This window comes from Magnolia sinica, chromosome 19 (assembly GCF_029962835.1).
Source record: "Magnolia sinica isolate HGM2019 chromosome 19, MsV1, whole genome shotgun sequence".
Classification (NCBI taxonomy): domain Eukaryota; kingdom Viridiplantae; phylum Streptophyta; class Magnoliopsida; order Magnoliales; family Magnoliaceae; genus Magnolia; species Magnolia sinica.
This window is the reverse complement of record NC_080591.1, coordinates 25,947,638-26,019,726: the sequence shown is the minus strand read 5'-3', so window position 1 is coordinate 26,019,726 and position 72,089 is coordinate 25,947,638. Positions and strand designations below refer to the sequence as shown.

Genomic DNA, 72,089 nt, shown 5'->3' with positions numbered 1-72,089 from the left:
CTTTCACAAGCAACTTCAACACCTATTTCGCAAATGCAAACATTCCCTCATTATACGACTACAACGCTAAATTGCAACAACCTAAACTAATACAATGTGATTAATATATATATTTAGCCGAGTAGTTATTAAGTCTCGTTCATCGAGAATATTGAAAAATCTAAAGTACCTCCATTTTATCACCGGTCGTAACCGAATCACTAGGCTAGAAACGATCGTAGCGGCTTCTTGCCTATGTCCCTTAATCCATTTTGGGTTCGTCACTCTCAATCGAATACATATGACAAAAAAGTTGTTAATAGAATTGCTCAACAAACACTAAGGGGAGGCTCGTCACCCCAACGTAGGCCGACAACATAAACATGGTGTCTCATACCATTATGCTCAACTCAAGAGTCTTGCGGATCACATCGCTAATGGTTATAAGTAGACTTATTTGATGGGAACTGGGGTATCCTAAATTTAATTAGTCATTATCATACATTGTGAGCATACATTATCAGTCGGCTATTAAAATAATTTGATTAACCTGGGAGATCCCCAGTGCAACCGGCATTGGGTGCAAGCATCCCGCATAATCCAGCTATTGTCAGTCGTCTATGTTCAACCCGGGTCGATCAAACAAGCCTAGGATGGCCGACCTAACTCAGGGCACCCCTTAATTTAAGCAATTTACCGATTGACTCAATATCGTGAGTAGTAATAATCATCAAATATGGACTAACTAATTGTTAACCAATCCTAATGAAATCATGTATAAACCCTAAATTTAACAACTTATTCATTCAGACATTTCATCGAACATATGAATATTAAGAAAAAAGTAATAGTAAGATTTGCAATTAAAATCGAAATATAAACATGTTATCACATATCGATCATTTCACAACAACTAATCATTAACTAAGACCCTCAAGAGTCAATAAAATGGTAACCTATAAGTAATTGTCTGTACTTTAAAGGGTTTCACGCAACTTATAATCGTGTTTAGGGTTCAAGTTTTTGTGAGAAATCACAAATTCATATATAAACACCAAAAACTATGTGAGATTCATGCAATTCATCCTTAAAAATAAAAAAATAATAATAAAACAAAAAAAAAACCTAGGTTAGGAGGTAAGTTTTGTTTCTTATCTCCTAATCATGAGTAAGGTGGATTCGATGGAGGAAAACAGTCAAGGTTAAGGCTTTAATTGAAGGGAATCGATGAAATGAAGTATCAAAACTTCCCCACTCGTACTCTCACTCTTCTTCCCTTCCGCTTTCTCTCTTTCTCTTATTCTCTCATTTGGCTACGGTAAATTCGTATGGGGAGATGAGGTGCCCTAATTAGAACCTTATATAATGTCAGTAGTGGTGCAAATGGCCCTATAGACTAGGTATTCAATATTATAACCCTATAAGAGGTTGCTTCTAGCTTTTGGGACCCATATAAAGGTTTACGGGTCAATATATGCCATAAGATAAATGGCCCTAGTGATGATCTATGCATGAATATGATCAGCCCACTAATTGGATACGTTGATCAATAAGTATGATTAGAAGTCAATTTGACGGTTGACGATCATCGATCGGGGTCGTGGCTATATGAATATGTGTAGGGTATTAGCTTAGGTTGCTGCTTTAAATTTTGTTAAGATCTAACGGTCCGAAAGATACAACTTTGGCAAAGCCCAGATACAAACAACTAACTTAAGTTTTTGATTAAGTTAAAAAATAAACAAATATTTAATGCACTAACCTTGCGAGTCCAAGTTGAACGATTCGATACGCGATCTCCACTTGATGTTCCACAATGAACTTCAAGCCTACTAAGACGGACGTCTTTCTATAGTCTTGGGTTTATTAGTTCACTAACGAGCGGTCTAGAACTTGTTTGGATAATCAGGGTATTTTTAAAATAAATTGGGTGGCGAGATTTCTGTGCATGATGATTAAGGTTTAGATTAGCTAAGTTCATAGAATTGCCTATTTGCAATTAATAAAAATGGCGATTCAATCCTAATTACCTAAAACTATCGGTTCTTAGTTTAAAAGAGTAATTGGGTCAGTTTGGTTTGTTAATTAAGATCGAACCCCTATTTGTCTCGGTTTTAGATATGTCTTTATTTAGTTACGACTATCTTGATTAGTCATTGATAGGTTGACTAGATTTGGGACCTAGATGAATAGATCACAAGGCTAGACTCGATATTTAAATGATTGGATAGATTCATTAGTTTCATACGATTAATTAATCAAATTTGTACGATTCTTTAATAGTAACACCCACGTATAGGCTAAAATCGAGTGCTAAGTGTCAGTAAGTGAAAACATAATTTAATTTCAATAAAATAATTTTGAGTATGTTTTAAATTCAAAATAACAAAAATCCAAGACGTTATAATCTACCCCCATAAAACAAATCTTGTCCCCAAAATTTCTTAACATTTATGTTATATAAACTACTAAGGACATTGCAAATCGTGACGCTTGAGTTTCCACTGAGTTCATCATGATAGGTTGGAGTGTGGGTAGGAACTCGAGTTATTATTAAGATCTACCCACCTTAAAAAACTTCACCCTAAAGATTTGCTTTAAAAACATCAAAGGATTTAGATTCATGATGATAGTTCCCTACCATCCAGAGTAAAAAAATTTATTTTTAATGTTCGGCTAACGCTGAAAAACGGTTGTAGTGTGCCCGAGCTTGATACATCGATCTTCTGCCTGATCGGGGTAGTGAGTTCATTAGTATCATTTCCTAATCCTGGTGAATTTAGATCTTCTACTTGATCAAGGCATTGAGTGCATTGGTAATGGCCCAGGATTTTGAATTGGGATCAAACCACGACTGCTTTGCCTAATCCTGGTTCCGTAAGTCCGTGGTCCCAATCATTCTATACATTTGATGAATATCATAAGTTATCGAGAAGTTTAAGTTTTAATTTTTGAAATTGCCCTTTGGGTCAAGTTTAAAGAGTGTTCTTGTTTAAATTTATGTTCGACTTGATGGGTAATGAATTTCTCACGGTGCCTATGGTCAAACGACTATCCTAAAAAGGTTTTCAAAGGCTTAAGATTTTGTCTCTATATTTCCATTTTGATCATGTGGCCTATGGGTTATAGGCCCACCACACTTCGGTTTCATTAATTTCAAAAGGGAAGGAAGAATTTGAAGTTCTGCGATATTTTGGAGGTTTAGAGGCTTGCGAGACTAGGAAGGGCATAAAAAGGGGAATGAGAAGAACATCATCTCCTCAATGTGATATGAACCTTGAATATACCAGATGTCAGGGCTATGAATTCACAAGGGGATAAGAGAATTTGGAATGTTTTATAGGATTCATTGTCCCTAATTTACTTGATTTCCTACATTACCCGATATTCCTAAATTGTGGAAATCCCCTTAGGTCCAAAGATATAATCTTAAGCGTCTCAATATCTAATTACTGTAATTTGTATAGTCCACATTCCCAAGATCTTGGTTATCTCAATACTCCGCTCTGATACCAACTTGTCATACCTCGAAATTTCGCACCCGAGTATGGATCTCCAATGTCAAGTTCTCAGGTGTGAACCTGAAAAAAAATACACATGAGTGAGTTCTCACATGACACATCATCCTGTTAACATACACCCAAGATCAATAATCAAAGTGACTTTAAATCAACGACATTAAAAGTTAAGTAAAGATAACTATACTTAGAAATATATGACAATGTTTAAAATGTATAACTCCAAAAGTAGTGTTCTCTTAGATAGGGACAACATATCCATAATATAAATATCCAAAATGAATAAAGTGTAACATATTTTATTTTCACCCAACTCTTTAAAAGATCATGGCGGTAGTGCAAGCCAATCTAAGCCTGTCCATTTGGGATATCGGTGGTACCTACATCAATAATATCGTACGTTTAGGATTTTAAAACATTGTCTCAAGTGCAAGTGAGTAGATAACTCAGTGGTTCTATTAGTTCTAAGTTACACATGTTATCAACTCAATCAACGCAGGTAATAATAGAGTGGGTAAACAAACATTCTAAAATACCTTTGTTAAATGCACAGATGATATTACAAAATTATACATATCCTTACAATCCAACACTCCCTTACAAGCGACTTCAATGCATATTTCACAAATGCCAACACTCCCTCATCACGCAACTACAATACCAAATCGCAACAACCTAAATTAATGCGATGCGATTGATATGTATGTTTAACTGAGTAGTTATAAAGTCTCATTCATCCAACATATTGGGAAAGTTAGAGTACCTCCATTTTATCATCAGTCTCAACCGGATCACTACGCTTGTAACGGTCGTAGCGGATCCATGCATGTGTTCCTTAATTCATTTTAGGTTCGTCACTCCCAATCAAACAGATACAATAGACAAGTTGTTAACAGCATTGCTCAACAAACACTACGGGGACGCTTGTCACTCCAATGTATGCCGAATATAGTGTTACATACCACCATACTCAACTCATAAGTCTTATGAATTGCATCGCTAATGGTTATAAGTAGACTCATTCAATGAGAACAGGGGTATTCTATATTCAATTGGTCGTTATCATACATTAAGAACATACATGATCAGTCAGCAGTTAAACTAATTTGATTCACCTGGGAGATCTCTCGGTGCAACCAGCATTGGCTGCAAGCATCCCTCGTAGTCCAACTATTGTCGGTCGTTCGTATTCGATCTAGGTCGATTGAACAAGCCTAGGGTGGCATACCTAACTTAGGCCACCCCTTAATTTGGGCGATTTTCCAACTCACTCAACATCATGAGCAATTATAATCATCAACTAAGGACTAGCTAATTGTTAATCAACCCTAATGAGATCATGCATAAATTCTAAATTTAGCAATTTATTTATTCAGTCATTTCATCAAACATATGAACATCGATAAGTAAGTAATAGCAAGATTTACAATTAAAAATGAAATATAAACATGTTATCATACATCGATCATTTCAAAACAAGTAATCATTAACTGAGACCCTCAAGGGTCGATAAAACGGTGACATATAAGTAATAGTCCGCACCTTAGAGGGTTTCACGCGACCTAATCACGCTTAGGGTTAGAGTTTTTGGGAGAAATCACAAACTCCTGTACAAATACTAAGAACTGTGTAAGATTCACGCAATTCATCCTAGAAAAATATAAGTTGAAAAGTATGGTTCATTTCTTATCTCTTAATCGTAAGTGGGGTGGATTTGGCAAAAGAAAGCGGTCGAGACTGGGGCATTGATTATAAGGAATCGATTAAAGGAAGCACCAAAACTTCCCCACTCCTACTCTCACTCTTCTTCTCTTCCTCTTTCTCTTCATCTTTCTCTCTTTCTCTCCTTTAGCTAAGGTAAATTTGTATGGGAAGAGGAGGTGCCCTAATGAGGGCCTTATATAGTATCAAAAATGGTGCAAATGACACTGTGGACTAACTATTCAATATCATAACCCTATGGGTGGTTGTTTGTAGATTTTAAGACCCATATAGAGGTGTATGGGTCAATCCATGTCATGGGGTAAATGACCCTAATGATGATATACGCATGGATATGACTGGCCCCCCATTTAGATGCGTTGATCAATGAGGTGATTAGAAGTTAATTTAACGGTACCAATTATTGATCAGGGCCGCGGCTATAGGAATAGGTGTAAGGTATTAACTTAGGTTGTTGCCCTAAATTTGGTCACGATCTAATGGTTTAAAAGGTGACTTTAGTAAAGTCCAAGTGTAAATAATTAACTTAAGTTCTTGATTAATTTTAGAAATATTCACACATCTCATGCATTGGCCTTATATACAAGTCCAAGTTAAACGATTTGAGGTGCAATCTCCATTTGTTGTCTCGTGATGGACGTTAAGCCCGCTAAGATGAACGTCTTTTTATAATCTTGTGTTTAGTGGCCCACTAACAAGCGATTTAGAGCTTGTTCAAATAATCAATGCATTTTCAGAATGAATTGGGTAGCAAGATTCCTTGTGCGGAATGATTAAGGTTTGAATTAGCTAAGTTCATAGTGTGTTTTATTCTCAATTAACAAAAACGGTGATTCAATCTTAATCACCCAAAACCATTGGTTCTTGGGATAAAAGAGTAACTGAGTCAGTTTGGTTTGTTAATTAAAATCTGACCCCTAGTTGTCTCAGTTTTAGGTAGGTCTTTATTTAGTTATAACTGTCTTGATTAGTCTATGATAGGTCAGCTAGATTTGGGTTCTAGATGAATAAATCACGAGACTAAGCTCGATGTTTAAGTGATCGGCTGAATTTATTAGCTTCCTAAGATTAATTTATTAAATTTGTGTGGTTTTTTACTATTAACACTCGCGTATAAGCTAAAATTGAGTGTTAAAAATCAATAAGTAGAAATATAAGTTATTTTGAAAAAAAAAAAAAAAAAAAAAAACAACGAGAATTTCTGAAATCCAACGTAGCAAAAATCCATCACGTTATCTAAAGTTGCCACTGGAAGGGGACAGAAATTGAATGATACCCTAGAATCAAATTCGGCCAAACTGACTTAGCAATCAGGACCTTCCATCATGGGCCCACTATGGATGCAATTGATGAAAGATGGATGTAGACCAGATGATAATCCTATCCAATAAATCAATTGCTTTCATAGCAATGGAAAAATAGCCAACGATCAACATTAAACGGATAGTGACTAAAACGAATGGCTAGGATTATCTTATAGATTTGATTTTAGAAACATGCATGCTCAATCCACGAGTGGGTCCACTAGTTGGACCGTCCAGGTGAACAAATTATCCTGCCATGTTTGCTGTAGAGAGATGGAAGAATGGATCTACCATACGGTTCCACCGTAACATCTTCTTCATGCAATGACATGCCACCATCATTGTTTTTAATGGGGGCTAGACTCCTATTTCATTTGGCAGCATTTTGAAATTGGTGACGACTTGTCCTCCTCACACCTCATATGGGACACTGATGTATAGCTGTGCAGACCATCTAATTGTGGGCCCCATACTGAATGTAACATTTTTCAAGAATTATACTGATCAAGAAATACTAGCCACCTGATTAATGTCTATTAAAAGGACAGTTAAAAGTAAAATAGTTAGTGGTCCATGTTCGAGCAGAAAAATCATATTGTTAATAATATCTTAACTATGAAAATTTTCAATCTCTCCTTCATTATTTGGATGGTCTGATTTAGTCTGACTTGGGAGCTTGGATTTGGAACCCCAGGATTCACAATCCCCAAATTTGGAATCCCCAAATCATGTTTGGCACCCAGGATTCAGAATCCCCTATAATCCAAAAGTAGTTATGCATAGTATATTTATATGGGTTTGAATTAATTGCTAAACAACTTTAATATCTCTAATTATTGTATGTATGTAATGTTTGATATAATGGTTGTAAAAAACCCGTTGAAATAAATACTTTGCTCAAAAATGATGAAATTCTAAGTTTATGATGGGCCACAAGCAATCACAACTAAGTTACTAACTAATAATTTTTAATCATCGATTTACATATGTTTGGACAATGTAGATCATCCTATTAAAGTAATTATATTATGCAGTTGATAACTTGATTGTTTTAGGATAACATCAGTAGGGCCATATGCCGAGTAGATTAGTAGTCTAGTGACACGCGTTACACACGCAACTCTTTTGATTCTCCAGTTCATTGGTAAATGCAATGTAAATTGGTAATAATTATTTCCTTAACGCATTTCCAGCACTATTCTCGGTGCTCGATTTCACGTCCTACTTTTTAGGTGTAAAAATCAAGAAGCCACAAAATATTTGTGGGTCCCACCGCAATGCATGTCTCTTATCCACACCATTCATCCATTATGCCAGCTGAATTTATGGCTTGAGCCAAAAAATGAGGCATATCCAACACTCAAGTGGACCACACCATAGGAAAAAGGGAATCGAACACTTACTGTTAAAAACTTCTTGGGCCACTATTTCTTTTGGTGTGGGCCACTTGAGTGTTGGATCTACTTCAATTTTCAGCTCATATTTCAAAATGATGTGATAAAACGGATGAATGGAACGGATATATCATATACATCACCATAGGATCAAAAATTAAAATTAGCTCTATTGAACCGGTTTCCAAAGCAAAAATTTCAATGAATTTTCAAACCGGGTGAAACGGTAATAATTATCTATTTACAGGGTATTTACATCGGCTTTGAAAAAGCTAACAAGCCCTAAAGATTTTAAATGTAATCCAAACATCCACCTTGGATTGAAAACCCAAGGTTATTTTATGGTGCCAAACATATAAAGGGATTTGGAATCCCCTCAAATCTCCAAAATCCATGGTGTCAAATGACCCCTCTTAAATCCATGCTAGAAACAATGACACTACACCAGTAGATAAGCAGGTCGTTCCATGTGCACCTACTCTGTATTCCACAACCTAGCCTATTTTTTATTTTTATTTTTTTACACACACGCTCAACCGCCACACACTCACACCATAGTGGGATTTCACCACCTATGGATACTCGAACCCTTGACCATGGATACTTGAACCCTTGATCGGATGTTGAAACTCCTCAGAGTCCACCACCGGAGCGAGCAAGTGTAAGGATCCAACCTAGCCTACTAGTTTTCAATAACATTAATGGTTGTTGTAACAGCCACCTTGACCATGGATACTCAAACCCTTGATCGGATGTTGAAACTCCTGGGAGTCTACCACCAGAGTGAGCAAGTGTAAGGACCCAACCTAGCCTACTAGTTTTCAATAACATTAATGGTTGTTGTAACAGCCACCGTCATTATGGTTACAATATATAGTACTGCAGCCAAAAATATTTTTAAATATATATAGCCATTTTTTTTCATAACAGCCGTTGAATAATCATATTATGATACCACGTTGGCTCTGCAGACCTGATGGATACATTCTTCTAGGCTTTGTAATAAAGAGAAATAATGCAATATATCATCCCATGTAATAATTGGATAGGGCACCAATCACTAGCTCTGGCGTATAAAAGCACTTCTAAGTAAAAATATTTAAGGTGGGTTCCACAGTAAAGTCCGCACCATCTTGGGTGAGTCTAGGGTCTCACCCAATCGGCTCCTTCAGTCACGACCAAGATTACAACATTAGGTTGACTAAGGGCAGTCATGACCCAACCACTGGGTGGGCCTAGAAGAAATTACCAAGTCATTTATTCATATAGCTACACATACGCTTTGATGGAGAGGATTAGATGCGGCCTGGCCTCAACCAAAACAGCCCATCCCTTACATGGGGTCCACCTTGATGCATGTATTCTATATCCACACCAGTCAACTGGTTGGACGGTCCCGATTAACACATAATCCTGCCATGTCTGCTGCAGAGAGATGGAATAATGGATGTACTATTACATCTTCATGCAATGACTTGCCACCATCATCTTTAATGTGGGGCTAGACTCCTATGTTCATTTGTCACCATTTTGAAATTGGTGATGTCTTGTCCTCCTCACACCTCATATGAGACATTGATGTATAGCTGTGCCAACCATCTAATTGTGGGCCCCATAGTAGATGGAGCATTTTTCTAAATTACACTTATCAAGAAATCCTAACCACTTTATTAATGGCTATTAAATGGATGGTTTAAAGTAAAATAGTAAGTGGTCTATGTTGAAATGGAAAAATCATATTGTTAATAATACAATGAAAAATTTCTCCCATCATGATTTGGATGGTCCAGTTGAGTAATGAGTCACTAGTCAGGCAAGTCAAGCCAACTCACCCCTAACTCCGTTGAGTTATGACTCGACTCAAGTCTTAAATCCATGCTAGAAATAATGCTAGAAATTGTGATGCAAGGGATAGTAGTGTTATTGGCATTCAGTTATTTGGTACATGCCACTACATTAATCGGTAGTAGGTCATGCCATGTGCACATACTCCACAACCTGGCCTACATTAATGGTGGTCATAATTGTTGGGGGCCTTGCACAAAACCTTAGGATCTAGCCTTCCAAAATAAACCAGAATTATGGGATAATAAAGCAATGAAATAAATCATAGCATAAACCACACCACACAAGAGATTTTTACGTGGAAAACTCTCAAAGAGGTAAAAACCACGGGACCTAGTCCAGATCAACAATCCACTATGAAGTAAAACGTTACAACCTTCTTCACTCACGTAGGAATAGATAAACAATAAGAGAATAAAAGAAAAATGGAGAGATCTAACCGAATACGAGGACGTAGAAGCACTGCGATATTAAGTGCACAGTAGATCACTTCTACGAGCAGAACCTCTCTTCCAAGAGTTTCCTCTCTCTCTTTCTCTCTCTCTCTCTCTCACATTTGATAACCCTAAACCCTTTAGCAAACCCTTACGAAGCTTTAGAAAACCCTTTTGTATTACCTCTTACATTACCTAGAAAGCCCTAGGTACCTCCTATTTATAGTTTAGGAAACTTCTTTCCGCATCCTGTTGCGAAAGGCCTCAGAAATCCGAATCTTGCACAAAATCATACTCAAATCTACGTAGCCTCGACTAGTCGAGCGGCCCACTTGACCAGTCGAGCACATCCCTCGACTGGTCGAGCACCTTGGAGAAAATAATCAGATGGTCACTGGACTTTGAGTCGAGCCGCACTTGACCGGTCGAGCGCCACCCACAACCGATCGAGCGAGGTTCACGACTGGTCGAGTCCTGGGAGGAAATCCCATCAGAAATTTTCTTTTCTGACCCAGGAGGGATTTACCTTCTTCAAGCTAGCCTAGTTTCTACAAACCTTAAACTTGCCCTTGAGCAAAGCTTTAGTCATCATGTCTGACCCATTATCGTCTGTGTGGACCTTCTCAAGCTATAACACCTTCTGTTCCAAAGTATCCCTGATCCAGTGATACTGAATCTCTATGTGCTTCGACTTGGAATGCTGACTTGGATTCTTGCTCAAGTGTATAGCACTTTGACTATCACAATAAACCACGTACTCCTCCTACTTCAGGCTAAGTTCCTGTAGGAACCTCTTCATCCAAAGCATCTCTTTGCATGCCTCTGTGACTGCAATGTACTTGGCCTCTGTCGTCGACAATGCTACGACCTTCTGTAGCTTACTCTGCCAAGAAATCGCTCCCACTGTAAATGTGAACATGAACCCCGATGTAGACTTCCTGGAGTCTATGTCACCTGCCTTATCCGCATCTGTGTAGCCCTCTAACATAGATTTTTCGTTACCATAGCATAAGCTCAACCTGGATGAGTCTCTTAGATACCGCAATATCCACTTCACCGCTGCTCAATGTTACCGGCTGACAACATCAACCGCATATGCTATGTCTGGGCGTGTACACACCATAGCATACATCAAACTTCTCACTGCTGACGCGTAGGGTATCTTCTGCTTCTCTTCCACCTCCGCCTTCATCTTGGGACACTGCCTGTCGCTCAATCTGAAGTGACCATCTAGTGGAGTACTGACCATCTTCGCTGCATTCATATTGAACCGATTTAGGACTTTCTCAATATACTACTTCTATTACAGCTAAAGCTTTCTGCTGCTTCTGTCATGAGTTATCTTCATTCCTAGGATCTGTTTAGTTGGGCCCAAGTCTTTCATCCCAAACGACTTACCCGACTCCTGTTTTAGCCTGTCGATCTTCTTGATGTCTTTTCCCATGATGAGCATGTCATCAACGTATAACAGCAGAACTAAGAAATCATCATCTGAGAACTTGCGCATGAACACACAATGATCTAACTCCGTTTGGTCATACCCATGCTTCAACATAAACGAGTCAAACTTCTTGTACCATTGTCGTGGAACTTGTTTCAGCCCATACAAGCTCTTCCTCAGCCTACACACCATATGCTTTTTGCCCTTGACTTCGAACTCATCTGGTTGGTGCATGTAAATCTCTTCTTCCAGGTCACCATGGAGAAAGGCAGTTTTAACATATAACTACTCTATCTCCAGATCCATGCTAACCGCCAACCCAAGCAACACCCATATGGATGTCATCTTCACCACTGGTGAGAATCTCTCCTTGAAATCTATGCCTTTCCTCTGACCAAACCCTTTCACCACAAGTCTGGCCTTGAACCTCGTCTGTGAATTCTTCTACTCAACTTTCTTTCTGAACTCCCACTTGTTACTCAAAGCTTTTTTCCCTTAGGCAATTTCACCATATCAAAGGTGTGATTCTTATGAAAGGATTTCATCTCCTCTTGCATAGCTTTCAATCACTCCCCCTTATGTTCATCGACTAGGGCCTCAGAATAATCTTTTGGTTCTCCCCCATCAATCAGTATAATGTACTCATGCGACGAGTACCTCTTGGACGGCTGTCTTTCCCTAGATGACCTCCTCACCTGTGGCTCAACAGGTGGATCAAGTGGGGGTTGCTCCCCTGGTCCATCTTCTGAAGGAACTCCCTCATCCTCTGCACATTGTTGTACTTCCCCCGTTATTAGGCAGCACGGGAGGAATAATCAGATTCATGTCCTCTAGCTCATCTGAACTAGGCTGGTTCTTCTCTGGGTCACCAATGTCTTCTATACACTGATCTTCAAAGAAAACCACATCTTTGCTCTTGACGAGTTTCTTCTCGGTCGGATCCCACAATCTGTAACCGAACTATTCATCACCTTACCCCAAGAACACACACTGCCTGATCTTCATATCGAGCTTGGACCTCTCGTCCTTTGGTACGTGAACGGATGTCCTGCATCCAAACACCTTGAGATGACTGTACGATAGATCCTGTCCAGTCCACACCTTCTCAGGCACTTCTCCATTCAACGGGGCTGATGGAGACCTGTTTATCAGATACACTGCTGTGTGCATTGCTTCTCCCCAGAACGTCTTGGGCAATTTCGCATGGGATAACATGCATCTGATTCTCTCTACAATGGTGCGATTCATTCACTCAGCCAGACTATTATATTAGGGGATCTTGGAAACCGTTTGTTCATGTCGTATACCTAAGGACTTACAATACTCATGAAAGTCGCTAATGTATTCACCACCATTGTCAATGCGGATGCACTTCAATGATCTACATGTCTATCTCTCGACCATAGCATGAAACAATTTAAACACACCAAAGACCTCGTCCTTAAATTTCAAAGCATAAACCCAAACCCTCCTAGATGCATCATCTATAAAAGTAACAAAATACAATGCCCACCCCAAGGTTTTTGTTCTTATAGGACCACAAATATTAGAATAAATCAAATCTAATGCATGCACTTTATTAACATGAAAAACATACTTAATAAATGAAACCATATGTTGTTTCCCTAATAAACAACAATGCAGGTTTTGAGAGGTATACATGTCACGTCTGGACGTCTGGAAGGAGCCGCTTCCTCGCTACTAGCTGAAGCTCTTTTTCACTCATGTGGCCTAGACGCTTGTGCCACATGTCAATAGTTGAATCTTCCGCTGCTTTTAACCCACCCTTGCACACACTGACACTTGCCTTGTAAAGGGTGCAACACTTCTTTCCTCTGGCTGCGATTAACGAACCCTTGATTAGCTTCCAGCGCCCACCAGCAAACCGGCTCTCTTAGCCATCATCATCCAACCTTTCCGTCGATATCAAGTTAAAGCGAAGGTTTGAGATATGCCTCACATCCCTGAGAACCAATGTGCAGCCCATATCGGTCTTCACACAAATATCACCGACTCCTACGATCTTTGATACGCCAGAATTTTCCATCTTCACAGTCCTATAGTCACCTGACTTGTAGCTTGTGAAGAAGTTTCTGCATAGAGTTGCATGAAAAGAAGCTCATGAGTCAATCACCCAGTCGGTGTCCTGACTCGTAGCCATGAGACAAACATCATGATCTGCTAAAAGAATAACTACAACGTCGTCATCTGAAGCGACCGCAGTGGAATCTGATTCATCTTCCTTCTCCTTTCCTTTTCCATTCTTGTCATTCTTATTTTTACGACATTCATACTTATAGTGGTCCTTCTTACTATAATTCCGGCATTCAACATCTTTCCTGATACTCGACTTGCCTCTTAATTTATCTCGGGCCTTCTCGCCCTTCCTGTTCTTTCTTCTCCCCTGTTCCTGTGTCACAAGGGCCTCTTGCTGAGTAGACCCCTGAGACTTCCTCCTTGTCTCCTCATTAAAGAGACAGCTAGTTACATGTTCCATAGATACCTTTCCGTCTAGCGCGGAGTTACTTAGAGACACCACTAATCTCTCCCAACTGTCAGGTAATGAACTAAGCAATAGCAAAGCCTCCAATTCATCATCCAGGACCATCTTCATAACGGAGAGCTGGTTCACTATATTGTTGACCACATTCATGTACTCAGCCACAGAACCACCATCTTTGAACTTGAGATTCACAAGTCGCCTTATTAGAAAAATCTTATTACCAGTTGTCTTCCTCTCATATAGCCCTTGTAATTTCAACCATAGGCTAGCGGCTGAGGTCTTCGTAAACACATGGTGGAATACGGAATCGTCTAACCATTGTCTAATAAACTCCGCCACCTTTCGGTTCATCTTCTTCTAATCATCATCAGACATATCCTTGTATTTTGCTGATATGCCTAAAATTGAAGAATACATGTCCTTGCAATAAAGCAAGTCCTCCATTTTAGCCTTCCATATGGTCCAATTAGAACCATTGAGGCTGATCATCCTTGATGAACCACCTTCTATAATTCAAAAATCAATCCCACTCCATTCAATGAACTTATCTCTGATACCACTTTGTTGGGGGGGCCTTGCACAAAACCTTAGGATCTAGCCTCTCAAAACAAACCAGAATTATGGGATAATAAAGTAATGAAATAAATCATAGCATAAACCATACCACACAAGAGATTTTTACGTGGAAAACCCTCAAAGAGATAAAAAAATATGAGATATAGTCCCGATCAACAATCCACTATGAAGTAAAACGTTACAACCTTCTTCACTCATGCAGGAGTGGATAAACAACAAGAGAATAAAAGAAAAACGGAGAGATCTAACCGATTACGAGGACGTAGAAACGCTGAGATATCAAGTGCACAGCGGATCACCTCTACGAGCAGAACCTCCATTCCTCAAACTTCATCTCTCTCTTTCTCTCTCTCTCTCTCACACCTTTGATAACCTTAAACCCTTTAGCAAACCCTTGCAAAGCTTTAGGAAACTCTCTTGTATTATCTCTTGCATTACTTAAAAAGCCCTAAGTACCTCTTATTTATAGTTTAGGAAACTCTCTTCCGCATCCTGTTACGAAAGGCCTCAGAAACCCGAATCCCACACAAAATCGGACTCAAATCTGCGTAGCCTCGACTAGTCGAGCAGTGTCATCGATCAATTGAGCGGCCCACTCGACCGGTCAAGCACCTCCCTCGACTGGTCGAGCACCTCGAAGAAAATAATCAGATGGTCGCTGGACTGAGTCGAGCCCCACTCGACCGGTTGAGCGCCACCCACGACCGGTTGAGTCCTAGGAGGAAATCCCATCAATAATAGCCGCCATCATTACAGTTACGGTATATGGTTGGGTTCCCCAAAAAAAAAAAAGAATTACAAAAAACTATAATATTTTGCCGGTCATTTTTATCATAACGGTCGTTGAATGATCATATTTGAAAATTGTGTTGACCTAACCTCAACTTATTTAGGCCTTGTTTACATTGAGCCTCCATGCCTATGGATTCGATCTAATTGAGTTGGACCGAGACTTACATCTGCATGAGGATTTGGATAACTACACTCTTCCTGGCTTTGTAATAAAGAGAAATAATGCAATATAGATGCCATACAATAATAGGATAGGGCATCAATCACAGCATGTATCTTGCGTCATAAAAGCACTTTTAACAAAAATATTTGAAAGAAATTTTTAATAAACCTTATATATATTACTAGCCCCCGGCTATTTAGTTCCCTATCTGATTACAATTCCATATTCATTTTCTTTATAATGACTAATGTGAATCGAAAATATTGAGAAAAAGTGGACAAAACTGTCTTAAGATATTCAAGTCAAGACTTGAACTTGTAAATATGGCAATTTTGATAAGAGATCTTTTTCCTGTTTTCGTTTTTTTTTTTAACATGCTCACACTCACATGGGTTGTTAAACCTATGACCTCAATGTTGAAATGCACCCTGTCTACCATTGAACCATGGGTTGGAACCCATCTGATTTGAAATCTCTTTATTTCTGCATTGTGAACTACACTTTTTTTTCAATACTACGTTCGCTTGAAACTGCTACATCAAAGTTCAATTTATGAAATATGGCTGAGACAAGGGTTTTGATGATTTGTGATTTGGCTTATGATTTGGGATTCATATTTGGCATATGATTGGCTTAAAAATGTGACAGATTTCCTGGACCAAAATGAAATACAGACATTCAGTAGCTTTGTATGTATTCCAAATGGAAAGATTATATCTATATCCATATATGACCCAAGGAAGGGTGTGATGAGAAAGATCACCCTCTACTTCAAGTTTGCAAAACCTTGAATCCACACAACACCAACAACAACAACAACAGCAACAGAATAAATAAAATAAAATAAAATAAAATTTTATTTAATTAATAATAAGGTTCAGATTTTTTATTACATCACTTGTAAAGGTTTAATTTAACCACACCGGATGATCCTTAACATGATTAGAAGTGAATTCTAAAAGATTGTATATGCTAAAACTTTAATACAAATGAGATAGGTCCAACTTAAAATTTACTAAAAATAGTAAGTTTTTTTAAAAACTATGAGTTTGAATTGGACTGAAGAATTTTCTCACGAAATGGAGTGATGTGCCCAGTTACGTCATGCCCTACATATGGCTGGGCCGGATCTTATAGACTACGTCTACTTTCATTTGGACTTCTTTTGGTCCATCTATACCAAGAGTAGGTCCGCAGCCCACCCACTCTACATCAATATATTATATATTAATAAAGAGGCCTTAAAGGTGGCGACCATTTTGGGCGTCAAGGTTGGAACATCGGTGGTTCTAAAATATTTTAAAAATTAACATTGGCATATGAGAATTCGAGTTTCGTTTTGAGAAGCTTTCTAGACAAACGGCCATATTCACAAGTGGACCATTTTACTATTTATCAACGGTTATACACTGTTATACACTGCTTTGTATGGTGTAGCTCACTTGATAAGTGGATAGGGCTGATTTTTCACTAAAGAGTTCCTCATGGTAGGATCTATTTATTGAACGGGTTGGATGTCCCATGCAAGTAATAGGTTGTGAGTCATCCACTGGGTTTTTAACACACCACCCACACACCCCCCCTCCCCCAATATATATATATATATATATATATATATACACATACATACAAGCTTTGTGGGCCCCGCCGTGGTCTATGTCAAACATTGACACTGTCACATTAGGCCATGGGATATCCCAAAAATTAGCCGTATTCAGAATTCAAGTGGGCCATGCCATATGAAACCATATGAAATTGTACCAAAATGGTGCGGCCCACCTAAGTTTTTGATATGACTCTCATCCAAGTGGGACACACATAATGGATGAGCTGGATGTTTAAACCACACCTTACTATGACATGTATACAATCAGGAAGGTTTTAATGGGTGGCGGTCTATTATCAACTGTTGTCTGTGGTGTGGCCCACTTAGGTATGGGTTTGCCTGATTTTTAGGCCCGTGGTGCACCATAAAAGGGTGCATCTGATTGATGGGATGGATGTCCATCACACATCATGGTGGAGCCCACAGAGTGTGCGTGCACACCCCACCTCAGCTGCTACCGCGAGGGGATGAGGCAGGGACTAAGCCCGGTTCACCTATACACGGGCACAGAGACGGTACAGACCAGTAGCCTACTAGCCCATCACCCCTGGGCGCGGCTTCGGTGGATCCACCTAGGTGAGTGGAAATCCTGACTGTGGGGTCCACCGTGATGTATCTGACTACATCTACACTGTCCATCCGTATTGAAAGTTCATTTTAGGGCATGATCCAAAAATTGAAGCACATCCAATTCCCAAATAGACCATAGTACAGGAAACAGCAGTAATCGACTAATAAAAACTTCTTGTGGGCCAAAAGCATTGGATCAATATGATATATGTGCAGTGTCTTCATCTAGGTCTTTGTGGCCTTATCAACAGGTTGAATGGCAAATAAACATTTCGGTGGAATCCATGAAGTTTTTAAGGGCAGGGATTCAATCACGACCGTTTCTTGTAGTGTGGTCTACCTAAGACTTGGGTCTGCCTCATTTTTGGGATCATGGCCTAAAATGAACTGTCAAAATGGTTGGACAGTGTGGATTTAAGGCACATACATGGCTGTGAGCCCCACAGTAAGGGGTCCCACCCCAGCCAGATGAGAACATCGCAGATGGCAGCCGCCAGCCAGCTACTGGTACCTCAAAAGCATTCATAGGCATTAAAGATGAGGCATGCATTTTCATCCATGAGCCATCACATCATCACTTTCATCGGGTGGGCAGGTACCCATTATCAATCATCGATGCAACCCATCTCTACATTCATGGGCAACGGACAGGAACAAGACAGGTACGGAGAGTAAGAGAGAGAGAGAATGAAGCTACCAGTCTCTCTCTCTCTCTCAACGGACAGGAAAAACACAGGGATGGAGAGGAAGGGAGAGGGAGAATGAAGCTACCAGTCTCTCTCTCTCATCCACTCTATAATCCATTGAAGTAGGATCTAACCATATAAATGCCCTTATTTCACAAATAAGGACCCACCCAAACTTGAATCAAAAAGTCCTAAAATGCCCACCGTTGAAACCTTCTTAAGTCCCACCCTTATGTTTATTTGCCATCCAACCTGCCCATAAAGGAAAAACACAAATATCAGCTTGACCCAAAACCTCTATGGCCCCACAGGAATTTTTAATGGTGGAGATTTGTGGTGTGGTCCACTTGAGCTTTGGTTCTACTTCAATTTTTGGGTTCACGCCCTAAAACGAGCGGGAAAAAACAGATGGACTACACGAATAAAACACATACATCACAGTGGGCCCTACACAGCTTGGGTCACGTCCTACCTGCAGCCAATCCGCATCCTATTCTGATAGGATGAATGCTTAGGCACACGTATCCTTGTGAAATACCATGATGGCATTTGATTATATTCATGCGGCTAGCATTAATCCGGCCTGAGCCCAGTTTACCCTTCACTGGGCCTGGACTGGCGCCTTAGATCTGGGCTGGATTCGGATTCTCCGGACCCCATTACTTACCTTAGTCATCATCTCCATGTGAAGACCATGCTCACCTAACATGGTCCAAGACACATGCTTCTCCAAACCCAACATGTACTTCTCAAGGTATTCACCATTTCCAATTTCAGGTATTAACACATGACAACATAGCACTTGGGCAAGATCCCATCTCGCAGAATCCTAAGGGCAGTTTGAAATAGAATTCACATCACACCTCAAAATATTCAAAATCATCTTAATATATTCACAAAATAATGAATATGATGAAATAAATTCTCTAATATTGAAACATGACATATGCATATAACATTTGATAATTAGGTGGCCCATAAAAATAGGCCTACTAATTTCTTAAGCAATTGTATAAGTAACCCAAATTTCATACAATTGCTTACGTAACTTAAAAACCTTTAGGCGGTTGTCAAATTTTCTATCATGTGACCCACATAATTATTATATAGCTTGATTTTTCCAACATCTCATTATCTCTGCATAAATGCAAGTAAACCTTAACATTATGAATGAATGCGAGAGAATCGGGGGTAGTAATGACAATCTGAAGAGTTTGAAAATCCAAAATTTTGCAAGGGGTCCACCTTGGGATTGAAAAATGTGTAAATCCTAGATGTTGAACCACCCCAGAATTGAAAACCCAAATTTTTCGAGGTGTCAAACTACCCTACCTCTACAAATCCTGAAATTCAATTCCCAACTTCACAAAATCCAAATAAAAGGAAATACCTTGCACCCATTTTTTTTGCTAGAGAAACTATGAAATTAAGTGTTTTCTCTTTCCATTTTTCTAATGCTCTGGTTGCAATTTTTAAAGAGAAACCTCTTTTCCCTTCAATTTTGTCATTTAAAACATAATATCATAGAGGAAAATCTATTTTCCCACCATTTGACTTCTTGAAAAAGAAATTTACACTCCTGTCGAAGAAAATGGATTTCTTTCTCATCTAATGTAATCCAAATGAGAAAATGTCACATTAAAGGAAAATTGTTACTTTCATTTTTCCTAGATGAAACAAAATCATTATATTGAGGAGAATTAAGTGCAGGAAAGTACCTGAACATAACCATCTAAACATTATAAAGAACCTTACCAAGCCTGGTTGCTCATGTGCACATGTGGAAAATATAAATGATGTTTTCAGTGGACCGCACTTGCCCAAGAACCATGGTGGGTGAGAGATAAATTGAGTTTCACACGGACCCCACTTGTTGACGAACTGGCACCGAAATCCAGCCGATCAACTAATGGGCCACAGATGATCATGCCCGCACAAAATGAAGTCAGTGATCCAATATTTATAAGGGGTGAAGTACAAACAAAGGCTCAGATCATAGAGTCACAGTTTCTTCACCAAGGCCACAGTAGCACGTAGCAGATGGACTGTCTAGATTCACTAACTGAACAGCCACTGAATCGTTCCTCTGCGGTAGCACAAGCAGGTGGGTATGTACAGAATGTGGCGCCACAGATGGAGCATGTCAAGGTTGACCTGGATCCAACCCAATTATCAATTGGACCCAAGAATTGGATCTAGGTCCAACCCTTGGGACCCAAGAACTGGGTCCAAATCATATCCAAGCGGCCTGGAATCCTCTAACAATACCGTAAAACACCCAAGCTCTGTAGGCCCACCAAGTTGTCATCAGGTGAACTCCTCAATGCTAGACCATGGGACCAAAAATCGGGCAGAGAGATAACTCAGGTGGGCCACACCATGGGGATGGGACACCAACGATAGGTTTGTGTCTAGGGCCACGGTCTCAAACCTGTTCATTGGGTATGACGCACAGGGATGAAAGGAAGATGCAAAAACAGCACGATCCAAAAAGTCAGATGGCCATGACAAAGTTATAGAGGGCTGATATTTTGTATGTATGGCGAGCATACAGGTTCTCAACTGAAGCATGGAGTGCATTTCACATACACAACATGGTGGACCCCACAAAGCTCATTCTTTTTTCTTTTTTTCTTTTTTTTTTAGAGGTACACAAAGCTCATTCTTTGTTGAAACTTTTCCTCAAACATTCAAAATGCATGCGCCACTAATCCACTGCGAGTTTCCAACCGTTATGATTTTTGAGCTATAGCAACTTCAGATGGTGTCCCACCATATCAGTGGTTATGATTCCTCTAGATGTGTGCTGGGAAAATGTTATTTTACACCAAGGGCAGAGCCATTAAGGCTCTCTTTGTTATTTATACACTAAAAAAGCTTCGGGCAAAGGGATGTATGATCATACACTCAGCAACCCATTATATGAAGCCATAAAAAATCTGGACGCTCAGTGATCCAGGACACAAGATTTACAGCCGCCATTCGCTAAAAGCACGAGATTGGAATTCCAAGAGGGATGGATTAATACCTGGAGCATGATTAAGTTAAAGAGAGACCCTTTCTTTTTATTTGTGTTCAATCCATCTGGCTGGTGAGTATCACATCCTCATCTTCATCATCTAATTCCTGCTCCACGCCTTTAACCTGTCAACCAAAATCACCCAAAAGCCATCATTGGAACCACATTCAAGAAGTGGGAATTCTGTCATAGTATACGCGCGTTGTCAGTTCTGGTGAGTTGAGCTCATGGGTTCGGTAATCTAGAGTCCTGGACCATTGATCGATTGGGTCCATCCATTGATGGACCATGTCCTGAAGATATACTTGATAGGACAATCTCAACCTTTCCATTTGCAGCATAAAGAGATGGATAAGGAAAGAGATTCAACCGTCCATATTCAACTGGAAAATGTCCCAGGACCTGTAGCTGGGATCTCACTGTCCGGGATATCCTTGTGGCAAGCTCCATTCATGGTGGGGCACAACAGACCAATGGCTGGGTCACCAAACCATGGGCCCCACTTCTACGTAATGAAAACCCATGCATGGGTTGTGTACCATATAAATCATCACCAGGACAAAAGAACCAAAGAAAGGCAACAAGACCTTAGAGGTCTCATTACATGATCAGGCCTAGAATTTATACATAGTGCTTGGGTTTTCAGTTTGTATATGTGGGGCCATGGTTCATTGTCGAATTGTTGTTATGGACCCCAGTGCAGACAGCCCATGCACCAAAACTCCCCCAGATTGGAAGATCATAGCCATACAAAAGTTTTCCTTCTCTTAGTTGAATGTGAACCATTAAGGTATTTTATTCATTAAATGATGGATATTTATTGACCACTTATGGAAGGTCAGGATCATTTCATCTGGGAGCTTGTTGGTGCAATGATCTTTCATAGCGAGTCCCATAACATGTGAACCATCCAGACCAATGAACCAAGGGCTGAACTTGCACAAAAGTTAAAAACCATTGGCACCAACATTGTATATTTCCTGGAGAAATTATGTGAATCTGTCAGACCGCAGTGGACCACACCAACACACTCAATCCATACATATGGCACATATTGATATAGATCCAGACCTTTTTCTATGATATCAATCCAGACCATCTCAAGAGGAATTATACGATCATGTTCAGCAGTAAACATACAGTTTACTTGATCCACAGCCCACAGGATCATGCACACGTGGGACCATGGTTTTGTGATCCCAACATTTTATCTGATGGGCCCAGCCGTTGATGGGAATGCCTAAAGAATCTACATGATTTGGGTGATTCTAATCCTTCATTGACAGCCTACAAATACATGGTTCAGAAGAAATTATGGCATGGACCATATTCAATGAAAAATTGTCCAATGACCAAAGGCTGTGGGGCCATCAGATAAACGCTAAACGGATCACTCAACCATGGTCCCACACAACAAAATATACGCTTGATGATTGCAGGGCCCTCACATTCAAATTGCAGGTACCATTGTAAATTGCTCATAGCCCAATGGTCACACTTACAGAATGATCCTAACCAGCCAACCAATCACCATCAAATGGATTATTAAAACCAAAACCGGTCATCGGTCAAATTCAACAAGTGAGTGACCATCCCTTGGATGGCAAGAATTGTAAAAATCAATGATCTTTGGGCTCTGACCCAATCACATCAGAGGCCACAATTGAGACGATCTGGATTGATGTACCTGAATGCCACATGTGGTGGATGCAGACATGAGTATGATCCAGGATATTCTGTCAATGTCATATAATTCATGCAAGGTAATATACCATAAGAAAATGCTAGTGTAATGATATACTATCAATGAGCTTCGCTAAGCCCACATGTGTGTACAAGTCAGCTAATGCACACAACACCACATACGCCAGCCTGGCAGACAGGTGCACTATCCAAGCCATCCACTAGAAGGGTATCATGATGTAGATTCCCTGTCCCAAGAATCAGGTCAGTCCACTCATCAGGAAGCCCACAATTAACTGAACAAATATATGGTTGTGAAAAAATCTGCTGAAGTTTTCTATGCCATCGATTTATTTTTTATATCATGGCACACGTACTGAATGGACCACCTTTGTCTTTGGACAGTAACATCTACACAGTTACATCCACCTGATGGATTGCTTGGATATTTCACCCACGCGCCACGCTGTCACATGTGGTGACGTGTGCATTAGCTGATTTGTACATGCATGTGAGCTTGGCAAAACCCTACTATCAATAGCAATAAAAGAGTACTAAGATGTAGCACAATGCTTAAAGAGATCATATACAAACTAGGTACAGGATCGCTCTTTTCAACTGCATTTAGAAGTTACTATATTTGCATTGAGCAGAATGACCATCATGCACAATTCGGCAATGAGCTGCACTGAGCTCACTCACCCTTTCGAGCTGGATTTGCCAGACTTCCTACATTCCACTCAATGCAGAACAGGTTTCAGGACCATCCAAAACAAAAGCCAATTAGAAGACAGAAGCCGGATCTGTTTACATATGCAGCAATGGGTATTTGCCCCTGTTACAAAATGGGCATAATCTGCGGAAAGGGTCTAGACCATGGTTACAAAAACAGGTGACTCGACATGGATTGTTCTGCAGTTGAGGTGATGCAAGAAGCCCTTTGATTCGACCCGATGTGCATCAATTGGGCGAAATTTGCCTAGAGAAAACATATAATTCTCGATCAAGAATGTTTTCTGGCCCAAGAAGATGGTGCATGTGAGCATTATCTGGGGCAAAGCATGGTACATTGGGGCCTACTGTTTGGCGGTTGGAATCATTTTATGGTGAGGCCACATAGTGGATGGAGATCCTCAAAAATCTAGCCCAGTAGATAACCCTAACCTTCTAAGTGGGCAGCTATTGAATGTGGATGATCAGTTATAGATGCCCATTTTCATTGTATGGCTAGGATCATCTGACAGGGAAGATACTAGAGCATGGCCATCCCACGATTGGCCTCACTGAATTAATGTCTTGGGTTAACAAACGGTGGGGCCACCAGCACCACTGCCATTGCTGGAAATGAACATATATATGTCCATTTATTTTGATTAAGCACTGTATGATAGTAAAGGTTGAAATAAAGTATCACCAAACATCAACTCAATGGTTGTTACCTCAGATACATAATGCATGAGCATGTTTTCAATGCCAGATTTCAAAGTGACAGATGAGCTCGGGCAGCCGCTACAGGCTCCTTGCATTCTTAGCTTGACTATTCCAGTTTCTCTGAGAAACAAAAAGACAATTGCCACAAAAGAATAAACTAGACTGTAACAAGCTGAAAATCATCAGATATCACATCTGACCAACATTCAACAAAGATGGAAGAGATGCTTACGGATCAAATCCCCGGTATTCAATGTCTCCACCATCATCTTGAACTGCCGGCCGTATACGAGTCTCCAACAATTCTTTGATCATGGCCACAATTTCTGAGTCATCCTACAAAAGCTCACAACATCAGTAACGATCATATAGTTTTGATGAATATGATACATATGAAACTGATGATGCAAGAAACAAGAGAAAGTAGAATCTTATGTTCACCCCATCAGCGCTTGGTTTCCATACATGTAGCAAATGTATACGAGATCCCAACTGATCATTCTGTAGGCCCTGCCTTCTTTTTTCTTCTTTTTTTAAACATTGCATATCAATTTATTAAAACCAGGCCGCAGCCAAAATATACAAAGGTACACTATACAAAAAGCAAAGGAAACAGCTACAACTCAGCCCAACTATCAGGAAGATGATCAGCCACCTTCGAGTCTTTTACCCATTCAACCACTAGCATCTTCGCCTTTCCGAAAACTTCCTCCACTCACCCCTCGCGATTCCTGAAGCATCGATTATTCCTTCTTCTTTTTTGAAAGATCACTGAAATTTCATTAAGAAGAAAAGGAAAACACAAGGAAAAAAAAAAACTAGGCAAAAGCAAACAAAGAAAAAGAAAACGATCAGCTGAGAAAGCAGACCCTACATCGACCTAAAGCAGAAAAGATCAGATTCCTTGATCCTAACATCAGAAACAGCCCATTCCACGATCATGCATTTAGCATTGGAGATAGTACTGAGCACAGGATTGGAGATGTTTTCGAAACATCTGTTGTGTCTCTCGATCCAAACAGCCCACCATACAGCTAAAATCAACATTCTCCACAACCTCTTCATAGACTTGCCCAAACTGACACCGTACCACACAAACAGCAGACGATCCACCGAGCCCGGATTGCACCAGCTTAACCTAAAACATTGTAGAAATTCCGACCAAATAGCAGCAATGAACGGACAGTGAAGGAGGAGATGATCGATCGATTCGTCATCCTTCATGCAGCAAACGCACACGTTGACAAACGGCATTCCCCTTTTCTTCAAGTTATCTATTGTGAGAATTTTCTTCAGCCCCACCAGCCAGCCGAACACCAGGATTTTATTTTATTTTTTATTATATTATATTATTTTATTTTTATTTTTTTTTGGGGGGGGGGGGGGCGCATTTCCAAATGAGGGACGACGAAAGAGGCACATTTCCAAATGAGGGACGACGAAAGACAAAAGGAAGCAGGGGGGGAGGCCAACTTCTGATAGAAAGATTTTACCGTGAAAACTCCAGATTCGTCCCATTTCCAAGAAATGGGATCAGCAGCGAGGAAGTCCAGTTAGGAACTGTACAGTCTGTGAAGAAGATCTACGTACTCGGAAGCCTCCCAATCCTAAAGATGACGTCTACAATCCACATTCCAGACAACCTCTCCACTGGAAACAGAAACGCACCTGTTACTCAGAATATCTTTGCTAGGGGCCAGCTAGAAGATGTTTGGTTAAACTTCTTTGCGGGGCAAGTCACCGAGCCAAGTGTGTATCCAAAATCGAATCCAATCACCCTTACCTGGGGCAAAGACCACCCCCCTTCAGCACCTGATTTTGCATGGCGAGAACTCCTCTCCAAAGCACAGAGGCCTCATAGGAGGAAGAGGCCTTCGACCACCAACCCCCCTTGAGGCTACCGTGTTTATATTTGATCACCTTATTCCATACTGTCATTTGCAGTCCCAAGTCTCCAAATCCATTTCCCCAAGAAAGTGGAATTCATAACCTTGAGATCCTTTATGCCTAACCCCCCAATCTTTAAAGCTGCGGCACACCTGCTTCCATTTAACTAGATGGAATTTTTTTGTCTCTGTCTTGCCGTTCCACAAAAACTCGCATCTCAGCTTATCGATCACCTTCAAAACACTGATCATGCATCTAAAGAGGGACATAAGGTGCACAGGTAGGTTATAGAGGGTTGCCTTAATTAGAGTGAGCCAACCGCCTCTCGAGAGATAACGACATTTCCATTTGGCAAGATAAGATTCAACACGAGTAATCACCTTGTCCCATGAAGCTTTCGAGGGCACCCCAACACATAGCAGAAGACCAACAAAGGAAGAAGCGAGATTCGCCACAGAACAGCCCAACTTATAAGCATACTCCAACAGCTCCTTATCCTCCAAATTGATACCGAACAACTTAGACTTGGCCAGGTTCACTTTCAGTCCCAAGTCTCCAAATCCATTTCCCCAAGAAAGTGGAATTCATAACCTTGAGATCCTTTATGCCTAACCCCCCAATCTTTAAAGCTGCGGCACACCTGCTTCCATTTAACTCGATGGAATTTTTTTGTCTGTCTTGCCGTTCCACAAAAACTCGCATCTCAGCTTATCGATCACCTTCAAAACACTGATCATGCATCTAAAGAGGGACATAAGGTGCACAGGTAGGTTAGAGAGGGTTGCCTTAATTAGAGTGAGCCAACCGCCTCTCGAGAGATAACGACATTTCCATTTGGCAAGATAAGATTCAACACGAGTAATCACCTTGTCCCATGAAGCTTTCGAGGGCACCCCAACACATAGCGGAAGACCAACAAAGGAAGAAGCGAGATTAGCCGCAGAACAGCCCAACTTATAAGCACACTCCAACAGCTCCTCATCCTCCAAATTGATACCGAACAACTTAGACTTGGCCAGGTTCACTTTCAGCCCCGACACCACCTCAAAGCACCGGATAGCGAAGTGCAGGTTATCCACAAAAGCTGGAACTGCTTCACAGAAAACTAACGTATCATCCGCATATTGGATATGCGAAATAGTGGTGTCGATTCCTTTCATTCTAACCCAGTGAAAGAGACCATCCGCTTCTCCTTTCTGCAGCAATCTGGATAGGGCCTCCCCGACAATGAGGAACAAAGCGGGCGACAACGGATCACCCTGGCGCAGCCCTCTAGAACTTTTAAAGAAACCTTTAGGAGATCCGTTCAGGAGGATCGAGAAGTGAGCAGAACTAATACACTTTCCCATCCACTGAATCCATTTCTTGCAAAAACCCATCCTCCTCAGCATGTAGAGCAGAAACTCCCAATCGACATGGTCCTAGGCCTTCTCGATATCTAATTTGCAAATCAGAGACTTCAAGCCAGATTTGCGAGCGGAATCCTAACACTCATTAGCAATAAGGGCACAATCAACAATCCGCTTGCCTGGGATAAATGCACTTTAATTACCAGAGATAATATTCCCAATAACCGTGTCCAATCTAGTTGCTAACACTTTAGCCAAAATTTTGTATGGCCCACCTAATAGGCTGATAGGTCTAAAATCCTTCAACACAGCTGCACCTGAAGCTTTTGGGATGAGCGCTATAAACGAAGCCCCCAGGCCCTTCGACAATCTTCCCCTATCGTGGAATTCCACAAAAAAAATCCATCAAGTCTCCCTTAATGGTGTTCCAATAACTTCGGAAAAAGGAAATTGGGAAACCATCTGGGCCAGGGGCCCTTTCCCCACCGAGCGAAACCACTACCCGCCATACTTCCTCGATACTGAAAGGCTCTTCCAAGCTGCAGGATTCGACATTGCATATATTGGGCATATGGAGATTATCAAGTCTTGGCCTGCTCCACCGCTCTCCTTGAAACTGAGATTTAAAGTGGTGAATCACCTCTTCAGCAATTTGATCCCTGTCTTCAATCTGACTGTCGTCCACCACAATACTGTTAATTCTATTCCTCCTGGCATTCATACTTGCAATGGCGTGGAAAATTTTCGTATTACTATCCCCCTCCTTAATCCATCTAAACCTGGATCTCTGCTTCCACTCAACTTCTTTCTCTAGCGCTCTAGCGGATAAAGCCTAGATGAGCTGAATAGTCTGGACAGGAAATCCAAAGGCTTGGTTCTCGTTTCCGCTTCAACATCAAGAGCTTGTAAATCTTCTAGTAACGCATCCAATTCCAAATCCCTATTACGAAGCTCTGACTGCTTCAATTGCTTGAGTTTCTCTTTCAGCATCCTCAACTTACAGCATAACTTGTAACCAGCGAAACCTTCCACCGTGAACCCATCCCACCAGTTAGCCACCATCTGCAGAAAGCCTTTGATTTTAGTCCAGGAGTTCTCAAATCTAAAAGGTTTCGGGCCCCGATTCTGATCCTCAACCGCAAGAAACATCGGGCAGTGATCAGATGTGGTTCTTGGGAGGGCAATCCGAGACACCAATGGGAAAGTTTCCAACCATTCAGGAGAAATCAGAATTTTGTCCAACCTACAGAAGATCGGATCATCTCTACCATTGGTCCATGTGTATCTAGCACCAAGAAGGGGGAGATCCAGCAGCTCTTGATCATTAATCCAAGAGGAGAAGGCCCGCATCGAGGGGAAGATCTTGCGCCCGTGGGATTTTTCCTCCATGAATCTAACGACATTAAAGTCACCAACGAAGCAACACGGACCAGAATATCTCTACCTAGACCTGCTAAGTTCTTCCCAAAATTCCTGCCGACAAGCATCCAAGGACGAGCCATAAACCGAGCAGATGAGATAGCGAAACTACGATGATTTGTCTTGAAGGATGATCGAAACCGAGAATTTTCCGGACCATCTTCCAGCTTCCATTGAGCAGACTTCCACACCATTAGGATTCCACCCGCGGAACCCACTGCATCCAGAGTCACCCGGTTGGCGTCAGCAGCCTTCCACAGCAACCGTAGAATCCAAGCATCGAAATGTTGAATCTTGGTTTCCTAGAAGCATATGACATCAGGATTTCTCCTCCCACACGCCTCCTTTATAAGCCTTCTCTTCTATTTTGAGCCCACTCCCCTCACATTCCATGAGAAGATCTTCATTTGCTCACTCCACTGCCTTAAGGAGCCTGAAACACTACAGCCATCACTCTGCTGTCTTCTACTCCAGATCTCTCAACCAGTCGCGGCAATTCCCTATTGCTACACAACTTGGAAAGGCGTCTTCTAGGGGACCTGGGTTCTGAAATTGGTCTCCCATGTGTTTCCACACAGTGAAACAAGGCAATGAAGTCTTCCAGAAAATCGCCAAATGATAGACCTAAAGCCCTTCCCACATGCCCGATCGCATTCCTCACCCATTTTTTCTTGTGAATAGTGTCTACGGGTTTCGCCCTTGCCCCATCCTCATTCAGCTTCTGCACTAAAGCTCCCTCTTTCGCAAGCAACCTACCTGTGCGTATCTGTAACGGTTCTACTTCCAGGATGTCTTCCCCGATCTCATCATGAAACAGAGCCAGCCGATCTTGATCGGATAAGGCGTCCCTAATAGATAGTGAGGAGGAAGAAATGGAAGTTGGCGAATCGGGGCCATCCGAATTCCAAGAGACGTTTTCGAATTCTGCCTCAGTGATTTCATCGACCTGCATCTTGTCCCTTGTTAACTTTCGACGAACTGGAGACCTAATTCTGATCGCACGCGGGAACGGGTATGCTAACGAAGTGTCAGGAACAGGCACGAGGCACCGATCAACGTTAGGATCGAGTTGGGGGGAAATGTTAAGATTGAGCTTGACCTGCCGGATCGTGCCTACCGTACCCAAGCCACGCTCCTAGCGTGTCTCGGAACCAACCATCCTTAGACAGCTGTCCAGGATCTGATAACGCTCGTTTCCAGCGTCGCCATCTGTCCCCCACGGTTTTGAAACCGTTGTGTTAAGAGTTGCATCAGCCCCCAGCTGACGTGGCGAACTATCAATCGCCCACTTGGACGCCTCAGATGCTCTCGGTCCTCACACATATACACACATCGACTGCATGGGAGACGCCCTTTCTCTCCCAATGCGAGGCGTCTGAACCTGCGTAAGACAGACGGCATCACATGACTCGCACGATGACGAAGCATGTGGCTCACTAGGAGATGAAGCACGCGTGGTCTCTCGAGAAACACCTTCCAATGAAAGCAACTCCGCACGCGCGACTTGGCCAGACGCGGTGCCACTTGTCACACTTAGGAGCTGAGCACGCTCCCAGGACTACACGCGTGTCTCAATAGTCTGGGGGCGAGCACTCGTGACTAACACGCCCTCGGCATCTAGGGCACGTGTCTCGCGCTAACAGGGGGCATGGGTACGAGGGGACTCCCGATGAGCACCAGCTGTGAGAGAGTTGTCCCGTGCTCCTGAGGAGTAACAAACCCTCCGGTGGACCTCCTCAGCACCCACCACCTCCTGAGATGGGGGAGACGACCTCTCCTTCAACTTCCAAAAGTCTCCCCATCTCGGGTGAAGTTCCTCCTTCGTCTCCCTTTGAACCGGTAGCTCCACCACTCTTCCCTCCACTAGGACATGAAGTTGGAGCGACAACGGATCTCCCTTTCTTCTTCTAATCCGAGCACGAATCACGGCCATTTCCTCCCCCAACTTAGTCTTCAGATCCAGCTCAATCAGAGCTCCAATCTTGTTAATGGCTTCTATAAAAAAATTCATCGTACCACAATTCGAGCGGGACCCCCCAAATGAGGACCCAGAATTCTTCCATTCCAAATAAAGAATAGTCATTCCATTTTTGAACTTTCACAATCAGGTCCTCAGGATGCAATAAACCTACCATAGTGAGTAGCTCTGGATTAACTCCTAGGCAGACCTTAATCCATAGATCGTTGTAACCTATTGGCTTGATGGAGTAGTTATCCGGACGAAGGCCACAACATTCCGCTATCCACATTTGAACCTGCGTAATCGAGACGCCCTCTCTGGTGCTCACAACCACCGTATTCTGCAACTCCATTTTAGACCGATCTAGCCTTTGTTTACTTATACATATCATGTGCGGGTCGGCAGTTTCAATGGCTTTAGGAGCTTCTGGTTCCGATCGATTTTCAGCAGTCTGGGGATGATTGGTTGGCGATGATTGGCGACCGCCTATAGAAGACAATCCCGCTGTCTGCAGCAAGGCCTCCTTAAACGATTGGCCGGAGTGTAGCAGGGTCTTAGCTCCAGATTTCAGATTTTTTGTAGGCTTCACAGCTTCGGAGCCTTTCTTTATTTCCTTTCGCGATCCCGCGAGTTTCTTCTGCTCCAGCCTTTCCAGGTCGAATCTAGCCCTCTGAACTAACATCAGTTTTCCAGCAAATCTCTCACCATGTAGCATCTAGACAGCTCTTCCCAACTCCTCTTCGGAGCTCATCCTAACGAGGCGAAGCCTCTGAGAGACCCTGAAACCTTGTCTCTAGGTAGGACAATGTCCATCACTGCCCTCGCACGCCCAAAAACTCTCACAAAGTTGATCGGCAGCCATCCATCTGGGTGGCCCTTGACGAAAAGCGTTGGATAAGACGTGATATTTTTTGCCCACCCGTCCAACTCCTTGCCTTTCCTGGATTTCCGGTCGATGGTCTGCCATTGCTTATGTTGGTCTTCCCTCTGTACTATCTCCCCCTCTATTTCTTTATCAGTCACGTCCGCTTCCATGGTTTTCCCTCCTCTCAGCTGAGCTATCTTCCGGACTCTATATCAGCTCCAGTCGATCTCGCAGCTCCGCTCCGCTCGATTATTCCTCTCTAACCATAGAGACCAAACACCTTCCTACAGTAGGCCATTATCACAAAATGCACACGGATTGTATCCTGCTTATTGCATTAGAGTTTTTTTTTTTTTTTTTAGGTAAAGGAAAAATGGATTGTTGATGGAAGATTGGTAGACATTTTTTCCTAATCATCAAAATTCTTTCATCAGAAGTCCCCTCCAATAGAATGTTTAAGGTTGTCCAATCACAATTGGTTTTGGGAGTATATAGCCCATTCAAGGTTAGTACAGCTGACCTGATTTTCAGTTTGGATCTTGTACACATTTGGCGCATGTATGAAAAGAGGAGTCACTGATTATTTCATGAAGGAAAGGTACAAATTACAATTACCATAATCTACACCAAGAAACAAGAGATATAAGTCAACAATAGACCGAAAATTTTAAGAGAGAGAGAGAGAGAGAGAGAGAGAGAGAGATAAGGAAAATGTTATTACCCTATGGGTCAAGAACTTCTATTCACTGCCATTTTTTAGATGGTGATTATTAATTCATCATACACAGTTAAGCATGGCATGCTTGTACACCATCCAGACCATCGTTCACAGTATCAATATCATATCAGCTATTACAGCCATAAGAAACCTGTACTTGCTGGGTTTGATGTGCAATAAGAGGGTGATTCAGTCCCCCTTAAAAATCGGTGGCTGTATTGAGTTGATTAGTCCCCTTTTGCAATTTTTTCAATTCTTCCCCATTTTTCACCTACTTTTCTCATTGAATGCATAGAGGAAGGCTTTAAAGTCATTTCCATCTAGATTAGGCTATTATGGATATCAAAACACAAGATTTTAAGTGCAATTCAACAAATTGAAGAGAAGGCCTTATGCATAATTCATCATTTGATAGTCATGTTTATAATGATAGTACATCATGAATTGTCCATGTTAAACTAATAAATTGCAATGCTCACATGATACAATAGCATTTAGTATACACATAGATTTAAGTCGTGGTTTTGGAGTGTGACTCAACTGGGGACTGAAACTGGCACGACTCGCCCTAACTCAGTCCCATATTGGTGCAGTGACTTGTTTCGGACCAAAACCAATAGGACGTGGACAATACAGGGTCATATCTGATGATTGACTCGCCCCAACCATGATTATACACTTTGGGTACCCAAAAAAAAACACACACACACACATAGGGGGGAGAGAGAGAGAGAGAGAGAGAGAGAGAGAGAACAATGTGGTCTTGTATTAAGTTAGGGCAATGTCCTTAGAACAGATTATCTACAGTGAATTCCTGTTATGGCCATTTAAAATAGATAACAAAATACATAATAATAATACACTAATAAATTGCAATGCTCACATAATACAATAGCATTCAGTGTACATATAGATTTAAGTCGTGGTTTTGGAGTGTGACTCAACTGGGGACTGAAACTGGCACGACTTGCCCCAAATCAGTCCCATATTGGTGCGGTGACTTGTTTCAGACTAAAATCAATAGGACTTGGACAATACAGAGTCATATCTGATGATTGACTCGCCTCAACCATGATTATACACTTTAGGTTCCCAAAAAAAAAACACACACACACAAAGGGGAGAGAGAGAGAGAGAGAGAGAGAGAGAGAGAGAGAGAGAGAGCAATGTTTTATATTTAGGCAATGTCCTTGGAACAGATTATCTACAGTGAATTCCTATGATGGTTGTTTAAAATATATAACAAAATACATAATAATAAAAACTAATGGTGATGTAGGATGAGTGAAACTAACCTAGGATGTAAGATGTGAGATCAAGTACGCATCAATTTCAGCATTCAACACATAAAATCAAACACATCCACATAATAAATTCAGGAAATTCAGATTAGCAACACAAAAGGCCTAGGCTATCACATACGCGGTGCACGAAGATATAAAGTATTACGAGAATGGCCCACTTGGAAGTAGGGACTTCCAATCTAGCGTGGATAGTGCAACAACCACGTGAGAAAACAATGACACCAATAAAATCAGGTTTGGGAAATGGATTTTAAAAAATAAAAAATCAGATTTTCGTTAGGGTTTTGGGGTTTAGGGATTGAGATTTTGGGAATTAGGGATCTAGGGATTAGGTAAGGTTTGGAGAGGAATCAATGAAGGGAAAGTACCAAAAGGGGGCCCACAAGTGGCAACCCGTATGGACGCACGTGCATGCGTGCATGCTCACATGTGTCTGGGTAGGGGGAAAGAAAAAGGAGATGGATTGGGTTGGATTTGCGGTTTAGAGGAATTGTAAGGGAATGAGAAGAAGATAAGTGAAGAAATGGTGTACCTTGTTGGATAAGAGAAAGAGGAAGAAAGACACTTTGGAGGAATCCACCACCAAGCAAGCTTCTACCCTTCTACAATTCGATTGGAATGGAAAGTTTTCTCACAAACCTAAAAGAAGACGAAGAACACATTTTCAACACAAGGAAGACCTCTTTTTCTTCTTTTCTCAAGCTCCCCAACCCACCCCCCTCATATTAAAACTTTTAAAATTTTACAAATATGTCACTCACTTAAGTGACATGGCTCATAATCCAAAATAAGCAAACTAAAATACTTACCATCAATCTTAACTATCAAATAAATCCTAAAAATAACAAAAAATATAAATAAAACAAGCTCATAGTCCAAGGAGCCCAAATCTAGAAGATCCAGTGGCCCGATCGCTTGATTGACAAGAACCAACAGTCGGATCGACATGAAAAAAAAAAAAAATCCTATAACGAGAACTCTCTTAAATAGCCCACATGCATTATCCTTAAGTGGGGTCTGCCTGATGCACGTTCAATGCATGCGGGGTTTTCAAAGTGGCCCAGCGAGCCCTGTCTAGAACTCGTCTCCCATCCACAAAAAGAGTTACGCTGATGTGAGTGGTCGCCTCCATCTTTGGTACACTTGAAGAGGTCATCTAATGTCCCTATCAAATAGTTGACAATCAACCAAAGAAATTCTAATTCTTGTTATCCTCAACACAAAAGTTGAAAGGCCCGAAAAAAAAAAAACACCTTTCAGCAGGTCACACTGACAAACAGCATTCTTTCCAAAGAAGGGTCTGATAAACCATTGAATACATGTCAAAAAGACAAACAATTCTTTGTTTCCCATTTTTTCCTCTTTCTAATACTTTTTGCTTTTTTCTTTTTTGTTTCCAAAAATAATAATAATCTGCACCAATACGGTAAGATACAGTTCGATACAGGCCACATCATTTTCACAACCAACCAGTGCACCTCCTGATACCAATATTCAGAACATTGGTCCAGAATATCCAAATCACAGAGCCCATTGTAGATGAAGAATAGCCCAAAACTTACACTGATTGAGCTTTTCTAACTGTCCAGTTGATGACCATTAAATGGATGGCTAAAAAGAAAGTGGTCAGCAATCTACATTCAACAGAATAGTCACTACAATTTAGGAATGGTGTTGAAAGCAAACAGCACACTAGCATACCTAAAATGGTGGACCACAAAAAAGCCTGAAAACACTTTCCAGCACTCCCCTTAAGCTACTCTGAAATTTTGCTAGAGAAAAACTTGTGTCAATCCTACATCACTTACAACAGCACTAGCATACCAATTCGATCTTCATCTTTTAACAAATTCTTGTTTGATTCTCCACAACAGTTTCTCCAACAAAACGGTACTCGAATCTATGTACTCTATCCTTGCAGGATTGCACCCAACAGCCAACACCGGGTTTGACATCATGTGAAAGTGCACAAACAACATAGAGCTCATTGCAGCTAACAAGATTAACACAAAGGTTAAAGCAAGCTAGTTCAGTGGTTGCTGCTGCTATGCCTGATCTTATGCTTCCTCACTAGAGCTAGCTACTGTATTATACTTTCGCTGGATCACAATGTAAAACTGGACAAGGGTAGAGTTTTCCTTTCACCAATAGCCACCATTTTGTGTGTGTGTGTGTGTGTATCTATATACATACCATCCAAATTGTGCTCCCTCCCTCCCTCTCTCCATATATAACATACATACATACATACTATTAGACCTTACGATATGTATGTCCAGCTGTACATTCTATAGACAGCTATATGGATGGATTCATGTATATATGTAAAAATCATTACAAATCTCCCCCCTCTTCTACATATTCCTGGCATTCTCAATTGAATATATACTTGATAAAAGTTTTTTTTTCACAATGTAGTCACAAAAAGTAACATGGTATCAGAGCCATGTGGTGTTGATCCTAGCTGTTCATCTTTAACAACACCCATCAACCATTTGAAACCCCGTTCATCAGCAATCTCATCATCCAACACTGTCACCCACCTTCAGCAACCACTATCTCCATCTGACAACACGTTGCATCATCACTCATCACCATCTCCCTCAGTCACATCAAGAATCCATTCCAACCAGAAAATCCCAACAACACATTGGATCCATGCCACCATCACTCGACGTGCACAGGTTTTGACACCATCACCGACCCACCACCATCGTTTGCCCGTTCATCCGAAGAACTCGTCAGATATGGATTTGAACCAGAATCCCCATTGTCAGATTCTCAACCTGCATCTCTGCTGAATCTGGAATCTGCTTGTATTTGCCATATGCCGAACTCATCGCACAACCGTCTGTCTTCATCATCTGCAGCGAGTGTTGGGCCTCCCTGCATCATTCATTCACAAATTTGTAGACCACAGCTGTTTCTTCTCCAGCGCACGAATCAGCATCCCTGTTGTCTGGTTCCATGTATCGTCTCTGCCTCTACTAGTGATACTCTGAGGGAGCTCCAAACTTTGTACATGTGCTACCAGCGCACCAAAATTCTGCGGGTCATAATCCCATCTCTTTTTGGCAAAGGAGACGTAAAATGGTCCCCATTTTCGTTTATCTCTCACTTGGTGTTTCGTGAGTGCACTCAATTTCGTGCACTCTCAGCTTAGCTCCCAACAGTTGCTCCAGTCTTCTGTCCATCTCTACAGCCATCACCTCCATTTTACGGTATTTCCATGACAGTGCTCAAGTTTTCCTCTTCCGTTCATGATTTCTTTCTTATCAGGCAATCATTACTAGTTGTGGATGTAGTTCATTCACATGTTGTGCAGTGTTGCATGTGTGACTTCACATGCTGTTATCTGTGTATCCCCCCTCTTTAACTGTTGCTGTGCACCGTTGCACATGTGTCCATGAGAGGATTTTGCACATAAATGGTTGTTATGGCTCGATAATTGTCAAGTTTAAATGGCCTACTATTTGAATAGAAGATTCAACGAACAATGAAAGCTCAATCTAGCGACAAGCAGCACCTAAACATCTTGTATCCAAACATGTTGTGTGTGAGGGAGAGTTGTGGTACATGCTAATCGTCATCATCTTCTTTGTATATGTTCTAAGCTGGGCATGATTAATATTTGTGCTCCAATTTGAGAGAGAGTATTAGACTATAGGATACGTAGTTATATGGATGGATTCATGTACATCTGTTAAATCTTTACGGATCTTAGCATTTATTTTTTTGAACAAAGATAATTTTATTGATATGAGGCCGAAGCCAAAAGAGTAGATACACCCACAAACAGCATAAAATTAAAGCTCAAGCCAAGTAATTGGAAATTGAACAAAAATTTTTGTTGCTAAAGCCCCCACTCTTACATATGATTTAACCCGCCCAAATACCTCCATTACTTGGCTCTAACGATTCCTGAAACATCTCTCATTCCTTTCCTTCCATATGGAACAAATCCCTGCTAAATTGCTAATTGACTTAACCACCAAACTTTTACCCCAATTTCCCCTTTACCCCACCATGCCACATCAAAATTAAGCGATCATTAGTACACAGCATCGCCCATGCTACACCAAACAAAATGAAGAAACTATCCCATAGCCTTTTTTCAAATGAACAATGCAAAAAAAGATGGTCTATCGATTCCTCACCTTGATAGCATAGTAAGCAGACATTCAGAAGAATCATCTTTCTCATTTGGAGATTATCCATGGTTAGCACCTTCTTCCTCCCCACTAGCTAAGCAAGCACCACAACCTTTGGCAGAGCACCATCACCCCATGCAAATGTTGTAGGGCTGATCTCCTCACCAACCCTAACCCAACATAACATCCCATAACAAGATTTAACTGAAATTTTGCCAGATTTGTCGCAAAGCCATCTCATCGAATCTGATTCAGAAATCATAGGATTCACTTTGGACAACAACTTAAGAAGCCCGATGAGCTCTTCGAACTCTCGTCTCATTTAAGTCCCTTCTACACAGCAACAAACTTCCTCACCTTGGATAGAGAAGCACCTATCTCCCCCCCCGGTAAATGTGGAAATGCTTTGCTTAATTTTTTATATCCCAGCCATCTATCCTCCCGAAACCTTATCTTTTTTCCATCACCCAAGAAGAAGCCTATCCCTTCCCAAATTTTGCTTTTAACCGAGGCGACGGCCTTCCATAGATATGAAGCCCTTATATAATGAAGACAATTTTGTCCACCTACCCTCATCTTCCACCCCGTATTTACTCCCTACCACTTCCCTCCAAAAAGCACCCTCTTCCGCTCCGAACCTCCATACCCATTTACCCAGCAAAGCTATATTTATAGCATCTAACTCCCTCAACCCAGCTCCCCATTTTCTTTCAGCTTACATACTTCCTCCCATTTGATAAGATGAAACTTATGGCTATCTTCTGCTCCCCTCCATAGGAAATCCCTCAATTTTTCCAACTTATTCAAGACCGATTTCGGCCATTTGAATAATGACATGAAATAAACCGGAAGATTAAACATTGCCGGCTTAATTAGAGTTAACCTACAACCCAGAGACAAATAGCAAGATCTCCACTGTGCTAACTTGCTTTGAAATCTCTCTATCACTTTATCCCAAAGCTATTTCACTAGTTTTCCAATGCATAGCGGTGGCCAAGGTATGTAGTAGGAAAAGAGCCCTCTCTACATCCAAAAATCCTAGCAAATACCCCAACTTCCTCCTTACAAAATGCCTACCCCCAATAGCTCACTTTTATTAATATTACAGATCTTCATAGATCGCCCACCTTTTCTATATATTCCTGGCATTCTCAATGAAATAAATACATGATAAGTTTTCCTCAGTGTAGTCATGTAACACAGGCACACACACACACACACATAGACACACAAACACACTATGGGCACCCAAGCCATGACAAATTGGGGTCCGGTGCCTCAAATATGGTACCTGGATCCAACCCCTTTAAGCAGGTCCAGATATGCATGCACCAGTAACCTACCCATTGTAGGCCCAAAGCATCTCAAAATGCTATCAATCACAGCGTGTCTTTAGTGGATCCGCATCTTAGTCAATTACTCTTCACTATCACCAAGATCTTTCTTTTTCCAGTGCATTAAGTGACGTTGTTCATATAGTGACATGAGGATCAACCATAGTTGATTACTTGGTTCCACTCCCCACATTCTTTTTCTTTTCTTTTCTTTTTTTATTTTTGAAGGAAAACCAAAATTTATTAAGCAAGAGAAGAAATAAAAGATAGAAGCCAATGACAAGGAATCACGGAATAGTACAACAAGGAACCTCCGCCCCCCAAACACACACACACACACACACACACACACAAAAGATAGAGAGGAGGATTTTCAAACATATTTACTTAATAGTTTAAAAAAATCCAGAGACGCTCTGGCCCATTCAATCACAAGACTTTCAGCCTTTAGGAAGATCTCAGTAATGAACACAAAACATCTCTGAAAGACAAATTGTTCTGCTTGCACCAAATAGACAAAAGGCTAGCTAGCAGAGTGATCCACCAAAGAGCCAACCTTTTCCTTCCTCTACTGCCAACTGTCACATCTAGAAGAAGTCACAACAGGCCATTTGAGCAAAGAAACTATGCATAAACAGGTGATCCACTAACTCAGCATCATGAAGACCAAGGTGCCTCTCCCTTCGAGTTTGTTTTTCTTATACTTTCAATAACATCCCAAAAATAACCTTTCCAAAAAAATAAACATCCTAAAAAAAGTACCAAAAGCATTGAGGAGCAAGTATGATACTACGATCAGGGCCTGGGATATGCTAAGCCAAATATATTTTCCAAGAAACTATGATCCAAACTATTTGTACGGTGGGCCCAACTGTGGACGAGTTGCAACCCAAAGCTTGACATTAGGAAACCATTCAATTTGTGTCCTGCTAACAAATAGTTAAGAAAGAAATACAATAACACTCTACATTCAAAAGCAAAAAATGCCGAAGATTGGAAGGCTGGGTTCTTCCAATGCAGGAATATTTTGAGGCATGGTCCATCCACAGTGGGGACCATCAGATCAACAATCTGTACTACAGTCTACAGAACCATGTATCCACAAGTACATCAATGAAAACTCAAGGATACAATATATAACCTCCGGTCAAGGATCATAGAATTCCTCATGAGATGTCTTATTGGAAATCTTGAATGAAGATCTGGTTGTCACAACAGCTTGTGCTAGTTGCCTGCCTTCGAAACTTGAAACTTACAACAAGCTTAAGTTTGAGCAATTGTGACAGAACTCATGTAGTAGTAGGTCATTGTTAAAAAAAATAATAAAATTAAATTAAAAATTAAAAAAAATTACTTCAAGCATGGATTAGTCATTGGGATGCATTTTTATGCATCAACTCATAAGTCATGATATTCCAAAATTGCACAATGAGAGCACTTTTGGCATTTCAACAAGAGAGAGCAACCTCATCACATTAGTGATAAAATGAAACCATCCTTGTTGCTTCTGCAAATCTACAAAATAGAACACAACCCTAACCAGCACATACAGTGTGCATCGAGAATCAGTGAAACCCATCTCTTTCAAGAATCCCGACATTTCAAAATACCATTTTTTTTAAGCGAACTGGACTCCTGCCCACCGACTTTGGTTGGGGGGAGATATGCATGCAACAACTATTGATGCTCCGCATCATGCACACACAAATTTCTCCTAGAGTAGGTTACCTCATGAATGGCGGTGTCCATAGAAGCAGCAACATTCGAATCCAGAAACAGTGGTTTCCCGGATGAATAGAAGTCCATGATGGCTGCAAATATTTCAGGTTTCAGAAAATCCCATGATGCTTCATCAGACTTCGTTACTGTTATAAAATCTGATCCAAAGAATACTCGAGTTATTCCTGTAATTACAGAAGACAAAGGGTCACTCCAACCTTGCTCAAATCAACTTGGATTTCACTGTTTTTACTATAAGGAATGAGCAGAAAATAAAATCACAAACCACCCATAGCTGCATTTATTGCCGGTGTGATGCAGAAGTTCTTTTTGTGATGCAAGTGTGAAGGTTTCATTTTTCAATTCATGCTTGGAGAGGCAGAATCTACAACCGATAGGCATTGCAGCTCACACAGCACTTGGCTTGGAGGGAAAAATCAACAGGAACTCCTTTGAAATCGCCGTTTCACTAACAACGAACGGACACCCATAGAGAATTGCTGATTCCTCTTAACAAACATGTATGTACATTGCCCAAAAGGTAGGCAGCACATTAGCCCCACCGATACGACAAAACATGACTGATTTGAAAAGAAGAAAAAAAGACCATTGGTCCACATGTAATGTACACGTGGCCCACCAGAAGGCCAAACCAGCTTGATTTCCAGGCAATGACACATTAACACTACGGCCCATCTGACAAACAGCCAGGATCTCACAAGTTTGATTAGAGCACGAGTAGCCTTAGCAGGAGCTACTCTCTGCATGGGTGTATGCGCCAATTGATTAGGCACTCCAATATTGATTTATGAAAGAAAAGACATTTTCAACATTGTAATTTTGTGCATGATCTAACTAATGTCTCTTAAGTTCTTTTTTGAAAGGCAATTAATGTTTCTTAAGTAACAACAAAGAGCTAAAAACCACAGTTAGATGCCGTGGATGATCCAAACTGTTGGAAAACAGGGAGAGCGAATAATGCACTACTCACAACGTTTAAGAAGGCGAAAACAAGGGATAAGAAAATCGATGCATGTAGCAGTGTAGAAAAAATTGATATGGAGATTAATCCATCTCCAGAAGGAAGCAATGACAACCTAAAATTCTTAATCAACATTCAGTGAAACTTCGAAAAGAGATTTTGAAAATGCATATGGGGTCATTTGGGTCCTAGGAATCTTAAAAGGTGGAGCGAAAAAGCATACGGGGTCTTTTGGGTCCCAGGAATCTTAAAAGGTGGAGTGAATCAGTTTCTGGGAAACAGATTCTCTGTGAAAGATATCCTGTCTACTGTGTATGGGTACTGGGAAAGCCAGTTTCAGGAATTTTATAATATTAAAAAAAAAAAGTGTTCGGATGATGGGAAGTAATTGCTAGGAACCCGCGCATGGATACTAGGAATTCAAAAACAAGTCCAGGGGGAATTCCAGAGTAATTTGCTTCCTACTATTTTCCAAGGAATCACAAATGGCTTCACAGATTACAGCAGGAATCCATTTCCAACCACTTCCCAGCATCCAAACATGAGCAAGGGCCCTTACTAATGGACTATGTTTCCATCAGATCTGCTTTCCAGGAAGCCAAACAACCCTTAAAACTCATCATAAAACATTGTCATCATCGTGCATACCATCAATGGCATAGAGTGATTTGGCTAGCGGTGAACCCATTGCTGCACGAGCATTCGGGAAGTCGGCACTTCCAACGTCCATAACAGGTTTTCCAGGATAGAACATGAGAGATGCAGGATTAGGCGTCGACTGGGTCTGAATAAACATGCTTCTCTTCTGCCCTGTGGAAACAAGTGTCATATGAAATTGCTGAATGAATGCTTCTTCTACCAAAAAAAAAAAAAACATGTTTAAATTTTCGAGACATGGGTTTTTAATTGCATCAACAAACAAAAATCCATCTATTCCACCAATTCTGATAGATAACAAATATTTATAATTTAAATTTTAAAAAAAAAAGGACACATTATTCCAAAGCAAATTGCCTCAAATAGCCAAGTTACCAAATTGCCTCGAAAGAAAATCCATGAACTGAAATCCAATAAAGGCAAGAGCCATGCGAGAAAACAACATTAATATCACTATATGCCTGAAAATAGTTGGAATAAAAGAATCCAAGAAAATCCAGACAAGAAAAATGAAGAGAATAAAGAAAAAGAATTTAAAAAAAATCGGACTCAAACCAAATAGCAGAGATGAATAGAAGAATTGAAAGAGAGGAAACCCAAAATAAAAAAATGAAAATCAAAGCAAGCCCACCTCCAAAACAGCTCTGTGGAAGGAAACTGAAAACTGTGAAGGCCCTCGCCTTGCTATTGAAACTCATCATTATCAATAGATGAAAGAATCCAAGAAAACCTAGAAAGGAAAAACAAAGAGAAACCAAAAACCAAAAAATACCGATTTTTTAATCGAATTTTATTTCCAACAGACAAACTGAAGAATCGGTATGAAGAAAACCCCCCACCTCCAAAACAGCTCAACGGATGCAAACTGAAAACTAAGTGCTCACCTGGCTACCTGTTTCGGTTTTTTTTTTTTTTCCTTTTCTTTTCTTTTCTTTTCTTTTGTTTTTTTTTTTGAAAGATGATAAATTTATTCATAAAAGGCCGGAACCAAAAAATACAGAAACCTAAGAACAAACAAAACGAAAATTACAACTCCAGCCAACGGATCGGGAATTGGGAAATAACTTTCGATATAATCGCCCAATCCATTACATGCGATTTTGCCCTTTTGAAAACCTCAATACCTCCCCTTGCCAATTCCTAAAACAATGATCATTCGTTTCTAACCATATGAACCACAAACCCACGACTAAACACAAATGCCACTCTTTTTTCCCAATCTTCCTTTCACCTCCATCATGCCACGCCAGCATAAACTAATCAACAGAACTTGGCTACACCCATACACCAAACAAATCAAAGAAGCATTACCAAAACCTTTTTGCAAATGAACAATGAATGAAAAGATGATCCATAGATTCCTCGTCTTAATAACGCATGAAGCAAACATTCGGGATGATCATCATTCTTTTGTGAAGATTGTCCACTGTAACACCTTTTTTCTTCCCACTAACCAAGCAAGCACCGCTACCTTTGGAGGAGCTCCATAACGCCAAACAAAAGATGTCAAGCTGATCTCTTCATTGATGTCGGCCCCACTTATAAACTTGTAAAAAAAAATTGACAAAGAACCTACCTGACTTGTCCTTAAGCCATATCATTGAGTCCGCTTCCGCAGGCACCAGGGATACTTTGGAGTGCAAATCTATCAACCAAATAAACTCTTCTATCTCTACATCAATAAAGTTCCAATGGCACAGCGGTGCCCAAGTAACAATCTCTCCTTAAATTGAAAAGCATCTATCCACCCTCAAATCTAACTCTAAAGCAATCCCTGCCTAATGGCGAAACACTTCACTCAACTTTTGCTCCCGCATCCAAATATCCTCCCAAAACCTAATGGTCTTCCCATCCCCCAAATGGAATCCCACCCTTGCCCACACCCTACTTTTTACCGACGCTACCGCTTTCCATAAATATGATGCTCATGTACAAAGATGACAACCTAATCCACCTACCCCTATAACCCATATTTCCTACCTATTACCACTCTCCATATGGAACCCTCCACTCCAAACCTCCAAACCCCATTTACTTACCAATGCTAAATTCATAAGCTCTTTCATAATCTGGCCCCCCTTGATCCCGAGGTTTGCACACTTCCTCCCATTTCATGAGATGAAATTTTTTTCTTCTCTTCCGCTCCATTCCACCAAAATCTCTCCTAATTTTTCCCAACCTATCCACCACCAGTTTTAGGAATTTGAATAAGGACATTAAGTAAATAGGAAGATTTGACATCATTGCCTTTATCGCACCCAAGTCGATAGATATCTAGTCTTCCATTGCGATAACTTTCTTTTGAACCTCTCCACCACTTTGTCCCAAATCCTAAGCATAAAAGAAGACCGAGGGATGTGGTTGGAAAGGAATCTACCCTAAATCCAAATATTCTCACAAATTGGCCAACCTCTTCCTTAGAAATGCCCACCCCAATATTTCACTTTTACTAATATTAACCTTTAGCCCTGATACTGCCTCAAAACTAATTATGATCGATCGAAGATTGGACACCTTTAGATCATCTACCTCGCATGATAATAATCTATCATCTGCAAATTGTAGGTGTGTGACTTGAAATTCTGAATTGTCAACGGCGGTAGTGATCCACTACCACAATGTCGCTCGCACAAGCAGCATTCCACCACCCTTTTTATTAACAGTGGCGGCAAGCTGCTTGTATCACGATAAGTTGCCAGCACTCTGCCCTTCATCCGCAGTAGGAGGCCGCTCGTACCAATGACTTTCACCGTCCTTCCAACTACGGCGTTGTGGCATCCTCGCATCAGTGGTAGTGGGCTGCTTAAGTCGACAGTGGGACTCCATCCATCAAACAACAACAGGAGGCCACTTGGATCGATGGAGTCTCATTGATCTTGTCAATAGTGTCGGTGGGCCACTTCACAAGCAGTGATTCACCGCGTTCTCTTCAGAGACTTATGCGTAAGTTGAGGTACACACCTCTCGTTTTCTCTCTTCAATTCATATGTAGAGCATCATCTTCTTCTTGCTATGTGTTTTGTGGTTGTCCAGTTACAAATGTGTTGTTTGAGTCTTTATCATTTATGTTTTCATTATGGAGAGTCGAAAGGTTGGACCTGACCAGCACCCTAATTTATTCATTACAACGATAATGTTAGATGGCTGCAACTACCTTACATGGTCCTAGTCCGCCATCATATACCTTGGCAGTAGACAGAAGTTGGGTTATATAGATGGGAGTAAGGAAAAGCCCTCTTAAACTAATCCAACATTTGAATATTGGAAATGTGGCAATTATATTGTCATGAGCTAGTTATTGCATTCCATAGAATCAACGATTGGTGAGCTACTTATGATGTGTACCTCCGCTAAGGAGATATAGGACGGTTGCAAAGGTGTATTATCATATTGATAATTTAATGCACACCTATTAACTATACTATGAAATTTCAACAATGGCCCAAGGTGCTTTATCGATCGAGTCGTTTTATGCTTCCTTGTATCAAAGGTGGAAGGAACTTTATCAATATATTGCCCAAAGTTACAATTCATGAAGACATAAGCAAGCGGCATAAGGAAATATGCACCTTTGAGTTTCTTGGCAAACTTAACAACGAGTTTAAGCCTCAGCAAGTCCACATTCTAGGACGAGATTCCATCCATCCTCTTGAATCTATTTACAATTACATTTGAAGGAAGGGTGCCCGTCATATATCCGTCACACGGTAGTTGACCACTACTGAGATATCTGCGTTTATGGGATCCAAAACCAATCATGGGGAATACCTCGCAAAAGGATAGATTAATGTTTGTTCTGATCATGTACCTGCGCATACAAGGGATCATGCTCGTGATAGTTTAGTACGCACCCATTGTGGTCAACATCGACACACCAAAGATTTCTACTCACCTCTGACCCAAGCCCTAATATGAGGGTTTAATAATGCTACGATTGAGGGGGACCAAGACAATGCTTAATCAAAACATGTTACTAAGCTTCGGCATGGGAAAACTACTTTTCATACATCTCCATGAGCCATTGGACTTTCATGGGACACTCCAGGTATTTCAGCCAACCATGTGACCAAATCTATTCCCCCTTCCTATGGGTCATGAATTATTGACTCTGGGGCCACCGAGCATATGAAAAATCAGGAAGGTAACTTCATCACATATTCCTCATCTTCTCATCGCATAAAGTTAGCAGATGAATTGTATTCTTGCATGGTTAGAAACGGATCCTTTCAACTTTACTCCTCTTACATTATCCTCTACACTTTATATTCCATCGTTCTCCTCTAATTTACTATTGTTCAGTGCATTAACTAAACAACTCCGTTGTTCTGTTATCTTTTTCCCATCCTCCTATGTTATATAAGATCTGTAGACCACTCAAACGATTAGTTGTGTATGTGAGGAATGTGGGTTGTACCTTCTCGATCCGAATGGCAGTTTGTTCACATCTGTTGCTGCATCTAGTTCACTTCTTTTGAATAAAGCAGACCGACTTCACTGTCACACTCGCCTTGGACACATTTCAGCTAGCGCACTACATAGTTTGTTTCCTCAGTTTTTACTTGGTTATTTCACAACTTAAGATCTATCAATTACTTTAAAATGTTCATCATTTCATATTATATTAGCGATTCTAAATTCGTTGAACCATTTGCATTAATTCACTCGGATGTGTGAGGCCTTGCTCCCATATTATGTGTTTTGATATCAGTACTATCTTATTTATTGATGACTTTTCCATGTTTACCTGGTTCTTTCTAATGAGAAGCCAAACAAAAGTTCTCTCTATTGTGCAAAATTTCATTAAATATGTTTAAACTCAATTTGGGTGGACTAGTAAGATATTTAGATCTGATAAAGCTAGGGAATGTGTCGCAAACTACAACATTTATTTTCCAACCTAGGTATTATTTTTCAAACGTCATATGTTTATACTTCCCAACAAAAGGGGGTAGCTGAATGAAAGAACCAGCATCTATTAAAGATAACAAGGTCCATATTAACCAAAATGACAGTACCTTTAATCAATTGGGATGAAGCAGTTCTCCTTGCTACCTAAATGATCAACAGGATGTCATCTCAATTACTTGGGTGGAGTTACTCCTCAAGCTTCTTCAACTTGATTCTCCCTTGTTCATACTACAGCCTAAAAGTCTTTAGGTTTGTTTGCTTTGTGCGCCTTGTTAGTCCTAACTAGGATAAAATTTCTTCTCAGCTTTTCAAATGTTTCTTTCTTGGTATCTACACAAAAGGGATACAAATGTTACTATTCAGCTACAAGTGTCGATATCTCTCCAAATGTCACCTTCTTTGAGGATCAACCCTATTTTAGTCATCATGGTCAGTGCTGTCATGAGCAATCGAGCAATTGCATACGCGCGCGTGGACATCACATATGCGATGATTGCATATGCCATTGACACTATATCCAATCGCATACTATAAATCTAACCTTTCGACTTTTTTCCGAAAATTCTTAATTTTGCACTATTCTTTTATAATATCTCTCCCTCACTCTAAAGTCTAATTTCTCTCATAATCACCATTAGGTCCACCTCCACACTCTTGATTGTTGAAGGTATGTTGATTCTAAGTTCTAACAATTCTCTTGAAGCAAAAGAGACCAAGAAGGAGATTATACATTGACTAGATTGTGTAAGGAGATCAAGGATCTCTCCTCTCTAAGCCTCTCTTCAGTTCTCCAAGAATAATTTATGGAACGAGGAGCTTATGAGGATATTGACATTGATGTTGTTGATGTGGATGCTACACCACCTACATCCATGAGGCGATCTAAAACACCAGCACCCAAAAGAGCTCGTGAACATGAGCTAATGGATAAGTGATCTAGACTACATCCTGAAGATGTGGTTGACCAAAGGGGTAAAGGTAAAGGACCCGCGCAAATAACTTTGGAAAATCATTATAAGAATATAGATAGGAAAACCACGATTTAATATATCGCTAAGTATTTATACCAACCATATTCAATATAATTTCTATATTTTTAATAAATTGTTATTTCTTACTTTTGAATGACTTAGAAGATGACTTACTGTAAATGTATAACTTGTTGATTGTTATACTTTTTTTAAAAAAGATACGATAATTTTAACAAAAGCGTCGAAACGCAAAGAATACAAGCCCAACTCCTCAACACACTTAAAAAGAGAAGGCAGCCGGAGCCACCTTAACAAAAACCGCCCAATCAGCTAGTAGCCTTTTGATCCTTGAAATAATGTTGTTCTCCTCTTCAATAATATTACGAAAGCACCTACCATTCCCAGACCCCCAAATGACCCACGAGATTGCCATGACTAAGAGGCACCATATTGCTTTCCGCATCTTCCCACCTCCTCCACCATGCCATGCCCAAAGCAGCTCATCCACCGAATTTGGCATAACCCAATCCATGCCCAACCAGGAAAGAAAGAAATTCCAAATGAGGCAAAAGGGCAATGGATAAAGAGATGGTCAATCAATTCCTCATTACCCATGCACATTAGGCAAATATTAGGTAAGACGAGCGCTCTCCTCTACAGATTGTTGATGGTAAGGATTCTCTTTCAACCTACCAACCAAACAAAAGCAACAACTCTAGGAGGAGCTTCATAGAACCAGTGATGGAAGGGGTGATTTGGAGGCATACTAGAAGGTGTCAAAGAGAAATATTTGTAGCATGCTTTGACCGAGAACACTCCTAACTTGCTCTCTGCCCACTCAATAGTGTCTACTTGTGAAGGATCCGGAACAACGGAATTAAGAAGCTCCATCAGCGAAACAAACTCTACAATATCAACCTCCGACATGTTCTTGCGGCAAGGGGGGCACAAAACAACCTTCCCCCCAACTATTGAGTAGCAATCCATCACCCAGACTTGCCTGTCTTGCACAAGCCTAGCTAGTCTTGGGAACATACCTTGGAGTTCGTGATTACCACACCAAGAATCCATCCAGAATCCAATCCGAGAACCAGATCCTTCTTTGAAGGTAATACCCCGGCTCACCGTTAGATGCATGCTCATTATTGTTATACTTTTATAACTTAGATGGTCTAATAGTCATTTAAGTGTAATGTAATCATGTAATAATTAGGTAATTATAAAATTTATAATGAAATTGGTATTTTTTTTAAAAAAATGAATCACTTCTACAGCAATTAGACAATTTTTCTTTTTTTCTTTTTCTCTCTCTTTTTTTTTTTTGCATTTTTTCCTATCTTTCCGTTTTTGTTTTTTATTTTTAGTTATAAAATAAAATAAAACGTGAGTGATTGCTTATGCAATTATGAAATCACATAAGCAATTAGACCCCTTGAATGGCACAAGAACACATGTGATTTGACAACATTGATCATGATAAAACAACTCCATGATTTAGTTTCCCTCTTTTTGTCGTGGATGATACTATTTTTAATAAGAAACACAACTTGCCTTCTCCTTCGCCTCGTTAATCCTCCCCGCCAGCTACAGATCCAAGCACATCCTTTAATCTTCTCCTTGTTGTTCGAAGGCGAAGCGCACTATCCCTCCAGCACAGTATTGCTCTCGTTCTCTTCACAATATCAATAACTATATTTCCTATAGCTCTGTCTCCTTCCTTTCATGCATTCATTTCTACCATTTCCTCTAATGTTACGGAAGCCCTAAAAGACTCGAAGTGAAAAGCCATTATACTTGAAGAGATGATTGTCCTTGAGCAGCATGGTATATGGGAATTGGTTGATCTTTCCAATGGTCACTGTTATTGGATGCAAGTCGGTGTAGATTGTTAAATATAAACCAAATGGTCTTGTTGCTCGTTATAAGGCGCAATTGGTGGCTAAAGGCTTTACACAAGTTTGTGGTGCATTATAATGACAACTTCTCTCCAATTGTAAAGCTTACTTTAGCACATGTTCTTCTTTCAGTCGCCTTTAATCGTCAGAAACCAATTTATTAAACTCAAGGTCAAGAATGCATTCTTCAATGGAGATCTTCATAAAGAGATTTACACACGCCCCTTCTCGGCTTCCAACACAAGGATTCTCATGGGAAAATATGTTATCTCAAGAAAGCACTCGATGGCCCCAAGCAATTGCCTTGTGCTGCCGTGCATGGTTCAAACCATTCAGTACTACCATGCTTCAAGTTGGGTTTCAATGTTGCCCTTCCGATCATCGTCTTTATTAAGCGGACAAGACCCTTTACTACTATCTTCGGTGCATGTTGATAATATCATCCTCATTGGTGATGATGACATCAAAATTCATCTAGTGAAATCATTCTTGGCACAAAGCTTTGAAATACAGGACTTGGGGCATGTTCATTATTTTATTGGGATTAAGGTTGTCCGTTCATCCAAGGAAATTTGTATCACTTAGAGAAAGTATGCACTGGACCTCATACAGCTTACTGGCATGTTTGATGCTCACCCCACATATTTCCCAATTGAAGCTAAGCACCACTTGTTCACTACATAATCTAGAATCTTACCAACCCATAGATGTATTGTCAACTCATGGGTAAATTAATTTGTCCATGGCTCAACGTTACTTGTGCGGTTAGTGTGGCGAGCTAGTTTATGAAGGCTCCATGCTCACACCATCTTAATGTTGTGTTTCGTATTATTAGTTATGTCAAGCCTGCCCTTAGTAAAGGTATTCTTCATGCTTTTCATGGTCATCTTAATATATGCACCTACTGTGATGTTGACTGGGCAGCTGAAGATCGTCACTCTACTTTAGGTTTCTGTATTTTTGTTGGTGGAAAGCCTGTCTCTTGGAAAAGCAAGAAGCAGGCTGTTGTTGCTTGCTCTTTCATTGCAATAAATATCGTTCCATGGGTCATGGCACTGGTGAGATTCTGTGGCTCCATTCCCTCCTTACTAATCTTGGGATTGAAGTTCACTACCTTGTTCTGTTATTTTACAACAATCAGGCAGCCATTCACACTGCGTCCAATACCATCCTCCATGAACACACGAATCAAATTGAAGTTGACTACCACTTTGTCTGTGAAAAGTTCATCTCCTGAATCATCTGTAATCCGCATATGTCATCAAAAGACCAACTTGCCTCTACGTGTTTACCAAAGCAGTCTCCAATTCTTGTCTGTCTGATATTTGTATCTAAGCTGGGCATGATTGATATCTATGCTCCAGCTCGAGAGGGAGCGTTAGTGTGATGTACTCAAGATGGCAGCCCCTCACCTCAGACCACCATATTGTCATTGTTTTTATAAATAGAGAAAAGACTGGAGGGGGAACCCTAACTCTATTTTCCCACACAATCGAAACTCATCATTATCAATAGGAAGGATCCAAGAAAACACAAAGGAAATATGAAGAGAAAATCGAAAAACCAAAAGCTACCCATTTCTGAATCGAAGTGAATTCGATTTCTGACAAATGAACAAAAGAATCAAACTCAAGAAAACGCTAAAAGAAAAAAATAACGGAAATCCAAGCAAGCTCACCTCCAAAACAGCTCAATGGATGGAAACTGAAAACTAAGAAAGGCGCTAGCCTCACTATTGAAACTCATCATTCTCAATAGATGGAAGAATCCAAGAAAACCCAAAAAGGAAAAATGAAGAGAAAATCGAAAAACCAAAAAAACCGCATTTCTGAGTCGAACAGAAAAATCAAAATGAAGAAAACCCAAAAAGGAAAAATAAGGGAAATCAAAACAAGCCCACCTCCAAAACAGCTCAATGGACAGAAACTGAAAACTGAGAAAGGCCTTCACCTCTCGAAACTCATCATTCTCAATAGATGAAAGAATCCAAGAAAACCCAGAGAGGAAAAATTGAAGGGAAAAATTTGAAAAACCAAAAAATACGCATTTCCAAATCGAACCGAATTTGATTTCCAACAGAGGAACAGAAGAATCAAAATGAATACAACCCAAAAATAAAAAATAAACAGAAACAAAAGCAAGTCCACCCCCAAAACAGCTCAATGGACGGAAACTGAAAACTGAGAAAGGCGAACGTCTCGTATTGAAACTCATCATTCTCGCTAAACGAGAGAATCCAAGAAAACCCAGAAAAGAAAATTGAAGAGAGAATCGAAAAAACAAAAAATACGCATTTCTGAATCGAAGTGGATTCGATTTCCGACGGACAAACAGAAGAATCGAAATAAAGAAAACCCAATAAGAAAAATCAATGTAAATCAAAGGAAGCCCACCTCCAAAAGAGCCACATATGTTGGAATTGAAAGGCGAGAGAGGGGATTGGCGGAGTGGATTGGAAGCAGCAGCAGCAGCAAAAGGAGCGCCATTAGTCAGCTGGTAAAGGGAAGGAGAGAAGAAGAAGCGTCGAGATGAGGAGTTGTCTGCTTCTGATGCTTGTCTTGCAAGAAGGAGAGCCCTCCTCGCTATTCCCCAAATTCCCTTCTTCGTCATCATCGTTTCAAGATCTCTCTGCAGGAGTTTGTTTTGCAGTTTTTTCATCTTCTTCAATTGAGTTTTTGCTAGTCCACACGCAACCACACACGTGCTACATGTGAGATAGGCCCGCGTGAGAGGGCCAAAGTCGGTTTGGATGAAATCAGACCGATTTTTTTGAGGCCTGTTTGTTTTCCGAAGCAACGGGAAATACACGGTAAATAATAATTATTACGGTTTCCCCCGTTTAAAAATTCATAGGAATTTATGCCTTTGAATTTGGTTTAAAAGGAATAATTTTAATTTTTGAGCTGTAAGTTAATGCATATGATATATCCATTCCGTCCTTCTATTTTATTACAATATTTCGGTGTATGAGACAAAAAATGAAGCGGACAAAATGAAGCAAATCTAACACTCAAGTGGCCAACACCAAAAGAAACAGTGGCCCCACAAAGATTTTAATGGTAAGTATTCGATTCCATATTTTGTATGATGTGGTCCACTTGAGTATTGGATATGCCTCAATTATTTTACTCATGCTATGAATTCAACTGGAATAATAGATGAGTGGTGTGGATAAGCGAAATACATCACAGTCGGACCTATAGATATTTTGTAATATTCTTGATTTTCGTGTCAAAAAAGTAAGCAATCAAATTAGGTACGTTGTAAATGCATGGGGAAATAATTATTACTTTTTTACACTATATTTACCAATTCATTGGAAAATCAAACACGCACTTTTCAAAACAATGCTTTTTTACTTCATTTTTTTATACATTTTACCTTAAAACTTTTTTAAAATTTACGAGACAGTACATTTTTTTGTCATTAGTTCGGGACAAACTCTTTTATTTATGTATATTTATTTAATTTGTTATATTTAATTTTAATTTTCTATGCATCTCAAAAAAAGGTAATGGATTAGATGTGGTTCTAACATCGCCCAAGACAATCTGACCATTACGTAGGGCCTACTTTTGTGCATGAATTCTATATCCACATTGTCTATCCATTTTTCTATATCATTTTAAGGCATGAGCTCAAAAAATACAAATGCATATACAAGTTTTAGGTGGACCATGTTATAGGAAACAATTGAGACTAACAATTAACAACTTTTAATAGTCTACAAAAGTTTTGGATGAATTGCTATTTGTGTTTTTTCCTTTATCCAAGTTCATGTGGCATTATAAATAGATTGGATTGCAAATAAACATTACGAAAGCATTACCACGGGTCATAAGAAGTTTTAATAGTGGAATGTTCAAACATCATTATTTCTTATAGTGTGGTCCACATGAGATTTGGATATGCTTCATTTTTAAACATATAGCCTGAGATGATTTGGCAAAACGGATGCACAACATGAATATAAAACAACTACATTAAAGTGAATTCTATGATAAGAGGCGCATTGCCTTTGGTAAAATTGGGGTAGCATATAATCCACTCCCCTTAGAAAATGAGTTCTCTTTCTTCTTTCCTCCAAAAAAAAATGCATAAATGACTCTTTTGTTAAGAAACAGATAAAAGGAAAGAAAAGAAATATCAAAAAAATGAAAGAATTATGACCCTTTTTTTGAGTTGCTTAATGCAAAAAATGAGTGCAAACACGACCTAATGACATTATAAACTCCAGGCACACTTTTGAACAAGTGTGCCTGGAGTTTTGACATTCTTTTTATCAAATTAACTTTTCAGCGAACATAAGATCACCCCAATAAGATGATTCCAACTCTATCTAAAAGTTTATCAAATTAACTTTTCAACGAACATAAGATCACCCTAATATGATCCGAAACAATGGAGTTTTGACATTCTTTTTATCGCGCACAACTAAAAATAAGAGCAAATTTGACAACTTACGGCCCATTTTTCTATATTTAAATAGCGTTCAAATAAGATAGTTCTAAAACCATTTGAAAGTCTATCGAATTACGTTTGCAAAGAGCATAAGATCACTCCAATTGGAGATGTAACAAGAAAGTTATGATCGTTTTCATGTGATTACGATGCTAGAAACAAGAGCAAGTAAATATCATCCAATTCTTTAAATTTTGGCGATTATAAATATTGAGTGATCTTTTGAATAATTAATCGATCTTCAATTAAAATGATTTCAAATCTACTTAAGAGAATTTCAAATTACCTTTCCAACCATTATAAGATTATTGAAATTGCGTGGAATGAGATACCACGACTATGTGCGGAAGCTTGGCGGAGCTAAGAAATGATGAATATGTCTTTAAAATGAGGTAATTATAACCAATTAAAAATCAAGCTAATAAGGAAATTAAATTAAGCAAGGCAATTAACTCTTAGGCCTCCATGCCATTGGAGGGTTCAATCACATAATAGTATACATAAGTGCGTGGGATGTGCTAACTATCAACTCCTAGCATCAATCTAATTATGTATATATATAATTAAGCATTTACCACATAAGCATAATTAAATAAGTTCTCGAATGATAATCTCAAACACAAGTATGCATAGTGGTTCGGTTTCCCTACTCCACTCCCGGTAGATGCACTCAACCCATAAGTGTATCATATTTTACTATTGGAGGTTTTAAATCAGGTTCACCTATAACCTACAAAAGAATCCTAGCGTACACTCCTGTCGGATGCTCTCACGAGAGACTTTAGTTGATTTTCTATAGGTTAACCAACAACCTTAGTCCTAATCAACGTACTTACATTTACTCCCAGCAAAGGCTCCCTCAGAGACTAAGACGTACGCACCCGTGTTCGGTGGACTACACTTTATGTTATACACAAGTGTCAAAGTCCTGCACAATAACCTAGTCGAGTTTGGCAATTCAAACTCTTAAACTCAATCTCACCCAATGAATGAGTGTATACGGATTACTACTCATAACAACTTACTTATCAGATTGAGCCCCCTTTGTAGCGCCTTATCAAGTTTCTTGATTGATGCTCTCATATACTTCAATCAACTCTCATTTACTCCCCCGATCATGATGATGATGCTTTGCAAAAACTTCAGGTCAAAGATCAAATACCTTGCATGTGATACTTCGATGTGGTGACTAAAGTGATGGGAGGTTGGATATAATCTCCTATAATTAATGGAAAGTTGTAAAGCCTAGGCGGATTCTACTTGATGGGTCTTATAGAGGATTTAGACAATAGTATGACTATAGAGGTTGAATCTAATCTATATAAAATGGAGAAATTTAAGCACACCTTCAAGGTAGAGGCTGGAATCCTCATTGGAGTGTTAATCTCAATGAAAATGACTTATAACTCATTGAATTAGAGGCTTAAAATAAGGGATATGATAATAGAATCAACTAAGCTTCTATTGCAATAAAAGCCCCTCAGATTGCCCAAAGACCGTATCTTCTATATAAAGGAATTGAGTTCCAATGGTCATAAAATAAGCATAAACAACTAGCCTTCGACCGATCGACCTAAGGCTTTCGACCGGTTGAAAGGTCCTTCGACTTGATGACCCGAGGTTTCGACCTGTCGCAATCTTCAATGTAAGACCCGTATCCTAGTTCGTACTGTTCCGTCGACTCCCATGATCATTCCCGTCGAATTCCGGCAACTTGCGACCGATAATCAACATTTGCGCGCAATCCTAAGTCATATCCTGTAGAATTGAGTCGGTTTAATCCAAGACTTGTACCATTGCGACCGCACCGTCACCGCGGTTCCAATGCCATGACTCGTGCACCGATCTGATACCTAGGTCCGAAGATGTGGCCCATGTTTATTTCAAAGAAAATACCGCGCATTTGCAATTCCAAGAGAATATGTCCCATCAATCAATCAACCAATCAATCAATCAATCACTTCCTGTCAAGTACACATCACCTTTCACCCCATCCCCAAGCAACCACCAAGTCAACTCTCTCTCACCCTCTCTCTTACACACCCATACATGTCAAGTACACTATCACCTCACCCATCACTCTCTCTCCTTACAACTCTCTCTCATTTCTCAACACAACTCCCAAGCTAGCAAGAGGTGCACACGTCCAAGCCTTCCCATGGAGAGAAAAATGTGATTTGTGTAGCCCACCTTTCCATCCCAAAAATCCATCATCCTAGCCCTTCATTTCTCATCCTCTTTATTAAAGTGAAGCACAAGGTGACCGGTGTTCCAACGGACCGAGAAGATCAATTGGTGGGTGCTTCCATAGGTTAGATTTTATTGTTTTGATGATGAGCCAAGTGAAGCCTACCGATCGATGGTATGGATCTCTCTTTGGACCCTAAGATGTGGCCGATGGCCCACCTTGATGCTCATGATTATTCCATGATGGGGCGATTCTCCATGGACCCCATCATGATATTTATTTTCTAGCTTAAAAAGGGATCATCTAGACCTTACATCTTGATGGAGAAGAGATCTCTACCGTTGATCTTTGATTTGGTGGGCCCACATGCAATTGGACCCACTTGATGTATGTTTTAAATTATGCAAAGGAGGGCCCATAGTGCCGGGGTCCCTCCATCACACGTATCCCTCTGTCATTCTCTCTCTTTCCCTCTCTTTCTTTTATTCTTGTTATGTGATGATGTAGTGGTATGGCCCACTTGGATGGATCCCACCTTAATGTATGTTTTATCCATACCATTCGTCCATTTGGTGGCCCACCGGAGCAAGGCCCACCTTATGCATGTGTTATGCCAAGACTGTCCAGCATCCAGGGACGCTGGACGTGGAAAGAAAACACAAATATGAGCTTAGTTCAAGCCTTGGGGGTGGACCACTCATGCAGGCCCCACCTTGATGTATGTATTCAATCCACGCCATCCATTTTATTTGCCGACTCATTTTAGGCATTGAGCCGAAAGATGGAGCTGATCCAATCTTCTGGCGGGCCACACCTTTAAAAACAATGATTTTCACCGTTCAAACTCACTTTAATTTTTCTACGTACCGAAAGATGCCCAATATTGGGCTTAATGGATTAATCATGGACTATAGAATTCATTGGGTGAGCTGGATTCAGCTGATGTGGGCCCCACGTATGAAAAACCCTGGAATTTCAGTGTTTTTCAAATATATATATATACAACAGCAGCATTGTTGCTGCTGCTATCAGAGGCGCTGACAGCGCCTGCGCCAAGCGGGAGGGCGGACGGTAGGCAGGGACCCACGGCTCCAGCTATGGGCCCCACCATGATGTATATTTGTCATCCAACCCGTTCATTGAGTGGGCCCCTTCCTGAAGTGGGCCCCCTCCGAAGTTCAGCCACATTCAAGACTCAGTGGCCCACATCATAGGAAACAGTGGTGATTGTACGTCTGCCCTTGAAACCCTTTTATGGGCCACAGAAGTTTTGGATCAAGATGAAATTTACTTTTTTCCTCAACATCCAAGTCTGCGTGACCTCATGGACAGATTGGACGGCAGATAAACATCTGCCGTCCAATCTGTCCATGTGGACGGTGGAGCCCTCAGTAATGTATGTGTTTTATTAACACCGTCCACTGCGATGGACGGTGGAGCCTACCTAGATGTATGTGTTCAATCCTTGCCGTCCAGCCATTTGGCTGGACTGCTGGACGGCAGGGGACCCCACCTGTTTCACCCGTGCCTTCCATCTATATGGGATCCACCATGATGCATGTGTTGCATCAAAACCTTCCAACCATTTTAAAGCTCATTTTTATGGCATGAGCTAAAGAATGGGGCAGATCTAAAGTTCAAGTGGACCCCATCATTTTAAGTAGTGGTCAATGACGCCCACCATTCAAAAACCTCTAAGGGCTATAGTAGCTTCCCATTAAGTTGATATTTGTTTTCCACTTCATCTATCACTATGTTAATTTATAATTAGGTTGGATGGGAAACATATTTTATGGTGGGCCTTAGGAATTTTAAATGGTGGAAATCATTATCACCACTTATCTTGTGTATGGCCCATTTGATATGCATAGGGCCCAGTTGGGGCGGCCCATTTAATATAAATGGCCATGTTATTAGGCCCATCTTGATGTAATTATGGCCCATTGTTGAGGCCCACCTTGATATGGATATAAGGCCCATGTTATAAGGCTCATTGTGATGTATTCTAAGGCCCATGGGCTATGGCCCATTGCAATGTATTCCAAGGCCCATTGATGTGGCCCACTTGATTATATAAGGCCCATATGATCGGCCCATTTGATGTATTTGAGGCCTATGGGTCGAGGCCCAATGAGATGTATATAGGTCCATTGCAATGTGTGATTCCTCTATGGTGTGTGTAATGGTGTTTTATGGCGGGCCATGCCTTGGGAGCAATGTTAGTTTGACGTCCACGTTGTAAGAATAATGTTGGTTAAATGTCCGCATTATAACTCTCCCTAGGGCCCATTGGTAGGCCTATACTTGTTGATGGTTCACCACTTTGTAACATGCTTAGTATACCTCCATGATTCATGCCCATACGCATCATATGTATGCTTGATATGAGGAATGTTTGATCATAGCATAAGTCGTTGGGCTGAAACATTTACGGGACTCCTTATGAGACGGAGTGCCCCACATGATCGCGTGGTACGCACAGGATTGCTGCATGATTGTGCGGTGTGACTCATGCATCTCTCATATGTGTGACTTGATCACTGCACGCCCTGGCGACATCAGGGTCGTGGCCTCCACAGGCACATCATGGATGGTTATATCGGATACTGAAAATATTGACTCTAGCATTGTAGGCACTTAAGATGTCCTTGGGTGAAAATCTCAGAACCTTTTTGGTACCAGGAGATGCTCCAACGTCTAGACCGAGTGGATACACGAGCGCCCGAGTGCCGAATACCAGTAGGCCGCGTCTCCCACTGTGTCGTGGTCGGTTGGAAAGGGGTGTGGCCTTATCCGCCCGAGTGAGGGGGCTATAAGCTAGGCTGAGTTTGACCAGCTCACAAATGAGTCTGTTATTGACGAGCCGGGTAGGTATTGGCAGATTACTGGTCAGGCAGATAGTGTGGTCACTTCCACTTGCTTAACTATGCAGCTAGGGAGGAGGTAGTCAGTGTGAGGTGTATTAGACCCCGGTGATTTTCAGAGAGGAACTATACTGATATGTGTACTTGATGAGGACTGGCATGCTTGCTTTGCATCTTGCATATGACATTCGGCTACATAGGCCTCGCATCGCATGGCCTTGGTATGGCCGATAGCATTCATGCCTTGCATCATATAGCTTTGGTATAGCTGATAGCATTCATGGACTTACCGCATATTTTCGCATTACTCTGATATTGCACACTTGGCGCTTGCCCTGCGCACACACTTACACCACCCTCTAAGCTTTTGTAAGCTTATGCACGACCGTTGCGTGCAGGTAGCGTTGGACAGCAGCAGCGCTGAGGCAGGAGTGCGCATCAGTTTATTTTGGAGCTTTTTGATCACCTTGTATTTCCCTTCCCGCTTTGTACTTAAAGTTTTTGATATAGTGGATATGTGGTGATGTTGTTTTGGTGACTTGGTTATGCTTGTGGTTATGCTCCATTACAAAAAAAAATTCATACTGAAAATCCTCCTTGTAGGATCCCAGGATTGGAATCTGGCATGTGAGTGCCGGGATCCGAGAATGGGGCACTACGGAGGCTGTCGGCGCCGGATTCGGCGATCGAGAATTTTGTGAGCCCGTTTTCCGAGTTTGGGGCATGACATTCAATGGCACATGGTATTTTTCACTGTTCAATTTTTACCATTTTCGATATGTCAACCATCATTTTCAACTGGTCGAACTTGTCATTTAAGTTGTCGACCAGAGGCCTTGACTTGTTGAAATATTCAATGGCACATGATTTTTCTTGCTGTCCATTTTTTGCGAACCTATTGACCCTCACTTTCAACTTGCCGAACTTGACTTTCGACCTGTCCAAATGATCCATTCATGGATCAAAAATTTCAGGATCATTTGTTTTATTTATGTACTGATTTTAGTCATTTTAACCTAGACTCCTATAGCTAAGGGATGATTAACAGGGTTTACATATTGGGTTAAGGATCATCTAGAGGTTCAAAGATTGTTATTTTAAGTTAAGGGTTATAGTCACCAAGGCACCTTGTACACATGTTATTTGCTCCTTGATGCTCATATCCTCTTGTGTTTTCGGTCTTCAACTTCCAATGGTCCAATTGACTACATGACACATAGACTTATGCAATTGCATAAATCAGTGCACTAACAATCATCCCAATTGGAGGTGTAATAAAGGAGTTGCGACATTTTAAAGTTGGTTCAAAATCTATAACTGTCGGGCTATTGTGCGAGTGTGATTAACATCACCATGGACTTTATGCCCACTTTTGAATCTTCAAATGTTGTTCAAATTAGATTATTCTAGATTCATTTGAATGTTCATTGAATTATTTTTCACATGAATATAAGATCACTTTGATCGGAGCTATAACGAGGGAGTTGTGACATTTCAAAGTTGGCTCAAAATCGAGAACTCTCTGCCGATCGCTCGAGTGTGATTAACATCATCATGGAAATTTGGTCCACCTTTGGATGTCTAAATGGTGTTCAAATGAGATAAATTTTCAAATAGTAGAAGATCAATCAAATCGGAGCTGTAACAAGCGAGTTATGACATTTCAAAGTTTGGTCAAAATCCAGAACTCTTGGACAATCACACAAGCATGACTAACGTCACTATAGACTTTAGGCCTACTTTTGGACCTTCAAATGGTATATAATTGATATGATTCCCATATAATTTGAAAGTTCATCGAATCACCTCTCCAACGAGTACAAGATTACTCGTAATGGAAGTTGTAATTAGAGAGTTATGACATTTCAAAGTTATGTCAGATTTTGGGCCCACTTTTGGAGATTCAAATAGTATACAAATGAGATAATTCTAACTTCATTTAAAAGTTCATCAAATTAACTTTCCAACGAATATAAGATTACTTTGATCAGAGCTGTAACGAGATGGTTATGACATTTTTCACGCGATCGCTCGATGTTGGAAGCCAGAGCGAGCTCGCGATCGCGTGAAAGTATACTCTTGAATTGTGCAATCATGAGTGTACTTTTGCGCCCGTTTTCAGCATCAAACAATCACGCGAAAATGATCATAACTCCCTAGTTACAACTCTGAACGGAGTGATCTTATGCTCGTTGGAATGTTAATTCGATGAACTTTCAAATGAAATTGAAATCATCTTATTTGGACACCATTTGAATGTCAAAAAGTGGAATGGTGATGTTAGTTTTGATCACCTAAGATTTTTGGATTTTAACCCAAATTTGAAATATCATAAATTTCTCATTACATCTCTAATGGAGTCATTGTGTGCTTGATGGAAAGGTAAATCAATGAACTTTTAAATGGATTTAAAATTATTTTATTTGGACATCATTTGAGTGTCCAAAAGTGGGCCCAAATCCATGGGGACGTTAGTCGCACTCACACGATTGCCCAAGAGTTATGGATTTTAACCCAATTTTTAAAGGTTATAACTCCCTCATCACAATTCTGATCAGAGTGATCGAATGCTTATTGGAAAGGTAATTCAACAAACTTTCAATCGATTTTAAAATTCTCTTACTTGGACATTATTTTAATATAAAAAAAGTGAGCCCAAAGTCAATGGTGATATTAGTCGCACTCGCGTCATCATCCTAGTGTTTAGGATTTTAACCCAATTTTAAAATATCATAACTCTTTTACTGCAACTCTTATCGGAGTGATCTTATGGTCGTTGGAAATATAATTTAATGAAATTTCAAATGAATTTAGAATCATCTTATTTTGACACCATTTGAATGTCCAATAATGGACCTAATGTCTATGGTGACATTAGTCACGCTCGCGCAATCACCCGAGAGTTTTAGATTTTAATCTAACTTTAAAATGTCATAACCTCCTTGTTATAGCTTCGATTATAATGATATTATGCTTGTTGAAAATATAATTTGATGAACTTTCAAATGAATTTAGAATTATCTCATTTGGACACCATTTGAATGTTTGAAAAGCGGGCCCAATGTCCATGGTGACATTAGTCTTGCTCGCGCGATCGCCTGAGAGTTCTCGATTCTAAACTAACTTTGAAATGTCATAACACCTTTGTTACAGCTCTGATCGGGATGATCTTCTTCTCGTTATAGATCCGATCAGTGATTATGTAGACCAATCTCATTGCAACAAGCAAGAAATTCATGCTTGTGGCAAGCAAAGGACCCGACTCCCCTCTTAAAACATTCAACTTGTACCAACTGACTTCTAATTAGCATAGTTCTTGGTCTCTATCTGTGTTTCATAGTATGCAACATCGACATCAGCATCGTGTGTTGCTGGAAGAGCTCTATGAACCTCACCATATAGTAATTGTTTTATTCATGCTATCCATTCATTTTTCCAATTCATTTTAGAGTATGACCCAAAGATGAGGTAGATCTCAATCTCAGGTGGACCACACCACAAGAATGAGTGGGTATTTGAACGCTCACTATTAAAAACTTCCTAAGGCCCATTGTAATGTTTATTTACCATCCAACCTGGTGATTAGGTCACACAAACCTGGATAAAGGGAAAATACAAATACTAGCTTGATCCATAACTTTTATAGCCCGTGAGAAGTTTTAATGGCAGGCTTTCAATCACCATTGTTTCCTGTGGTGTGGTCTACTTGAGATTTGGATCTACCTCATTTTTGCCTCATGCCATCAAATGAGCTAGCAAAATGGAAGGACGGTGTGGAGAAAACACATAAATCATGGTAGAGCCCACAGAGCTTTTCTGGCAACACACGGTACAGACATGGGTGCCATGTGCTATACTATGCAATCCAAGTTCAGTGGGACGAGTCTAAATCATCTTATATACTCAAACTTGGGCAGTCAAATAATATATGGTTTCCTTACTTACACTCGATTCAAAATTTAATGTCTAAGTTTGGAGCCAAAATTCTAACTCAATTACTAGATGGGTCAGAAAGTGGACCCCCTTCAATCTAACCTAACTGATATGCATCCCTAATAGTCGTTCAAGCTTAAAGGCCACTCAATTCCTATGTATACTTACATGCAATTAAGAATCTCATGTTAAAAATGGTGGCAGCTCATCCTTCTCATGTATGACACTAATGTACAATTATTTAGACCATGTATACTTACATGCAATTAAGATTCTCATGTTAAAAATGGTGGCAACTCATCCTCATGTATGACACCGATGTACAACTATTTAGACCACTTAAATCAAGTCTCATTGTGGCGAATCATAAATCACATGATCACTCAGTCCTAACCAATTGAATTTTAAAATAAAGCAATAAGGAGAAGACTCAAACTATAGAATAAAGCATTGAAAGAGGTAGGTGTGGATGTTGTTCTAAGTTCAAAGAATCCATCAAACAATTATATTCTAAGGAACTAAGGCCTTGATGAATGTTAGTGTATATATGTGTGTTCCTGCGAACCACCTTACAATTTATATTATATTTGCCTATATCAATTTTATACGTTTTTATTCTCTATAAATTGATGAAAACCCGGGGGGGGGGGGGGGGACGAATCATTCCAATTTCTCTGAATTTTAAATGATGAAGAGAATCTCATTGGCTCTAGCCACATAAGGTTTTAAGTCACTTGATTCTAATGAGGAAGTTACATGGAATCAAAGATTAAAAACTCTATGACTCAAAGAAGGAGATCGTAACACAATATTCTTTTCTATCATTTTGTTAATGACAGAAATATATTGAACAATATTAGTTCTCTCTTAGTCGACAATCATTTTATTGAAGACATATCAATGAAAAATTAGGCAACAATGACATGAAATAAAGACCTTGCCTAGATAGGCTAGTTTCATATTAGTCTCAAGAGATAAAATAGATGTAATAAAAGAAAAATTCGTAAAAGAATAAATTTAAAAGGTTACAGTGGAGATATAAGCCAACGAGTCTCATGAACCTCATGAATTCTTAATGGGCTTCTTCCATAACTATTATGATAGGGTAAAAGGGCAACCTAATAGTGGTTTTCAGTGAAATTCACGACACGCTTCTTATATCAGCCTTATTCCCAAAAAGTCAGGTGTAGAGTCTTTAATGAATTATAAGCTAATTATTTGGGCAGTAATTTGTACACAATCATTACGAAGGTCTTAGTGAAAGGATTAAAGAGGCCCATGCCCAAGATTATCTCCCCTTATTAATTTGTATTCGCTGTTGATAGGCAAATTTTTAATAGGATCCTTATGGCTAATGAATGTAGATATTTAAAGGCACATGGAAGAAGAAATATTATTTATAAGATCAATATAAAAACAATCCGATGATCACATTGATCGGGGCTTTATTTGGTACAAGTTACGACATTTGGGTTTTAGCATAAGGTGGTGTAGATGGATGAAGGAATGTTATCACAAGCCTCTTTCTCTGTACTCATAAATGGTTCCCCTTCAAGTTGGTTTGCTAGACTCCAGAGGGCTTGGATAGTGTGACTTGCTTTCCATATTCATTTTTCAAATGTTAGTCAAGGGTCTCAACAAGATTCTAAGCAAAGCACAAGAGGTTGAGTTGATTAAAAGTTTTCATGCCATCACATCTGTAGTCATTTCTCACCTCTAATTCACTGATGACATCCTGATATCATACAACATGAAAGAGGAATATATTCACAACCTAAAGGGAATGCTTATAAACTACGAAGAGTTTCATAGTTGAAGGCAAACCTTATCATCAAGGTCTTTGTTAGGTTTGCCTTGATGGTAAGGTTTGCCTTATGTCAAACTCTCAGAGAAAACAACAATATATATCAACCCTATAAAGAGAATAATGTACAAGTATGCCCATATAAAGACATAGCCACCCAACATTGGGTCAATAGATAAAAGAGCAAAAATATATTACAAGCAATAATACAAATATAATATAAATAAGTGAGGGGATAGACGCCTCCACCATGACCATTGAGCCGTATAGCCTAGCATGTGCGGCACATATGACATGGGCAATTACATACATTAAACATCCCCCCTCAAACTGATGGAGTTATCAACTAGCAACAATTTGCCAATATGGAAGAAATGTATTGCAAAAGGCAATGTCTTGGTAAGAATATTAACAATCTAATCATGGAACGTCATAAGAGGAAAGAAATTATGCATGAATGATACTTCTCTTGAATAAAGTGGCAATCAACCTCTATATGCTTTATCCTCTTATAAAAGACAGGGCTGGAATGTAACACTTGAGTCAAAATGGGATTGGATCCTAAGGTGTCCACTAGCGGACCCGCCTAAGGACCTTACTAAGCTAGCTGCGAAGGAATTAAAAACACAAAATCCCAAAAACCAACATCAAGTAATGTCAAAAGGGCACTTTCACAAGTCGTGAAATTATACTAATATGGACATAGTTGAACCTAGGTATGACCGAGAAATGAAGCAAATCCCAGATGTTTATCTGACCCGAAAATGTTTAGGTAAAAACCAAATAGAGGCTAGGCTGGACACTGTAGGTCTGTTGGGCTCGAAACTATAGGGAATTGTTCGTCCTACTGGGCTTGACGCCCATCAGGGACGAAAAATCAAGATAGCACCCAGAACCGCTCAACTTGGATCGGAGATCGGGTGCTTGAGATATGTGAATCCCTTGGGCTATAATTGGGAATTTTAATAAAAGGGGCCTCTCAACTCTTTCGTGAAGATTGCGGTCTTTCGACCGTCGGACTGCGACCGAACCCGAGGAACGAGCTAGGGGTATTTCCTTGCTCATTTTCATATAATCGCAGCCCCGATCGATCGACGATGACAGTCTAGTGTAAATGTGGCCCTCCCGATAAATCGAGGCATCTGATCAAGGCCCAACTATGACAAACTAGAGATCACATGATGAGAAATCTTTCCCCTATCGTAGATGAACCGGTGGGCCCTAGTGGGGACCTATAAATCCAAAATTGACTACCCCCAGGGCAAGCCCAATAGAAAAGGTAGGCTGCCATTACACACACATTTGGCTCTATATAAAGCCAAATTCAGCACCCCCCTCACTCCCATACGAATTTCATTGCTAAAGGAGGGAGTGAGAGTGGTCGAAAAAAAAAAGAGGAAAAAAGAAGAAAGGGAACCGGTGGAGAAAATCCATTGCGTCCCGTTGGCCGACAACGCAACCACTCCTCGTCACATCGGTGGAACTCCTTCGGACAACAATTTAAGTTAAGAAACCAAAATCTGCATGAGGGTTTTCCTTCGAAATTCCATTTGCATGAGTGCTTAGGAGCCCATTACCTTATTGGAGGACATTGGGGAGCTAGTTCGTGAGAACCTAACTTAAGAATGAGCCCAAAACGAGGCGCACCACCTCAAGGTGCGGACAATTACATTTAGGCCACCGTTTAGTGAGCCCATGTTGAGAATAATAGTTTGTGTAATGAATGAATGATCACATGCTAACCAGTGCCCACTCTTTTGATCAATTATCCTCTATGAATTGCTAATTGTGCATATTGTGAGGTAGGTAAGTAATTAATTGCTAGTGTAGGCTTGATTTACTGTGATTATTGTCCATGCACTATTTCATCCCCCAACATATGCATGCATGTTGGTTAATTATCACTTACAAACTTCCATGGACTGAGTGTCATGTCTACATGTTTGGCAAAATACCTAAGTTAAGTGGAATCTGTTTCATTTATTTCTTTGCAACTCTTCTTGTTATTGATATAAGTAATACATGAAGTATAATGTTTATTGACCAATTGATTAATTTGGGTTGGTCAGCAACCCTAAACGTATGAGGGCGGCCCAATTCGGGTAGGTTGCTTGGGTGAACTTGGCTAGTCCAAGACAAACATGGCCGTCTAACGGTAGTTCGACTATGTGGGATGTGTGCACCCAATGCTGGTGGTGCTGAAGTCCGCTCGGATCAGTCAGACCAGTCCACTAACCGACCAATCGCCATGTGCTTACCATGTATGATCACCCTAATTTGAATCCGAAGCACCCTACACCTTTAAAGGCCCACTGTTAACCACCAGTGACATGATCCATAAGACTTGGGGGCCGGACATGGTGGTATGGAACACTGCACCCATGCCGTCAGCCTACGCTGAGGTGACGAGCCTCCTCATAGTGACCGTGAACAACTCGAATTTATGAACTCATGTATTGTATGTGCTCACCTGGGATTGACAAACCCAAATGGATCAAGATAGGGCTATTAACTCAGTAGCGGTACTTCGGCTTCCAAACCTTACTGGATGAATGGACTTAACTGAGTACCCAGCTAACATGAGCATTCACCGCATTGCATTAGCGTAGGCTGTGACAACTGGAGAGTAGGGATCGCTTGTTGAGGGAGTGTTGGCATTAGCGAATGAGTTGTCGAAGACGCTTATGAGGGAGTGTTGGAAAGCGAGGACATGCATCATTCCATAGCAGCATGCATATGCACTAATGAAAGTCTTTAGGAACCGGTTGTTAATATGCTTTACCATTAATCATGATTGTGGAATTGATAATATGTGTAGCTTAATGTTAATGGGACTATTGAGTTGATTACTCACTTACACTATGGGACGGTGTATTAAAACACCAACCAGACCCGATGTTAGATACAGGTACCCTGGAGTCCGATGCACTGGAGGAGGCTTACGTGGACTCGGAGGAGGAGGTCTCTTACTTCCAGGCACTCAGGGCCAATGTAGGGCGACGTTGAGGCACTGACGGAACCCATGGGTGGACACATTTTATTTTTCCTTTTGTATTTTGAACTAAATACTCATATCCTGCTCAGCTTTCGCTATGCACTATGAACAAATGCGTATATTGTCTATTTAGCTGATATGTTTTGGATTGCTTAATTTTGAGTATGATGTGCTATTTGGTCTAAATTCATGCCCACTGTGATACCCGACGAAAACTGCTAACTCTTGCATTCTCATGAAAGCATAAGTGACACTCGAGATCTCGGGAGTTGAGTACGGCTCGACCCTCGAAGTTCAGGGCACTGCATGGAAGTTGTAAGACCCGAGGCCCCGAAATCTAGTTTGTACACTGGATAGCCGTTGACTGTAGGTCCATTGGCCTCAAGAATATTTTGACTTGATCATAATGTTGTTCTGTCTATCGGTTTCTCACTGTCCCTTACAAAATCTGCCCACTACCTGTTTGACAAAACGTTTAAAAGAAGTATCCTTTCTCCTTTTAATGTAGTTAATTTATGAGAAAAAGTATGCTTGTGGCATGAAGTCTGATAGCAAAATGAATTCCGGATTGGAGTTAGATTGGCTAAGTCATGCGCATATCATATGCATGGTTCATAGTTGATATATCATTGTATGATTGAGAGTGAATGATTCATATCATGGTATGGTGATCATAGTGGGTTGTGTTGCGACAGACGATGTGTCTATGAATAGTATGTGAATTGTCTAGATGTAGGATGTATTACATGAGACCCCTATGAGAAACTTAAAATTTATGAGGAGACCACATTAGGAAGGTCATCCTTTGCTTGTCTTGAAAAACATGATCTATTGTGCTTGTGTATGGACTCATGCATACATGCATACGGTGATTGTAAATGCGATGAAACATACTTTGTTATGACATGAGTTGGACACCACACTGAAAATGTGTAATTCAACAGGACATGATTAGAGGGTCCGTGAGTGAAAGTCCCCAAACCCCAATTGGTACCATTGGGAGCAACCAATGCCTAGACCGGGTGGAAGAACAGAACGCTGAAATGTCAAAATATCAAAGTAGGCAGCGACTCTTACCGACGCGTGTCGATTGGTTGAGAGGTTTGACTTGACCTACTTATGGGCAAGCAAAGATAGGTTGTGTGTAACGAGCTCATAAATTGTCCGCTATCGTTTTGCCAGACGACTTATGACTTCTTGCTGTTAGGTAGATAGTGAAGTTCAACACAAGTGGGTTAGACTAGTTTGGCCCATGAACTATGTAGTCCCACCTCTGTAGTTGATTACGGTGGAAAAGTATATACAAGTGGGTAGCGATCATATGCGAGTCCCACCTCTGTTTCAGACTTCAATGATCCAATTGGGAAATATGAAAAGTTGTGAAAACGTTGAAAGAGTATGTATGTTACAAGTGGGTTGAAGTCCTACCTTTGTATATAGGAACATAAAAAGTGGTATAATGCATTGAATCTTTAGTTTATTGTTATCAATCCAAAAAGCCTGTGCATTCCTGTGCATTATATGAGCATGACATGAAATATGCATTTTCACTGCACACACGCACTCACTGGGCTTAGTAGCTCAAGCTTTCCTTTCTTTCTTTTTTTTACAGGTGAGAGTGTGGAGCTGTAGGAGTAGAGGCTATAGACTCCAGTTGTCCTTTTTATTTTGTAAATATCAGTGTATATATTTTTTGTAATACCCTGAATATGTACATCAGGTATAGTAAATATGACATGGTTTATGTTTTGGTTTTTCCTTGATGTGCTCAGTTGTACATAGTAATATATCATGAAAATTTGAGAAATGCTACGTGTTTGTCGTTTTGACTTTCAGAAATCCTCATTGTGGAGCCTCGCTTATGGGACTTAGTATGTGATAGTTGGAAGTCCCAAAATCGGAGTTCTACGGAGGCTGTCAACTAAAATGTGGTGTATAGTAATCATGGATGACCAACACTAGATTTAGGGTCATGACAGAAGCGATCTAAATTGCATTAATGTTGTACACATAAAGTGGAGTCGAAGCTATAGAATGAATACCAATATTTGACAGAAAGACCTGTATCCACACAATCTCATTGCGTGTAGTAGACATTGCAAGATATTCAGCCTTTGTGCTAGACTTGATGTAATGTCTCGAAAAAATCAGTACAGGGACCCGAGTACCACCTCAGACAGAAATCACCCAAGACGGAGACCTTTAGAAATTAGGTTAATATTAGTAAGTGTTAAACTAGAGTACTTATGAAATTAGCACTAATCACTTTAAATATGATCTGCAAGACTCAAACCATGCAGAATCATTGACGCTACATTACCCTGAAATCTAGAATCCATCCCTAAACCCGGTTGCTCTCGGGAGCACACCGAAACTCCATATCGGACCTGGACCGCACGTCGAAAGTCCGATAACCGCAAAACTATACAGTTATGACCGCATTACTAGACTTGACAACCCCCGTACAACTTAAGCCCAGAGCAAAGTGTGTGAGAAACGTGAATATCTTTAGAAATAAAATCTAAATTTAAGTAATCTGAATCGTGTCACTGGTGGGCCAAATATAAGGATTCAGACCGTCAGAATCTGACCCAAATACACCCTCGGATCAGGGAAAATGTCCCATACATGGCAATGCACTTGTGGCCCTGATCGAGTGCCCGTGACCGTTGAACTGAAACTGGTCCGCCACGGTCGATCTGTAAACTCGATCGAAGCGAAAACTCAGCCTGACCTAGATCCAATGTCAGAGAGCTTAAGTCCGACTGCACGCAGAAAAGGGGCCACCAGAAGTGCTCCGTTGGGCTGAAACAGACGCCCTTTGGATATAACCTAAGTATACCTTGGCCCTAGGGCCATTTCCATCAAACCTGGGCCTATATAAGGGCCTTAAACCCCCTCTCTAATATTCCATACGAATTTTTAAACCCTAAGGAAGAGAGAAAAGGAAAAGGAAAGGAAAAAAGAGAGAAAGTGAGAGTGGGAGTTGGATATTTCATCCTGGGATTCGATCCCGTTGCTCCATGCACTTAGTCACCCTAGGTGTATCGCTATACGGG

The 72,089-nt window shown here is 40.4% G+C and overlaps 1 protein-coding gene across 1 annotated transcript; it reads right to left on the bottom strand.

Moving 5' to 3' along the window:
* Nucleotides 1-21,280: 21,280 nt before the first annotated feature.
* LOC131235686 (nifU-like protein 4, mitochondrial) lies at nt 21,281-53,445 on the bottom strand. Its single transcript, XM_058232978.1, has 7 exons — nt 53,179-53,445; nt 43,003-43,164; nt 41,382-41,557; nt 24,899-25,002; nt 24,675-24,786; nt 23,240-23,288; nt 21,281-21,677 (listed from the first exon to the last, which is right to left on the bottom strand). The coding sequence occupies exons 1-7, from the start codon at nt 53,441-53,443 to the stop codon at nt 21,673-21,675; spliced, it is 873 nt and encodes a 290-aa protein (XP_058088961.1). The 5' UTR covers nt 53,444-53,445; the 3' UTR covers nt 21,281-21,672.
* Between the last annotated feature and the right edge of the window lie 18,644 nt (nt 53,446-72,089).

Excerpts from the sequence above, each read along its gene's own strand:
- LOC131235686 (XM_058232978.1), bottom strand. The coding sequence starts at position 53,443 with ATGAAAAAACTGCAAAACAAACTCCTGCAGAGAGATCTTGAAACGATG. Across the intron at positions 41,558-43,002 it reads ATCACTCTATGCCATTGATG|GAATAACTCGAGTATTCTTT; the intron begins GTATGCACGATG and ends CTGTAATTACAG. Across the intron at positions 25,003-41,381 it reads TGGACACCGCCATTCATGAG|GATGACTCAGAAATTGTGGC; the intron begins GTAACCTACTCT and ends GAGCTTTTGTAG.